This window comes from Osmerus eperlanus, chromosome 1 (genome assembly GCF_963692335.1).
Source record: "Osmerus eperlanus chromosome 1, fOsmEpe2.1, whole genome shotgun sequence".
Classification (NCBI taxonomy): Eukaryota; Metazoa; Chordata; class Actinopteri; order Osmeriformes; family Osmeridae; genus Osmerus; species Osmerus eperlanus.
The window spans coordinates 7,591,270-7,663,358 of NC_085018.1; the positions used below are offsets into that span (position 1 = coordinate 7,591,270).

At 40.3% G+C, this 72,089-nt stretch overlaps 2 long non-coding RNA genes across 2 annotated transcripts; both read left to right on the plus strand.

Annotated features, from left to right (window-relative positions):
- Positions 1-11,886: 11,886 nt before the first annotated feature.
- On the plus strand, positions 11,887-15,890 carry LOC134022804 (uncharacterized). The gene is made up of 3 exons (XR_009930684.1): positions 11,887-11,924; positions 13,835-13,912; positions 15,547-15,890. It is a non-coding gene; the product is annotated as an uncharacterized LOC134022804 (long non-coding RNA).
- Positions 15,891-23,065: 7,175 nt separating this feature from the next.
- LOC134022873 (uncharacterized) lies at positions 23,066-23,668 on the plus strand. Its single transcript, XR_009930707.1, has 3 exons — positions 23,066-23,199; positions 23,287-23,380; positions 23,565-23,668. It is a non-coding gene; the product is annotated as an uncharacterized LOC134022873 (long non-coding RNA).
- The last annotated feature ends 48,421 nt before the right edge of the window (positions 23,669-72,089 follow it).

Here is a 72,089-nt window from a genome sequence, read left to right on the forward strand (position 1 = left end):
ACCGCACCACCCGCACTGGCAAAGAGGGAAACAGCATGGATGGGGAAAGTGTGTGGGCAGAGCAAGCAGTAGTAGTACATAAACTACACACGTCCTTTACTAAAGTGTATTCTGACTTTCATAAAGTTATTGTTGTAATCAAAGCTTTTAAAGAATGGATCTCTGCATGATGGGCCTGACCAGAGCACAGGTGGCCTGACAGAACACGCTTCAAAGTTGTCACTTTCAAAAGGGTGGCATTTTAACCCTGTCAGTCCAAAATGTCTAAAAGTTGGTACGCATGCCTTATTGCCAATGGGGAACAAAGAAGTCTCAAGAACCCATAATGTCGGCAGCATGGATATTTCTCGACAGTGACAATTTGTGAAGAATTTCAAAAAATGACTTCAAATCAGCCATTGATCCAATTGTCTTGAAATGTTGTGTACATGTATGAAATACATGTCTGTGTCATGTCAATTTTGTAATGGTTTGCAATGCTGAGGAGGAACCCGCCATTGCTGCCTGCAGCTATATTTAGGGTTCCTCCGGTAGGAGAACCCTATTGTTATTGGTGGTATTATTATTATGTTTTACCCATGGGAGTCAATGGCAGCCCCTAGACCAGTACCGTAAAAAGTTGTGAAATTTGGCATGTTGAAACTGCAGACCATTAGTAACTACCATACCAAACATGGGCCATGTGAGACAATAGGTGGCGCTACAGGCCACGCCCCAATATGTCAATTTTTAAATTGATGCCATTTGCAGGCCATAAGTCCCAAAATTCTGAAGTTCATTACATATGCCTTATTTCTCATGAGGAATAAAAAAGCCTCAAGAAGCTATAACGGCCGCCATATTGAATTTGTCTGTACAATAAAGATTAAGGAAACGCGTTTTTTCCCTACTCCTCCTACATTTTTGGTCGAATTTTCTTCAAAATTGCCATAGATGATATCCAGACTGAGCCTCACAAAAGTTATCGTAGGGATTTCTGATTTTCAAAACCGTTTGTCCGGTAGAGCCAATCAAAATCTGCAACAAAGCAACCAAACAGGACGTTTGGTCAAATCTCAGCAAATCTTTGAGATATCAACACCAAACTTGGTATGTCACGTGGAAGACACTACAACATGTTACCATGTGCAAAGGCAACTTCATACCTCTAAAAATGATTGATATAAAGCAAATTGAATTTATTGATAATGCTAAAATAATGCTTTACACATCCGCCGGCCAAAAAACTATACTCTGATTCAATCACTAGTTCATATGAAGACTCTTGAGAATGTTGAGTACACAAATCTGAGAAAAAGTTGACTATAACATGAAAACTCGATTTTTAGTGAATATTTGAAACATGCATGCTTGGCTAATTTCTAGGGCTGTTTCCCCAAATCCTCTCTCCCTTTGCTCCTGTGCGCGCGTGCTCCACATTCTCACACACACAAGGGGCTAGAGCCCCTTGACACACGCGCGAGCTTGGTACACGCACAAGAAGACGACCATTTTATTTTATCGTTGGAGAACTCCTGCAGCCCTCAGAGATTTTCATTGTTACATTTGACAGTGAGTAATAAGATCCTACAATGGCAGTACAAAACATGTATTTTAGCGTTTGTATTCGTATGATAACTTGAAGACTTTTATACTGTCGTAAACAGGATAGCAGCTAATCTATCTAGGCTAGCTGAGCTAAGGATATCTCTTTGTACAGACAGTATTACAGGCTAGCAAGTCGTAAAATCTTTAACATTATACTTGCTTCTGTGAGACGCGTTTGAAATTTGTATACTGTGCGTAACTATGCGGTTGGGTTGTTCTATTTTTACATGTCATTGTTGATGTCATTTAAATTAGTACGGTGAGTTCCAAATGTGTCTTTCGATTAAACACTGCAGCGTGTATTACACAATGATCATTTGTGGTGCGGCGTCTATTCGAAGGCAACGTTTAATTAGTAAGACAGATTCAGTGAATTGTAGTTGCAGTGCGGCCATACACAAACAAATAGACAAGGAGGTCAAACAAATGCCGAGCAAGCTATTTACGCTCCTGTTTCGCCCGCGAGACAAAAATGCTGCCTCCCCCTTCCTCAGTTACGACGCACTAAATTCTAAAAAATATATTTTTTAGACGCTACACATGTTATACATCGTTGGAAAGCTACGATTCTTGTGCTTCCATTGAAATAAACCAATTCAAGATCAAGTCGCAATAGCAAGCAAAGTCAACGTCTTTTTCCGGTGAACATTCCTTCAACAATGCCAAAGAAAAAAGTTGTACTCACCCTAAGTTGTTCAAATAGGTCCAGGTGTGCAAATCATGCCATCAAAACTTGATCTGCGTAAGTCCCAAGGGTTCAAAGTATCTAACCATGTAAAGTAATTCGTCCAAATACAATGTTTTACGTTCATGAATAGCCATTATCCTTTGTTTCATTATGCAAGTTAGCCGACGGAAGAAACAACTTGTTCACATAAAAGTGTTATTTTCTCCGATTTATCAACGGAGTATTTACAAAATGAAGGTCTCAAAATGTCCGTTGAACCCTCCCCTTTTGATTGACACCTTGTTCGACCCAATAGGAGCTTCCATGCCCCGTTGACAGCCCTCTAAAGCCAACTAGGTCTGTGCGTCCTGCCCCCCCCCCGCCCCCCCCCCCCCACACTCGTTCTAAACAAATTTCTCGAACTGGCTTCGACTGGCTCTGAAATTAGCTCGTTAGCCTTGTAGCTGACAGCTAGCTGAAAATGCCAATACCTCATTTGTATGCGTCTGTGGAGCCTTCAAAATAACAGTCGATTGCGCAATATGGTTGACAGAATCAGTGTTCTTTGTGCGCCAATCCTTGGAATCAGATAAAGCACTCCAATGTGTTCATGCTTCAGTTTTTGTGTTTCAGTATTACTAATTAGGGATTTAGCTATTATATATGATATTTCTAAGTACCAGAGATGGGCCAGAGATAACAATTATGAAAAATAATACCTTTTTATTTGACCTTGACCTTGGTTACAAAGGGTCATTTTGGAGTCTCCAAAAGACCCTTTTAGAAAATTCCTGGATGTACTCTTATAAAAACATGTGTCAAATATGAATATATTGTGGTATTATGTTTGACTTTTGATTTGAATTGGGTAAGGCTTCAACCTGTGGTCCAATTTAGTCTTCCAGATAATACCTACCACCTCTAGGCCTCTTCAGGCCTCTGTTTTCAAAACAAAATCTAGGCGGAAATAGAAATTTTCACTTTCCTTGTGTTCAAGCTTCTATTACTCAACACTAGAAGGACTGACAGGGGTCCTGACAACAGGGGACATAACTTCAGAGTGTCAGCTTTCAAAAGAGATCATTTACATGCATGTACTCCAAATGGTTCAAGAACAGCTTCCAATTTACTTTGGGTATGCTGTTTAGGCGTTTTCAGGCAAATTTAACAGGAACATGAAAAGGTTAAGGCTAGTTTTTGCTTTTGTGGACGGCGTTTCAAATTTATGTACTGTACGTACCTACGGTTGGGTTATTCTATCTTTAGCTACATGTCATTGTTGATGTAATTTTGTTTGTTCGTTCCAAGTTTTTCTGACGGTCTTCACATCGTAAGTTATTCTTTTGAAACTGTAGCTAGGTAGCCTAGTTTGCTGCACAGTTAGAGCTACCTAGCATAAGCAAGTAGCAATGGTACCATGGTTGTTTTGCTTGCTAGCTTTGTTTGGGTTCATGGTTTGATCGTTTAGGAGTTCCATTGAAAGCCTATAGACCTACAATACGTTTGTAATCGGCATTTTGTACCATGCTGCACGATTTCCTATCTCTTGATAACATTTTATATTTGTATCAATTTTATACACTAAATTGCCAAAGTATTCGCTCGGTTGCCTTTACACGCTCATGAACGTGAGTGACATCTCATTCTTAAACCATAGGATATGATGTCGGACCACCCTTTGTAGCTATAATAGTTTCAACTCGTCTAGGAAGGCTTTCCACAAGGTTTAAGAGGTTTATGGAAATGTTTTACCATTCTTCTAGAAGTGCATTTGTGAGGTCCAACATTGATGTGGAACAAGAAGGTTTGGCTCGCAGTCCCTGCTCTAATTCATCCCAAAGGTGTTGTATTGGGTTGAGGTCAGGACTGTGTGCAGGCCACTCAAGTTCGTCCACACCAATCTCGCTCATCCATGTGTTTATGGGCCTTGCTTTGTGCACTGTTGCACAGTCATGTTAGAACAGGAAGGGGCCATCTCCAAACTGTTCCCACAAAGTTTGGAGCATGAAATTGTCAAAATGTTGGTGAATTATTGCATTTCAGGAAATTAACTTATGGGTAGGAAATATTTAATGGATTGGGCTCGGCGGGGTATTTTGTCATCCATCCATTCCTACTCCATGCTCTTGATTATGTAATTGACCTACAGGTACATCTTCTAGGCTATGTTTATTTGTTTTAATTTTCTAATGTGAGTCAGTGGCTTGGCAGTATTTTAACAGTAAGGTTTGGTTATTTGTGTTAAACTGTGATGATTCTTTTGGTGAAACATGAATTTAAAGTAAAAACCATTTGCAAGATAAATTGTTCTCAATTGGTCTTAATTTGTATTTATAGTCGAGTCCGTTTCTCTATGTTTACATTTTACAGACTTAAATTTGAATGTAGACAGTGTAAATTGAATAAAGGTAAATAATGGATGTCTAAATATTTTTTTTAAGTACAGAGATTGGTGTTTTGAGAATCCTAACCATTTCAATATTTTCTTAAAGGTCTGTATACTAGAACTGTTGAGTATGAAGTTATGATAATGTAAGACTATGAAATTGTTAAGCAGTAGTGTGGTATGTTACATTTCATAGTTTTTGATGGTTTTTCTATGTTTTTTAGATGCCATGTTCCAGCAAGAGATCCAGGGACCAAGGATCCACTGTTGAGGTTAGACTTCCTTGTGGGAAAAAATGCTAAACCAGTGTGTTTAAGTGATAAGATTAATTGAGAAAAATGAATGTGAATGAGCATTTTTAACAACGTCTTTGTTACGGACCCATGTTTAAAATGTCCTAATTCAGTCTGTATAGTTGTGGTTGTGTGTTTTTTCTTTTCTCCCCTCTTTCTTTCTATTCGCTGCATGCAGGTATGGTCTAGTCAGCGTTTGTTGGCGGTTGGCTATCAGTCTCCCTATCTCGTGATTGGCAATCAGCCGCGCACTTCCAATCAGCGGTTTAGTTGTCAACATAAAATTACCACACTGGTCAGCTGTTTCAGAGATTGCTTTGGAAAGTTGCTTGTTTAGAGAGTTGTCAAGTCAGAGAGACTTCTTGTTGAAATCATTGTAAATGTTGTTATTATTTTGTTAGAATGGTTTGCTTCATAGTGAACCCTTTTAATAGAGCAGTTAGTGGTGCAGCGTTTATTCGAGGGTGGCGTTCATTCAAGGGCAACGTTTAATTGGTAAGAGAGATTCAGTGAATTGTAGCTGCAGTGCAGCCATAGACAAACACAGAATAGACAAGGAAGTCAAACAAAAGCCCAGTGTAAAATGTATGCCGCGCGTGTCTCTACTTTGTGTACAAATCTGACGCAGCATGCCGTAACATTCTTACACTTTAGCTTTCAAACAGAAACCTGTGCAGAAAGCACTCACCACCAGCAACAGATCTATAGCACGCAAACTTGGTGTTGATGAAAAGCACATTCAGGAATGGTTAAGTCAGCTACCTCGCCATATTGTATACAATATGTATAACTATCTATAGGCCTGAATGCAATTGTCGCAATTGCATTATAATAATGTATAATTTTTTTTCAAGCAATGTCTTAATTTAGAATTATATCATTGTATTCAGAATTATTACGTGACTTTATTTTGAAGGCCTTTTGGGACGCTCATGAGTGAGAGAGTCGACAACCTAACAGCAAGCGAAGCACAGACAATTTAAAGCTCTGATAAAAGTTTCAAGTTCAAGTTTATTATCATATACTCATAAAAAGCATTTATAAGTAATGAAATTCTTTGTGCTCAATGTCCGTTCAACTTGCAGAATAAAAAAATTCAATACTAAAGGATGGAGAAAAAGGGTAGAAAAAATAAGAAAAATTGTAGTGCAAAAAGATATTTCAAGGACAGTTCAGCATCCTTATGGCATGTGAGAAAACTATCCCTGTATCTGATGGTACAGGACCTTATACTCTTGTATCGCCTTCCAGAAGGCAGGAGGGAGAAAAGACTGTGGCAGGGATGACTAGGGTCAGAAATGATCCACTTGGCCTTTCTCCTGCACCGCTGGCTGTAAAGGTCCTGAATGGATGGTAATGCAGTCCTTGTAATACGCTGTGCAGATTTGACCACTCTTTGTAGTGTCTTCCTGTCCTGGGCAGTGCTGTTGCCAAACCATGTTGTAATGCCACCAGTCAGTATGCTCACAATGGTGCACCGGTAAAAATTGGTCAGTATAGTGCAGTCCATGCCAAATTTCCACAGTCGCCGCTGAAAAAAGAGCCTCTGTTTCGCTGTCCTTGTAACCACACCAATATGGTGGTCCAGCTCAGATCCTCACTGATGTTGATACCAAAAAATCTGAAACTTTTGACTCTCCACAGCTGTGCCCTCAATGTGAATGGGTGCATGTTCTCCCTGCAGCCGCCTGTAGTCCACTATCAACTCCTTGGTTTTTGCTACATTAAGCAACAGGCTGTTATGCTGACACCAGGATGTCATTGTTGCCACCTCTGCTCTGTAGGCAGACTCATCACCATTCTTGATGCAGCCGATAATGGTGGTGTCATCAGCAAACATAATGATAGTGTTGGAGCTGTTTGTGGCTGCACAACCATAGGTGAACAGAGAGTACAACAGTGGGCTTAACACACAACTCTGTGGGGCACCAGTGCTGAGTGTTAGACTGGTGGGGTGATGTTACCTAGCCGTACTGCCTGTGTCCTATCCAGCTGCACATGGAAGGACTGATGTTCCGGTCCTGTAGTTTCATGATGAGCCTGGATGGTACTATGGTGTTGAAAACGGAGCTGAAGTCGATGAAGAGCATCCGCACGTATATGTTGTTCTGATCCAAGTGAAAGAGAGCAGTGTTCAAGGCCAAAGCTACAACATCATCTGTAGACCTGTTCGGCCTATATGCAAACTGGAGTGGGTCTAATGCAGGTGACAGGCAGAATGTAATGTGGTCTTTGACTAACGTCTCAAAGCATTTCATCACAACAGGGCAACAGGGCGGTAATCATTGAGACAGCTCACTGATGTTTTCTTAGAGACTGGGATGATGGTGGCTCCCTTGAACCTATTGGGGACGACAGACTGCGACAGGGAGAGGTTAAAGATGTCAGTGAAAACCTCTGCCAGTTCAGGAGCACAGGCCTTGAGAACACAGCCAGGGATGTTGTCAGGTCCTGGAGCTTTATGCACATTCACTCTAAGTGATAAGTTTAAGGTTGTTATAGAGGTTGTTAGCAATCTAAGGAAACCTCTATTCCCTTGTGTAGGCTACAGCATGCAGCCAACAAAGTATGTTGTTTTGTGTCTGTATTTGACTTTGGTGAATGTTATTTACATGCTGCGCATGTCATTGCATGTTCATATTAAGCTAAAGTGGTCTTTATTTTCTCATTACAGCGTGAGTTTAGTTTTAACGGTGGATTTGGAGAAAAAGCTTCAAATAAATCTGTAGCAAGAAAGACACTTGTGCCTGCCAGTGTTTCATGGGATAATAGTATGCTACACTTGTAAATTACTTGTGTAATAAATACTGTGTTTTAATTTAACCAATTAAATAACCGTTTTCTGATTTTTGTGGGGAGGCGTTTAATCGAAGGTGCCATTTATTACACAATGTTCATTTTTGGTGCAGCGTTTATTCAAGGTCAACGTTTAATCAAAGAAAAACTGTAGTTTTCTTCCCAGCATGGGAAGGCCAAAGGATGTTTACAATTGTAGTAGGCCATTGATATGTTTTAAAAGTTCAGGGATGTAATTTGTTGGATAAGAAGCCCCCATCCCCCACTCCAGAGACAATTGATGACAGAGAGGTGCTGACATTAAGTTAAACATAGTCATGCGTTAAAGAGTAGAGTAAAAAATAGAGACAAAATGTGTACATGGATGTTGAAACTCAGTGCTCTGAGTTTGTGCATGTCAGTTTAGACAAACGTAGCCTTTTAAACCTCTAGGTTTAATTCTCTCTTTTATACATTTAAAGTTGGATTTGACATTTAACAGACATTTAATCATTTAGCAAGTTGTTTGACTCAAAAACCATAACGAAGTACATATGGTGTAAAAAATCTGCAGTCAAATTTGGCGAAATTGCTAGCTTGGATGTTATCTTTACATATAGATGGGTTGGTGGTTACAAACAATGAGGATGCGCATGCAGCTTCAAGGCAGAACAATGCCTACCATTTCACCTCTAGTTTATATGTTCCCACCCCCCCCCCCCCTTCTGAATAAAGTTAGATTGATCTGATTTGTTGATATCTGTTGCTATGAAAACCATTTTAGCCAAGCTAACTAACATTGTTTTTAGCTAGCTGACATTACCATTCAATCACTAACAAAACACGAATAGAAATACTTTGCTAACAGTCCTCACGTGTAATCAAAAGCTTGTAGTGAGATCACATGCATGACCCCCCGAGACAAGCTTTCATGTTTGCATCGCTAGCATCTCGTCATATTACACAGCCGGAAGACAGCTAGATAATAAATATTGTAGCGTCAGCGCCCTTGGGTACCCAGCATGCAGTGCACACCAAAAACGCAAATAGCTGTGGAAAATAGTTTGGTTACAACAGCTGTGCAAGGGATTTCAGTTGTTGTGTTCGTTCACTTAAATGTGTGTAATGTTATTGTTTTTTACTTAAGATAATACTGTTGGTCACCCTGATTGTGCATGTTGTGTAGTTTAATGGGATCAGAGAGTCTGACCATGACAAAGTATTGTTAAGCTGCTGTACCATCACAAGGTACACTTGCTAACAGCTGGACATTAGCTATACCTTGGTCCAGTTCCCTACATGACTCTTGACAGTTGTTTGACTGAGACTCTAGAGAGAGCTCAATTCAGGTAGAGTTCTAATAGCCATGGTCTTCTAACCAGTTTCAGTTTTGAAAACAGTGTGACTGTGTATGGTATGTTTTTTGGGCTACTTCTAATACTCATACGGCTGCCGCATTTATGCCTTGGCATGACCTGCGCTGGGATAGAGGGAAACAGCATGGATGGGGAAAGTGTGTGGGCAGAGCAAGCAGTAGTAGTACATAACCTACACACTTCCTTTAGTGAAGTGTATCCTCACTTTCATAAAGTTATTGTTGTAATCAAAGCTTTTAAAGAATGGATCTCTGCATGATGGGCCTGACCAGAGCACAGGTGGCCTGACACAACACGCTTCAAAGTTGTCACTTTCAAAAGGGTGGCATTTTAACCCTGTCAGTCCAACATGTCTAAAAGTTGGTACGCATGCCTTATTGCCAATGGGGAACAAATAAGTCTCAAGAACCCATAATGTCGGCAGCATGGATATTTCTCTACAGTGACAATTTGTGAAGAATTTCAAAAAATGACTTCAAATCAGCCATTGATCCAATTGTCTTGAAATGTTGTGTACATGTATGAAATACATGTCTGTGTCATGTCAATTTTGTAATGGTTTGCAATGCTGAGGAGGAACCCGCCATTGCTGCCTGCAGCTATATTTATTATTATACTTCTTAAGACTGGGTGTCTATGGCAGGCCCTAGAAGCGCTTGGTCGAAAGTTGTGAAATTTGGCACACTCATTGGGGACAGTCCCCTGGTCCAATTCACAAAGTTTCATGTCCCATACTTTGGCACTCTAGCGCCACCAATGGGTCAAAGTTGGAGTTGTGTTTACACACGCAACTTTTGAACCGTATGACCCATTTTCAAAAATGAGGTACCATTAGATTCCCTGGATCAAGCCAAGTTCAACGCACCCTATGACGTCAATTTCCGGTTATATAGATTTTCCGCTATTTTCGGTTGTATCAAAAACCTTTGAAAGCCTACTCCTCCTAGAAATTTTGTCAAATCTTCTTCAAAATTACCAGATATGATCTTCAGACCAAGCCTCACAAAAGTTATCGAAAATAATTTTGATCCTCACAACTGTTTTTCCGGTACAGCCAATCAAATTCTGCAGAAAAGCCGCCAAACAGGAAGTGAAACCATATCTCAGCAGTTCTTTGAGGCAGTGACACCAAAGTTGGTACGCCTACTCGGAACTTTATTCTAAGGATGTCCTCCAAGAATTGTGTCATGTGACTAAAAGGGGGCGTGGCCGGAAGCATAAACGTGTTTTGGCTAATAACTGTTTAAGTTTTTACCTTAATAAAGTAATTTCTTTGTCTGTTGATGTCTTGTGAGATATCAAGCCTGACTATTAATAACTTTTCATAAACTTCGAATGGACGTGGCCGCCATTTTGGATTTTATGGAAAAGTGTAAAAACCTTTTGCACGCCCCAATTTTTGTCCAATGTTTACCAAATTTGGCAAAGATGATCTTTAGACCTAGTTTCACAAAAGGAATCAGATGAATTTTCAATTTTCAAAAACGTTTGTTCGGTAGAGACGATCAAAAGCGGTGGCAAAGCCGCCAAACGAGGCGCAAGAGCATATCTCAGCAACCATTTGCGCGATTGTCACCAGACTTGGGTTCCATCGTTCCCATGAGGAGCAGAGGAGGCCTGCGGTGTTATACCAGAAAAATAACTTTGAACTCTCAGTACTCTTGAACGCAAACATATATTTCAACCAAACTTGGTGTGTTGCATGAGTGCAACAGGTTGTTGTGACTTAATTGTTGCGCAAGTGCTATGGAGGCCATGTCCTGCTCTGGACTGCTTGGCCCCTCCATTGCTGCTTGCAGCTATATTTAGGGTTCCTCCGGTAGGAGAACCCTATTGTTATTGGTGGTATTATTATTATGTTTTACCCATGGGAGTCAATGGCAGCCCCTAGACCAGTACCGTAAAAAGTTGTGAAATTTGGCATGTTGAAACTGCAGACCATTAGTAACTACCATACCAAACATGGGCCATGTGAGACAATAGGTGGCGCTACAGGCCACGCCCCAATATGTCAATTTTCAAATTGATGCCATTTGCAGGCCATAAGTCCCAAAATTCTGAAATTCATTACATATGCCTTATTTCTCATGAGGAATAAAAAAGCCTCAAGAAGCTATAACGGCCGCCATATTGAATTTGTCTGTACAATAAAGATTAAGGAAACGCGTTTTTTCCCTACTCCTCCTACATTTTTGGTCGAATTTTCTTCAAAATTGCCATAGATGATATCCAGACTGAGCCTCACAAAAGTTATCGTAGGGATTTCTGATTTTCAAAACCGTTTGTCCGGTAGAGCCAATCAAAATCTGCAACAAAGCAACCAAACAGGACGTTTGGTCAAATCTCAGCAAATCTTTGAGATATCAACACCAAACTTGGTATGTCACGTGGAAGACACTACAACATGTTACCATGTGCAAAGGCAACTTCATACCTCTAAAAATGATTGATATAAAGCAAATTGAATTTATTGCTAATGCTAAAATAATGCTTTACACATCCGCCGGCCAAAAACTGATACTCTGATTCAATCACTAGTTCATATGAAGACTCTTGAGAATGTTGAGTACACAAATCTGAGAAAAAGTTGACTGTAACATGAAAACTCGATTTTTAGTGAATATTTGAAACATGCATGCTTGGCTAATTTCTAGGGCTGTTTCCCCAAATCCTCTCTCCCTTTGCTCCTGTGCGCGCGTGCTCCACATTCTCACACACACAAGGGGCTAGAGCCCCTTGACACACGCGCGAGCTTGGTACACGCACAAGAAGACGACCATTTTATTTTATCGTTGGAGAACTCCTGCAGCCCTCAGAGATTTTCATTGTTACATTTGACAGTGAGTAATAAGATCCTACAATGGCAGTACAAAACATGTATTTTAGCGTTTGTATTCGTATGATAACTTGAAGACTTTTATACTGTCGTAAACAGGATAGCAGCTAATCTATCTAGGCTAGCTGAGCTAAGGATATCTCTTTGTACAGACAGTATTACAGGCTAGCAAGTCGTAAAATCTTTAACATTATACTTGCTTCTGTGAGACGCGTTTGAAATTTGTATACTGTGCGTAACTATGCGGTTGGGTTGTTCTATTTTTACATGTCATTGTTGATGTCATTTAAATTAGTACGGTGAGTTCCAAATGTGTCTTTCGATTAAACACTGCAGCGTGTATTACACAATGATCATTTGTGGTGCGGCATCTATTCGAAGGCAACGTTTAATTAGTAAGACAGATTCAGTGAATTGTAGTTGCAGTGCGGCCATACACAAACAAATAGACAAGGAGGTCAAACAAATGCCGAGCAAGCTATAACCCTTAAGGCTAGTTTTTGCTTTTGTGGACGGCGTTTCAAATTTATGTACTGTACGTACCTACGGTTGGGTTATTCTATCTTTAGCTACATGTCATTGTTGATGTAATTTTGTTTGTTCGTTCCAAGTTTTTCTGACGGTCTTCACATTGTAAGTTATTCTTTTTGAAACTGTAGCTAGGTAGCCTAGTTTGCTGCACAGTTAGAGCTACCTAGCATAAGCAAGTAGCAATGGTACCATGGTTGTTTTGCTTGCTAGCTTTGTTTGGGTTCATGGTTTGATCGTTTAGGAGTTCCATTGAAAGCCTATAGACCTACAATACGTTTGTAATCGGCATTTTGTACCATGCTGCACGATTTCCTATCTCTTGATAACATTTTATATTTGTATCAATTTTATACACTAAATTGCCAAAGTATTCGCTCGGTTGCCTTTACACGCTCATGAACGTGAGTGACATCTCATTCTTAAACCATAGGATATGATGTCGGACCACCCTTTGTAGCTATAATAGTTTCAACTCGTCTAGGAAGGCTTTCCACAAGGTTTAAGAGGTTTATGGAAATGTTTTACCATTCTTCTAGAAGTGCATTTGTGAGGTCCAACATTGATGTGGAACAAGAAGGTTTGGCTCGCAGTCCCTGCTCTAATTCATCCCAAAGGTGTTGTATTGGGTTGAGGTCAGGACTGTGTGCAGGCCACTCAAGTTCGTCCACACCAATCTCGCTCATCCATGTGTTTATGGGCCTTGCTTTGTGCACTGTTGCATAGTCATGTTAGAACAGGAAGGGGCCATCTCCAAACTGTTCCCACAATGTTTGGAGCATGAAATTGTCAAAATGTTGGTGAATTATTGCATTTCAGGAAATTAACTTATGGGTAGGAAATATTTAATGGATTGGGCTCGGCGGGGTATTTTGTCATCCATCCATTCCTACTCCATGCTCTTGATTATGTAATTGACCTACAGGTACATCTTCTAGGCTATATTTATTTGTTTTAATTTTCTAATGTGAGTCAGTGGCTTGGCAGTATTTTAACAGTAAGGTTTGGTTATTTGTTTTAAACTGTGATGATTCTTTTGATGAAACATGAATTTAAAGTAAAAACCATTTGCAAGATAAATTGTTCTCAATTGGTCTTAATTTGTATTTATAGTCGAGTCCGTTTCTCTGTTTACATTTTACAGACTTAAATTTGAATGTAGACAGTGTAAATTGAATAAAGGTAAATAATGGATGTCTAAATATTTTTTTTAAGTACAGAGATTGGTGTTTTGAGAATCCTAACCATTTCAATATTTTCTTAAAGGTCTGTATACTAGAACTGTTGAGTATGAAGTTATGATAATGTAAGACTATGAAATTGTTAAGCAGTAGTGTGGTATGTTACATTTCATAGTTTTTGATGGTTTTTCTATGTGTTTTTTAGATGCCACGTTCCAGCAAGAGATCCAGGGCAGCCAAGAAAAGGATATCTGCTCCAGAAGACCAAGGATCCACTGTTGAGGTTAGACTTCCTTGTGGGAAAAAATGCTAAACCAGTGTGTTTAAGTGATAAGATTAATTGAGAAAAATGAATGTGAATGAGCATTTTTAACAACGTCTTTGTTACGGACCCATGTTTAAAATGTCCTAATTCAGTCTGTATAGTTGTGGTTGTGTGTTTTTTCTTTTCTCCCCTCTTTCTTTCTATTCGCTGCATGCAGGTATGGTCTAGTCAGCGTTTGTTGGCGGTTGGCTATCAGTCTCCCTACCTCGTGATTGGCAATCAGCCGCGCACTTCCAATCAGCGGTTTAGTTGTCAACATAAAATTACCGCACTGGTCAGCTGTTTCAGAGATTGCTTTGGAAAGTTGCTTGTTTAGAGAGTTGTCAAGTCAGAGAGACTTCTTGTTGAAATCATTGTAAATGTTATTATTTTGTTAGAATGGTTTGCTTCATAGTGAACCCTTTTAATAGAGCAGTTATTTTGATATTGTGCTTTAGGTTGGTTTGTTTTTGTTCACTGCACACGGGGCTTTGGAATAGGTAAGCTGCCCTTCATGGGCTTACACCATCACACAGCGAACCTGTGTTAACACACTAGGTAAGGAATGGTGCCACCCCATGTATGTTTAGTCTAGGTAAGTTTATGTGTTTACTAGATAAGATACTTTTTGGTATTTGCTTTTGCTTTGGCGTCATTCCATTGTTATTCCCCTGTGATGAATGTGCATTTTCCACACATTGCCATTACCTCCATGTTAGGCAAAGAGGGTTGTAACAGTAACTGACTACTGTTTGCATTAAGTGTTAGGGTTAAAGATGTATGTTCGGAAGTGAACTGTAGGGTCGTTAAAGTATAACAACAAAATACAGTTTATCATTTAACAGTGAGCAGAGGCTTCACTTGATTTCCTTAATGCTTGTTTTTTGTGAATGTTTAAATGGAATCAACTTCCCCTTTCTATCAGGCAGGCTCCTTCATTGTATTTAAAATAAAACTTAAAACACACCTATATGCACTAGGGTTTCCCACTACCTCTTGAGTTGTGATTTTACTTATTTAAATGTTATTGACTGTGTATTTTGTTTTTACAATGTATTTTATGGTGTCTTTTTTATAATTTTTTTGTGCTGTTCGGCACCTCGTCAGCTTTTGCTGTGTTAGTGTGCTTTATAAATAAACTTACTTACTTAGTTAAATGCAGATTGATGCTGAACCTATTTTAATGTTGATGGCTACAGTTACTGTTTGAATCATGTATTAATAAATATGTTACTAATTTCATATGTCATGCTAATCAATAAAATTGTCCTCTTATGATAAACTTGGAGGACTGTGTTCCTGTATTGACAAAATACAGACCATGGCATTCCAAATGTTTTCCCGTTTTGTATTGTATGAAATAAAATTGTCTTGAAGTTGCTGTCACTTATTTATGCACTACAATGTGTATGAAAAGTTGTAAACTTATTCTCTGCCCCATATCAAATAACCATATATTTTTGATGAGCAATAATAAAAAAAAATGTGTGATGTCACTGCTAATATCAGTAATGTACACTTGAAAAACTATATACCAATGTAGCTTTATGAAGACTGGTACTGCTGATGTGTAGTTATTCTTCCTTACTTGATAACTTTTCCCTGTTTTTCAGATGCCGAGGAAGAAGAACTGGCGGAAAGGGCGTCATCACTTGGCTGCTGCTGCAACATGTAGCGCCTTGTCTGATTTTTCTCTATCCACTGATCCCCACTCTACCCCTTGTGATATCCCATCTTCATCCCCCACCCCAAGCTTCACCTACTCTGATTTTCCTCCTCTTCCGACCTCTCGGTCATCTATCTTTAGGCCCTGTGACTCTCTTTCACAGTCTGTGCCTGTTGTGAGCTGTGATAATGTATCGCAGTCTCTTTCAAGGACCAGTGGAGCATCGTTCACACTGCCTCTGCAATCTATAAGGTGTGCAGCCATTGGGGCATACTGTTCTCACGGTGAAACTCTCAGTCATCAAGGAAAAAAACTTGATACAAACCTTGCAAACTTTTGTACAAAACTGTGCAACGCTGAAAACTTTCAAATGAAACTTGATACAAATCTTGCAAACTTTGAAACGTACACTATTGTAATACCTGATGAAATTAAAACTATCAAAAGTCATTCAACAAACTCTGTTGAATACATGAACAGTGGTGAGCTGTCCAACACCGTGCCTCCAAGCTGTCATAACAGGTATATACAAGGATCTTTTCGTCAAGGACATGTGATGTTTGCAGAAAATGCAGGCGTACAATGTCTGACAAACAGTTTAACAGCAATGTTGATGAATGAACTGAAAGACTCGTGGCAAAGTAGTGACCTTGATAATATTCTTGTGAATGGAAACGAGCTTTATACGTCAGTGCAGAACCGCAATCAGGTAAAACACTCATCTTTTGGTAAGTGATTTGCCAAAGTCTCATGTGTTGCATAATGTTAATCCCTTAACATGTATTAATCAAAGTGCTTTATGTTCACAGTTAGATTTGCAAACTGTAAATAATAATGTGTCGACCAGAATTCAACCAAACACTGTATTAAGTTATCCATGTGAGTCAAAAGCTATTAAAAAGGATGGTAACTGCTTATTCCGGTCATTGGCAATGGCACTTTGCGGCAATGAAAGCCCTCACATGAAAATACGCAAACATGTGGTAAGACACTTAATGAAAAATGAGCAAACATTTAAAAGGTTTCTTAGAGCTGAATACACCTCTGTAGAACAATACATACAGTCTTCACGAATGATGTATGCAAATACGTGGGGCACTGAATTAGAAATTATGACGGCAGCAGATTCGTTTCATACTGACATCTACACATTTAATTCACACCGCTGGAACATGTACAAAAGTCTTTCAAGAACGAATGACGATGCCATATATTTGAACCATGTAAATGGAAACCATTATGAATTGGTAACTTGTGTAACAGATACACATTCTGAAGGTACATGTGCATCATTGTGTCAAGCAAAAAACCCTGTACCAATGTGTAATGTACATTTGAGGAAAAGGCCATCAACAACAGCCATTGGTCAAATACAACTATCACAAGATAAAGCAGCCATTAAGAAGCAAAAATATCAGAATGACATTCAATTCCGACAAAATCGCATTATGTTGGCAAAGAAATTGTATGCGACAAATGAGAAATACAGAAAAACACAATTGCAATCCAGCCGAGATAAGTACAGAACTAATGAAGAGTTCCGTTTTAAACTGCAAGAATACAGTCAGGCAAAGTACACAAAAGATGAAGACTTTCAAACTAAAGTTAAAGAATTTAGCAAGAACAAATACAATTGTGATGCATACTTTCAAAGCAGTGTAAAAACACAAAGCATGCAAACATATATCAATAAGAAAAATCTGACATATTCCATGGATTTTGTCATAGAATCCTTTAGAAAAAATGTCCAAGAAGGCCCTCGATTTGTTTGCTCAGCTTGTCATCGCCAGCTTTTTCGAAAGCAAGTCATTGAATGTAAACATGATCGCTACACAACCAGTCCAACAGTTGCTGCTTTGGCAAAACAGTGCATTACAGATACATATTTACAGACTTGTAATGAAGACTGATAATAACTGCACTGCACATATTCAATCGTCTAAGTTGTGGATATGTCACACATGTCACCGTAAAATTGGTGCTGGTAGAATGCCTCAAGAAAGTGTAGCCAACAATTTGCATTTGGAAGCCATTCCTTCTCAGCTACAGTGCTTAAATTCACTTGAGCAACACTTAATAGCGAAACATATTCCTTTTATGAAACTGTTGGCATTACCAAAGGGCGGACAAAATGGTTGCCATGGACCTGTCGTATGTGTTCCATCTAATGTCGATCAAGTAACAAACATGCTCCCACGAAATGATGGAAATGATTTAATGTTACGAATTAAACTAAAACGCAAATTAACATACAAGGGGCATTATGAATATAAACATGTCCATACAAACCATGTCTATAATGCGTTGGAGTACTTAAAGTTAAATAACAAATGGTATCATGACATTAGCATTAATAATGAATGGGTTAACCCTCTGGACAAAATTAACGATGTGCAAGTCAGTGATCATGAACATATGGAAATATGCGATAATACCAACACACCATCTCAAGTTGATGCAACTGTTGGACTTTTAAATAAGAACAATGAAATATGTGATAACGCTGTGTCAATACATACAACAAGCGTTTCTAATGAAAGAAAAAAGAACAAAACGGAAAATGATTCCGAAAGTGATGATCCTGAAGAAGAGTTGACATACACTGAACAAACACATGGAATGTTTCTAGACACATGTTTACAACCAGTAGATATTGCACAAGAAGTTTTGGATCAACATTTTGACTCTGTGTTATCAGTTGCCCCTGCTGAGAATAATCATCCCATTAAACTGTTAGAAGATGCTACAAATGAAGGAAAATGTTTTCCTATGTTATACCCCACGGGAGCTCCTACTTTTCATGACCCTCGCAAAGAAAGAATAACCCTGGCAAAATATTTAAATACACGTTTACTGAATGCTGATGGCAGATTTGCTAAAAACACAGACTTCATATTCTATGCCCAGTACATATCAGAAGTACAACAAGTTCTTTCAAATGTTTCAATTGCCATGCGCAAAGGTTCAGGCACTGAATTGACTCACAAAGAGCAACCCAATTTGTTAACTGATGCAGAATCTTTAAAACGAGTGTTAAAAAACGACGAAGGCTACAAGTTCTTAAGACCTATACGTGGAAAACCCCCCTTTTGGCAATCTGCACAAAAAGATCTGTTTGCTATGATACGACAACTAGGAATCCCCACATGGTTTTGTTCATTTTCCTCAGCTGACATGCGCTGGCCTGAAATGATAACAACACTCAGTCATGAACAAAATAAAAATGTGCCTATTGATGAACTGACTTGGTCAGAGAAATGTGCATTGTTGAAACAAAACCCAGTTACAGCTGCAAGAATGTTTGACCACAGATGGCACAGTTTCTTACTGTGCCACTCCATGACTCCTATTGGAAAAATATCAGACTACTTTTACCGTGTAGAATTTCAAAACAGAGGCTCCCCTCACTGTCATTATTCTGGGTGGAATCAGCCCCTCAAATTGACAAAGACCCTGATGAGAAAGTTGTAGACTTTATTGACAAATATGTATCTTGTGAACTGCCATCATCAGATGATGATGAACTGTGTGAGATTGTAAACACTGTGCAAAAACATAGCACTAAGCACTCAAAAACCTGTAGGAAAAAAAAAACTGAATGTCGGTTTAACTTTCCACGACCCCCATCTTGTCGAACATTTATTGATCGTATTGTCCAACCTGCAAAAAGTCAACCACAAGTAGTTCAAAGTGACTTACGTGACCCTGCAATGCCCATGCAAGAACACAATAACACTGAAGAAAACTTGAATGTCACTTATGCACAAAATCAATGCAATACAGAACAATCACATCAACCAATGAATGAGGAAGACGAATTGAGAAAACTGATGACACCAGACGTGGCTGAAAAGATGTTGAAAATGGTCAGAACAGCTTTACTAAATAGTGACCAAACATTTGAATCGACAGAGGAACTGTTTGAAAGCATCGGCATTTCACAATTGCTTTTTGAAATAGCAAATTCACAACTAACCAATAAAACCAGCGTTGTTTTAAAAAGAAAGCCCGGTGACATTTGGATTAACCAATTCAACAAAGACCTGTTAAGAGCTTGGAATGCCAATATGGATATTCAGTACATTGTGGATGCATATTCTTGTGTAGTGTACATTATTTCTTATATATCCAAAGCAGAGAGAGAAATGGGATTGTTACTCGATTGTGCACAAAAAGAAGGACATAAAGGCAATCTGGATGCCAAAGCTGCATTCAAATCACTCGGCAGTGTTTACCTTCATAATAGAGAAGTGTCTGCACAAGAAGCAGTATATCGACTAACTGGAATGCATTTAAAGGAATGCTCACGCAAAGTAACTTTCATACCAACAGGAGAACACCCTATGCGCATGAGTTTACCTCTCAGTGTATTGCGAGACAGAAAACAAAATGACAACAATGAACATAACACTATATGGATGACAAGTGTGATAGACAGGTATAAACATAGACCACAATCACCACTGTTTCAAAACATGTGCCTTGCCACGTTTTGCTCGGAATATCGAGTCTTGAGTCAAAGTGAAGTCCCAGCTAATCCAAGCGAATGTGTCGTTCAACTTCAGGACAATTCTGGCCACATCAGAAAAAGAACACGCACGGAACCAGCTGTTATTAGATATGCAAGACTGTCACCCACAAAAGATCCAGAAAAATATCATCAAAGCCAGTTACAATTGTTTTTGCCCCACTATGAAGACTGTCAGTTGAAACCATTTTTACAATGTTGGAATTGTACGTGACTTCAGTGATGACATAGACAAAGTTAAAGAAATTGTTGAGAATAATAGGTCCTTGTATGAACAAAATTCTGACAAACTAGATGATGCTCAACTCATTATGGAACAGCAGGTTGATTTGGATGATGCATGGGCACAGATTTGCCCCCAGTCTGAAATGGAACGCCTTCAATGTTTACAATCCCAGGAGGTTATGCACAATAAAACTGATTTACAACCCATTTCAGAAAATATTCCAGACCTGACAGAAACTTTGCCTATGACTGGTAACATAGAAGTTAGAAAAACATTCATGACTAAAGAAGCAGCATGGAACATCTTTAAATGATGAGCAAGCGCGCATATTTTACAAACTACGTCAGTGGAGTTTAGAAACAGTATGGGGACGAAAACCACAACAAATACACCTTTTTGTCACTGGTGGAGCGGGCACAGGAAAAAGCCATTTGATTAAAGCCATACATTATGAGTTGTCTCGAATTTTAGCGCAACTATGTACAAACCCTGATGACACTACAGTGCTAATAACAGCTCCTACTGGCGTTGCCGCGTATAACATTGGTGCTGCTACCATACACAACACTTTTTGTATTGGCACAGATGTGCGATTACCTTACCAGCCGTTGGGTGAGGAAAAGATAAACTCTTTACGAGCTAAACTATCCAATTTACAATTACTGATCATTGATGAAATATCAATGGTAGACAACAGACTCTTTGCATACATTCACGGAAGACTAAGACAAATAAAACAATCCGGAGATCATTCTTTGTTTGGAAAAGTTAGTATGGTTGCTGTGGGAGATTTTTACCAGTTACCGCCTGTGAAAGGGAAACCTCTGTACAGTGATATGCCAGGACTGAACATTTGGAACGATCACTTTGAAATTGCACATTTGACACAAGTTGTGAGACAAAAAGATTCAACTTTTGCTGAGTTGCTAAATCGCATACGTGTCAATCAAAATCAACTCCTATGTTGCCTACCGACGTTGAAATATTGAAGCAATGTGAAACAGGAGAAGTCTCGAATGCACTCCACAATTTTTGCTACAAATAAACAAGTTTGCAATTACAACTGTCAAATGCTCAATTCAATTTGCCCAAATGCTATAACTATTGAAGCACAAGACTTTGAGCGTAATCCAAAAACAGGACGTATGGAAAGAAAGAATGGCCACCACACCAAAGTTTTTAATAGTTGTCTTAAGCCAAGTGTGAGTTTGGGTATACACGCGTGCATCATGCTGACTAAAAACATTGACGTTTTAGATGGACTCGTTAATGGTGCTTTTGGGACAGTTATCCAAATCATGTTTGATACGGACAAATACTTTCCCTCTGAAATACATGTTGAATTTGATGACAGTAAAATTGGACAACTGCAAAGAGCTAAAATAACTACAGCAAATAATACTCATCGAAACCTCACAATAATTAAACCTGTAGAGGACAGAGTCTCGAACAATGGTGGAATACGCCGTCAGTACCCAATACAATTAGCCTGGGGTTGTACCGTTCACAAAGTTCAAGGTCTTACAGTGAAAAGTGCAGTCGTAAACTTGAAAAAGATATTTGCACCAGGACAAGCTTATGTAGCTTTAAGTCGTGTGTCTTCGCTGTCAGGCTTAGTAATTGAAGACTTAAACGAGTCAAAGATTTATTGTAACAGCAACATCAAAGAAGTTCTTGCAACAATGGCTCCCTTCATCTAAAAAAACTCACCTTCAACCCCTCCATTATTCACAATAGCTTTTCATAACATTCAAAGTCTCAATGCACATTTTAACAACATGCAAGCAAACAACACTTTATTGATGTGTCAGTGCATTTGTGTGGCTGAAACGTGGCTTCAACCAAACTATCCAACCGAACATTTACTTTTACCTAATTTCACCTTCTATAACAACAGCCGTTACAATTGTTACAGTCCAATGAACATTATCACCGATACTTTAAAACATCAGACAAACGGTGGTGTTGGAATATATTGTCAGACTGACCAAAACATTGAAGTCAAAACACCATGTAATACTAATCTAGAATCATTAGTCTTCCACGTTCCACAGTTTCAATTAATCGCTGCAGTTCTTTACAGACCCCAAACATACCATGTTGACTTATTCAAAGACAATTTATTACATCTCATTGACGAAATAAATACTTTTCCTGGAGGAAAAATTATTATGGGGGATTTTAATGATAATCTTCATACTTCTAAAACAATACAAAGACTATTCGAACAACATCATTACATTCAATTAGTTCACTTTTCAACCACTGATGCTAACACTTTAATTGATCATGTATACACAAAAGATGTACAATTTCAAATATCAGTTGAATTGTTGTCAACATATTACAGTCACCATAATGCGATACTTATTCACATAAAGTAACCTATGAATTATCTGCTAAACAATGCATTTAAAAACAAAAGTCATAGCTTGTATAGTGAATGGACTGTGAAATACAAAACACATGAAAACATGCATTTCCTACATTGTAAGGAATGAGTTTTAGGCAACTTTAACCCATTAAATGTGATTCTGCAATTTTATCTCCCCATAGAACCTTCTGGCAACTACACACACACACACACACACACACACCAGACACACACACCACACACACACACACACACACACACATACACACACACTGGTGTCCACTTGGCGACTAGATCCATCTTTGGCAGACTGTCACAGATCAACGTCCACTGTCGACCAGGTCCAGTCCCCCACACGACAGGGGATGTGTAATACCTTTCCCATCAGCACACTAATCCTTGTGCTTTAAAATGTTGGTACATTCAACCACACCAACATCTGAATACTTTCCCACCCCCAGTACCACATCAGGTAAGATTTATTGCACATTTCATTAGTTTTTACTTTAATAAAGCCCACATTGTAAAAAAAACCATTCATAAAATGTTAATGTTTCAGCAATCACCTCAGGCCTTCAAACCTTTTCAAGTACCACAGCTTCCATCATTCAAGAATCCGCGTCTGGCTACACTAAAGCAACAGCAATAATAAGGTAAATAATAAGGTTTACCTCATTACAATTACACAATTATTCTCTCTGGGGGAAAACAATTCTGTTCTTACTAAATTGTTTTACTGAGAAAACATATGTACATACCTATACAGTTTCAACCATGATGACAATTGTTGAAAAAATCTCCCTGTCTCCTCAAAGTCTGTCAATTTACACCATGCAGTGTACTCGTCACACCTTTGCAAATGGCCAGACGAAACACACAATAGAACAGAACGAGGGATGAAGCACCCACTCTGCCTTCCCATACAAAGAAACAATAGAAAGGGAACGAGACGAAGAACCATCCTTGCCTTTCAAACAAAGAAGGAGGTGAGTCCATCTATTCAGTCGCCCCCACACAAACACACACACATCCATTCTTGCTGAATGGAATTGTCCCTTGGACATCTGAAGAGTATCCTTTACTTCATGATCAATGGCATGGCTGTCTCATTTTCATAAAATGTTTGAGGACAAACATTTCCATACACATTTGAACATTGGTTTATTCACTACTATGTTCAATACTCAGTAAACTAAGCAAATAAGGTAATTCACCATGAGTACAAAGCATTGAAATTAGTGATTCAACTGCAGACTTAGGCCTACCTTAGGATATTAAACTGTTGCTAAGTCAAATAATAATATTATTCTGATTTCTCACAACCATATAGGCATAATTATATGGGGAACAGGGGGACAAGTCTAAAATATTTGATCATAGCCTACTGTATGATTATGGGACACGTCTCTCAATATCTGATCATACTGTATAATTATACAGGCAATATCAATGTTGACCGTGTTCTTGCAGCTCCGAAAATATCAAATCCCGGCCGGTCCATTTCCCATATCTATTCCATTTGCCTTAGGCCTACACCATACATCCACGAAACCTATTTCTCATGAAATCCATGTCATGTTGTCCCTATAATTGTACTATTGTGCACCGTCAATGACTGAGTTAGGAGCGCAAAGTCACACAGACATTTGGCACATTTATCGATGGTAAATATCTTAGCCTATCAGCTAACATGATCCCTAGGTGCATTTTAATAGAATTTCAAATTGTAGAATTAGTGCACATTTCGATTGCAATATTATACAGCTTAAACAGGGTAACATAGCCTGGCTTTACAGCAAACGGTGCGGTCAGAGACAGGCTTGTCAAACGTAAACCCAGCTACCCAGCTACCGTTTTGGACCACGTTACTGGGTTATCTAGCAAATTATTTTTATATTTAAATTATTATTAGAGTCCTGCCATTTCTTCTTTCTTCCTTCATCATCCCAGGAATTGCGTTACTGTTGTAGGCTAGGCTATATGGCAGTAGAGGCTAATGCTAGAATCATAGAGCAAGTATACATTGGTTTGACGATCAGATGCAATTACAAACATTTGAACTCTTGTTTATAAAACATTCGAATTTGCTTATTAATTGTGTATAGCCTACGCCAACACAGAAAGTCCCACAGCTGTCCACCCCAATGTGTGTTTGACTTTTTCACTCTTGCTCACAACACTGAATAGGTAAATCTATTTTATTTAATCCAAAATTGATCTTTCCTTAATAATATTAAATACACAACAAACACTTATGTAAACAGCATCAATTCTGCCATTGTAACAATCATAAGAAATATTCAAATGTAGATATGTAAAAAGTAGGCTATAGACTGCCAAATAATTGTTAGGTGTTAGGCTAACTAATGTTCACAGCATAGTTTCCTGTTAACTGTCAGAAACATTGTTTTAATGAGTAGGGCTAATTACCCAGGCTATGTGCTTGTGTTTTAAAGTAGGCTAGTTAAAGTTTTAGAAAACTAGTAGCCTAATTGCAACGTTTATACATTTCTGCCCACAACGAAGAGACACACCTATTCCACAAGTTCTACATTTACATGTAAATGCCCATGCCTGGCGCACCAGCCGACCAATGAAACAGATGCACGGCGCTGAATAAAACCCCAATAATACTACAGTTACCTTCATATCGCTTTAATTGTCTGTTCATTCACTTGAAACTCTAGACTTTCTCTTGCGCGACTCAAACATTTTCCATTTCCAAAACTTTGAAAATGTCTTCTCGTCCATCTACTTCGGTAAGTTCGAACTAAACTATTTACTAGCCTATATCTTTGGCTAACATTTGAACTATTTAAAGACTTAAATGTAAACTTGAGTGCACTACACGCCACCACAGGCTATTTTACTCAAACTAGTGTACTGAATTGATTATAACTGGGTAAGCTAACCTTTTTAGGCCTAAGCCATATGTGTAGCTATGATTCAATTCATTTAACCGCTAAATGCATACATTGACCACCACATAATTTAGCCTAGAATCGTCTGTAGGACCTACCCTATACGTTCATCGTAACACGCACCATTATTCAAATTGAGACTGTTAAACTGCGATTTTCATGTTAAGGCCAGTTAACTTAGACCGACATGAGATTCCATATCGTCACCTTCCTAACTTGCCTTGTGTAGATGTTTGCTTAGGATGTAGCCTACCTAGATCCATGAATTCTAATAGCCTTTTAAACACTTCTTATAGCCTATGTGAGGTATAGCCTAGTTTTGTATTCAGCTGAACGTACACAATGTAATTACGATAACAATCTGTTTGGGCAACCTTTTTGTGTTATGCTACGGTAATGACCAAGCCCAAACTAAATCTCTGCGGATTCTTTCACATTTTCTGCGGTTATTCAGACTGAAAATCTACCGTTCTGTTGTTATGATGACCGCAGATGTTTTACAACAGTTTGACGCAGAATATGTTCACTGAATGTTAAAAAAAAGTATTGATCCACCCTATTAAAGATCGCCTAAAAAGTCCCTGTCTATTGATGTAATTTTGGTTGTACGTATTTCCGTGTCCATTCTTCAGGCAGGCCTGAATCTCTGTATCTTTAGCAAACGTTTTAATATTTCCTACAGCGAAAGTGAATGTTACTTATCAGTTTCAGGGTTGACAAACTTCCTTCGATTGCTATCACAGACCTACACTGATAGCAATGGGCTCTGTTTACAGGTTAAATATTTTGCAAGAATAGACACGTAATATCAGTTGACATGTTTATTTAAAATTGGCCTCATACCAAAGCATTCTATTTTAAATTCCGCGGGTCTTCGTCAGAATTCTGTGCTGGCTAATTACGTTTCTGCTGTAATGGCCCTAGCCTAGGCTACGACAGATCGTCTTCACAATCTTATCAAATTGGTGTTGTTATGCATGCTGTCATCTTGTTGCCTAAATTATTCTAACCTTTCCAATATTTGTGTCTGTTTTTATCTTCCCTGTCTACTTCAGATGCAGACACCCACCAAGAAATCCAAAACCGAAGTCACAGGCTTCATTCATAATGTTTCACCGATCAAGATGAGCCAGAAGCAAAAACCTTACTTCACGGCAACGATCCAAGAAGAGACGACATACAGGGACATCGTTGTGTTCAATAAGCAACAGCACTCTGCTTTTAATGATATTGCAACTAGCAAGTATGTTAATCCTTTCTCCATCCATTAATAGACATAGCACCAGCTTTTGACATACATTATTAACTATGTAGTTACCTACAAATTTCCATACCATATTCTGAATGCTGATCCATCCAATTTGTATTTTTATTTCAGAAGCCCAGTTGTGCGCACCAATCCAACCCTCCGCCCTGCGTTGCACAACCCCAAAGAGCTCTCTGTGTTGGTTGGAAGCAGTACATCAGTGGACATCATACCAACTCTACACTTCATTCACCAACAACCAAGCACCAGAATGGAAAACAAAACCATAACCATAGCTGAAATATTAGCTAAACCAAGAAATCGTCAACAGGTAAATGTTTACTCCAACTTTCCAATACAAAATCACACCTTTAATTGTATAGTCCTATACAACACATTCTCATAATTCAACCCCACATAGCCACTGTGTGAACATATCTAATCAATGCACATTTCAGCTACACACACATTTACATTTCTTTGATTAACTTTTGAAACAACACACAATAATATATTGCAGTTACCTACCATCTACCATAGCCTACATCTGTTCTCACAGTTTCTAAAATTATGCTCTCCTCTTGTATCAGGTTAATATCAAAGTCAAAATTCATTCTGAGACAACACCACCCGTTGGCTTCAACACGAATGCTGGGAGATACAGATGTCTACCTACTCTGTCGCCGACAGCACTGCCAGTATCCTGCTAACTACGTGGAACAACATGGACCTCAGTATAAACAGCTGGTACACCCTCTCACCTGTCACTGTTAAGGACTATAACAACACCATCACTGTCAGCACATCACCATCCACCACAGCAGAGACCATCAATCGACCCCCCAGACATGGTGTAGCTGCACCAGTAATGGACAACTCAGAAGAAGTCACTGGACTCATCATTGGAGCCATGACTACATCAACCATCACCTGTCCCAAAAGGCACCCTCTTCCCAACTGTCCTCCTGGTGCACCTTTCCACATGTGCCCTACATGTAACCAACATTATATTACACCAAAGCTCCGGCACCAATGGAATGTTACCCTCACATTGGAGCTAAATGACACCACTACAAGAGAATTGAAGATGGATCATACAGTCGTCCTAAACACGGCACCGAAGCACATCTACCTGGACACAGAACCAATCACAGTCACTGCACATTTCCTGTCCATAGGCTTAGTAACTGTGCATGTCAAAGATGATGCTGTTTCAACACTACACCCCTGCACAGCTTCTGCATCTGTTCAAGAAGATACAGACATCGCTGATGAGACCCTCTTGACTTTTTTGGATGAAACGCCTTCTACCAGTGACGTGTAAATCAACACAACACACCACATAGTTCTGACAACTTATTGCATTACACTCACCAAAACATACATCTTCACATACAACACTTGTCATAAACATACCCTTAACATTTGATAATCCTATTGTTTCACAGTTGTTATCTTAATAATCTTCATAATTGTTATACTTGTAAATGTTTTTATTTGATTTTTGCCTTGTACATGTTTCTAACAGCACCCCTCCATTGCACAACCCCTACACAGTAAATCACATGATGTACATATTTTGCCTTCTTACTATTGTCAAACACATTCATTTTACTCTCGCTTTAAATGTGTTTTCGATTTAAAACTTGCAATGTGTAAAAACACTTATTCTTCAACATACGTTCTTTTACTTATCTTCATTTTACTTATCTTCGTTTTACTTATACATTTGTCTTTAACTTGTATTTTTGTTCATTTCTAGTAAATTCTTTGCTTATTGTAAAAAATTACAAAAGGTTAAAAACCGCCTATTTTTAAACATACGTTCTTATTTTACTCATGTTCATTTTACACTTACATTTGTCTTAACTTATATTTTGTTCATTGCTAATAAAGTATTTGTTTATTCTAAAACTGCTGTCTATTTTAGCACCTCACAGAATATTTACCTTGCTTACATCTAGGAGTCAGGTGGCTGAGAGGTGAGGGAGTCGGACTAGTAATCCGAAGGTTGCCAGTTCGATTCCCGGTCATGCCAACTGACGTTGTGTCCTTGGGCAAGGCACTTCACCCTACTTGCCTCGGGGGAATGTCCCTGTACTTACTGTAAGTCGCTCTGGATAAGAATGTCTGCTAAATGACTAAATGTACATCTCACACAGATTATACAATAACAAATAGTCAACCACCCAGCATTCACATACATTTCCAACACAACAATGACATGGACATATCACCACATGTAATTACACTGACTCAAAACACATATGTATTTATTCTACTTTGACACCACAATAGCTATGAAAATAAGACTGAATGCAATTAGGAAGCAACTTTGTACATATACAATTTTTCTTGATGTTTGTTTATAATTGGAATATAATAGTATGCAAAACAATTTGTTTCAATCAAGTAGGTTTACTTTTATTGGACAAGAAGAATTCCATGAGTGGTGACATTTGACAACTTCAGACAGTCTGTCTGCCAAATGAAAAGGCTTGTCTTCATTTGCAATGCACCTAGACCATAAGGGGCAAGCTGGGGCCACCTTTGATTAAATGCTGCAGCGTTTATTACACAATGATCATTTGTGGTGCAGTGTTTATTCGAGGGTGGCGTTCATTCAAGGGCAACGTTTAATTGGTAAGAGAGATTCAGTGAATTGTAGCTGCAGTGCAGCCATAGACAAACACAGAATAGACAAGGAAGTCAAACAAAAGCCCAGTGTAAAATGTATGCCGCGCGTGTCTCTACTTTGTGTACAAATCTGACGCAGCATGCCGTAACATATTTACACTTTAGCTTTCAAACAGAAACCTGTGCAGAAAGCACTCACCACCAGCAACAGATCTATAGCACGCAAACTTGGTGTTGATGAAAAGCACATTCAGGAATGGTTAAGTCAGCTACCTCGCCATATTGTATACAATATGTATAACTATATATAGGCCTGAATGCAATTGTCGCAATTGCATTATAATAATGTATAATTTTTTTTCAAGCAATGTCTTTTGAATTATATAATTGTATTCAGAATTATTACGTGACTTTATTTTGAAGGCCTTTTGGGACGCTCATGAGTGAGAGAGTCGACAACCTAACAGCAAGCGAAGCACAGACAATTTAAAGCTCTGATAAAAGTTTCAAGTTCAAGTTTATTATCATATACTCATAAACAGCATTTATAAGTAATGAAATTCTTTGTGCTCAATGTCCGTTCAACTTGCAGAATAAAAAAATTTAATACTAAAGAATGGGGAAAAAGGGTAGAAAAAATAAGAAAAATTGTAGTGCAAAAAGATATTTCAAGGACAGTTCAGCATCCTGATGGCATGTGTGAGAAAACTATCCCTGTATCTGCTGGTACAGGACCTTATACTCTTGTATCGCCTTCCAGAAGGCAGGAGGGAGAAAAGACTGTGGCAGGGATGACTAGGGTCAGAAATGATCCACTTGGCCTTTCTCCTGCACCGCTGGCTGTAAAGGTCCTGAATGGATGGTAATGCAGTCCTTGTAATACGCTGTGCAGATTTGACCATTCTTTGTAGTGTCTTCCTGTCCTGGGCAGTGCTGTTGCCAAACCATGTTGTAATGCCACCAGTCAGTATGCTCTCAATGGTGCACCGGTAAAAATTGGTCAGTATAGTGCAGTCCATGCCAAATTTCCACAGTCGCCGCTGAAAAAAGAGCCTCTGTTTCGCTGTCCTTGTAACCACACCAATATGGTGGTCCAGCTCAGATCCTCACTGATGTTGATACCAAAAAATCTGAAACTTTTGACTCTCCACAGCTGTGCCCGCGATGTGAATGGGTGCATGTTCTCCCTGCAGCCGCCTGTAGTCCACTATCAACTCCTTGGTTTTTGCTACATTAAGCAACAGGCTGTTATGCTGACACCAGGATGTCATTGTTGCCACCTCTGCTCTGTAGGCAGACTCATCACCATTCTTGATGCAGCCGATAATGGTGGTGTCATCAGCAAACATAATGATAGTGTTGGACCTTTTTGTGGCTGCACAACCATAGGTGAACAGAGAGTACAACAGTGGGCTTAACACACAACTCTGTGGGGCACCAGTGCTGAGTGTTAGACTGGTGGGGTGATGTTACCTAGCCGTACTGCCTGTGTCCTGTCCAGCTGCACATGGAAGGACTTATGTTCCGGTCCTGTAGTTTTATGATGAGCCTGGATGGTACTATGGTGTTGAAAACGGAGCTGAAGTCGATGAAGAGCATCCACACGTATATGTTGTTCTGATCCAAGTGAAAGAGAGCAGTGTTCAAGGCCAAAGCTACAACATCATCTGTAGACCTGTTCGGCCTATATGCAAACTGGAGTGGGTCTAATGCAGGTGACAGGCAGGATGTAATGTGGTCTTTGACTAACGTCTCAAAGCATTTCATCACAACAGGGCGGTAATCATTGAGACAGCTCACTGATGGTTTCTTAGAGACTGGGATGATGGTGGCCCCCTTGAACCTATTGGGGACGACAGACTGCGACAGGGAGAGGTTAAAGATGTCAGTGAACACCTCTGCCAGTTCAGGAGCACAGGCCTTGAGAACACAGCCAGGGATGTTGTCAGGTCCTGGAGCTTTATGCACATTCACTCTAAGTGATAAGTTTAAGGTTGTTATAGAGGTTGTTAGCAATCTAAGGAAACCTCTATTCCCTTGTGTAGGCTACAGCATGCAGCCAACAAAGTATGTTGTTTTGTGTCTGTATTTGACTTTGGTGAATGTTATTTACATGCTGCGCATGTCATTGCATGTTCATATTAAGCTAATGTGGTCTTTATTTTCTCATTACAGCGTGAGTTTAGTTTTAACGGTGGATTTGGAGAAAAAGCTTCAAATAAATCTGTAGCAAGAAAGACACTTGTGCCTGCCAGTGTTTCATGGGATAATAGTATGCTACACTTGTAAATTACTTGTGTAATAAATACTGTGTTTTAATTTAACCAATTAAATAACCGTTTTCTGATTTTTTGGGGGAGGCGTTTAATCGAAGGTGCCATTTATTACACAATGTTCATTTTTGGTGCAGCGTTTATTCAAGGTCAACGTTTAATCAAAGAAAAACTGTAGTTTTCTTCCCAGCATGGGAAGGCCAAAGGATGTTTACAATTGTAGTAGGCCATTGATATGTTTTAAAAGTTCAGGGATGTAATTTGTTGGATAAGAAGCCCCCATCCCCCACTCCAGAGACAATTGATGACAGAGAGGTGCTGACATTAAGTTAAACATAGTCATGCGTTAAAGAGTAGAGTAAAAAATAGAGACAAAATGTGTACATGGATGTTGAAACTCAGTGCTCTGAGTTTGTGCATGTCAGTTTAGACAAACGTAGCCTTTTCAACCTCTAGGTTTAATTCTCTCTTTTATACATTTAAAGTTGGATTTGACATTTAACAGACATTTAATCATTTAGCAAGTTGTTTGACTCAAAAACCATAACGAAGTACATATGGTGTAAAAAATCTGCAGTCAAATTTGGCGAAATTGCTAGCTTGGATGTTATCTTTACATATAGATGGGTTGGTGGTTACAAACAATGAGGATGCGCACGCAGCTTCAAGGCAGAACAATGCCTACCATTTCACCTCTAGTTTATATGTTCCCACCCCCCCCCCCCCTTCTGAATAAAGTTAGATAGATCTGATTTGTTGATATCTGTTGCTATGAAAACCATTTTAGCCAAGCTAACTAACATTGTTTTTAGCTAGCTGACATTACCATTCAATCACTAACAAAACACGAATAGAAATACTTTGCTAACAGTCCTCACGTGTAATCAAAAGCTTGTAGTGAGATCACATGCATGACCCCCCGAGACAAGCTTTCATGTTTGCATCGCTAGCATCTCGTCATATTACACAGCCGGAAGACAGCTAGATAATAAATATTGTAGCGTCAGCGCCCTTGGGTACCCAGCATGCAGTGCACACCAAAAACGCAAATAGCTGTGGAAAATAGTTTGGTTACAACAGCTGTGCAAGGGATTTCAGTTGTTGTGTTCGTTCACTTAAATGTGTGTAATGTTATTGTTTTTTACTTAAGATAATACTGTTGGTCACCCTGATTGTGCATGTTGTGTAGTTTAATGGGATCAGAGAGTCTGACCATGACAAAGTAATGTTAAGCTGCTGTACCATCACAAGGTACACTTGCTAACAGCTGGACATTAGCTATACCTTGGTCCAGTTCCCTACATGACTCTTGACAGTTGTTTGACTGAGACTCTAGAGAGAGCTCAATTCAGGTAGAGTTCTAATAGCCATGGTCTTCTAACCAGTTTCAGTTTTGAAAACAGTGTGACTGTGTATGGTATGTTTTTTGGGCTACTTCTAATACTCATACGGCTGCTGGGATAGAGGGAAACCGCATGGATGGGGAAAGTGTTTGGGCAGAGCAAGCAGTAGTAGTACATAACCTACACACTTCCTTTAGTGAAGTGTATCCTCACTTTCATAAAGTTATTGTTGTAATCAAAGCTTTTAAAGAATGGATCTCTGCATGATGGGCCTGACCAGAGCACAGGTGGCCTGACACAACACGCTTCAAAGTTGTCACTTTCAAAAGGGTGGCATTTTAACCCTGTCAGTCCAACATGTCTAAAAGTTGGTACGCATGCCTTATTGCCAATGGGGAACAAATAAGTCTCAAGAACCCATAATGTCGGCAGCATGGATATTTCTCTACAGTGACAATTTGTGAAGAATTTCAAAAAATGACTTCAAATCAGCCATTGATCCAATTGTCTTGAAATGTTGTGTACATGTATGAAATACATGTCTGTGTCATGTCAATTTTGAAATGGTTTGCAATGCTGAGGAGGAACCCGCCATTGCTGCCTGCAGCTATATTTATTATTATTATTATACTTCTTAAGACTGGGTGTCTATGGCAGGCCCTAGAAGCGCTTGGTCGAAAGTTGTGAAATTTGGCACACTCATTGGGGACAGTCCCCTGGTCCAATTCACAAAGTTTCATGTCCCATACTCGGGCACTCTAGCGCCACCAATGGGTCAAAGTTGGAGTTGTGTTTACACACGCAACTTTTAAACCATTTTCAAAAATGAGGTACCATTGGATTCCCTGGATCAAGCCGAATTCAATGCACACCATGGCGTCAATTTCCGGTTTATAGATTTTCCGCTATTTCCGGTTTTATCAAAAACCTTTGAAAGCCTACTCCTCCTACAATCTTTGTCAAATCTTCTTCAAAATTACCAGATATGCTCTTCAGACCAAGCCGCACAAAAGTTATGGTAGAGCATTTTGATACCCACAACCGTTTGTCCGTGACAGCCAATCAAAATCAGCAGAAAAGCCACCAAACAGGAAGTGAAGTCATATCTCAGCAGTTGTTTGAGGCAGTGAAACTAAATTTGGTAGGCCGCCTCGGAAACTTATTCTGAGGATGTCCTCCAAAGATTGTGTCATGGAACTAAACGTGTTTTGGCTAATAACTGTTGAAGTGTTTACCTTAATAAAGTAATTTCTTTGTCTGTTGATGTCTTGTGAGATATCAAGCCTGACTATTAATAACTTTTCATAAAATTCGAACGGACGTGGCCGCCATTTTGGATTTCATGGAAAAGTATAAAAACCTTTTGCACGCCCCAATTTTTGTCCAATGTTTACCAAATTTGGCAAAGATGATCTTTAGACCCAGTTTCACAAAAGCAATCAGAAGAATTTTCAATTTTCAAAAACGTTTGTTCGGTAGAGACGATCAAAAGCGGTGGCGAAGCCGCCAAACGAGGCGCAAGAGCATATCTCAGCAACCATTTGCGCGATTGTCACCAAACTTGGGTTCCATCGTTCCCATGAGGAGCAGAGGAGGCCTGCAGTGTTATACCAGAAAAATAACTTTGAACTATCAGTAATCTTGAACGCAAACATATATTTCAACCAAACTTGGTGTGTTGCATGAGTGCAACAGGTTGTTGTGACTTAATTGTTGCACAAGTGCTATGGAGGCCATGTCCTGCTCTGGACTGCTTGGCCCCTCCATTGCTGCTTGCAGCTATATTTATTATTATTATTATTATACATCTGCCATGGGAGTCTATGGCAGCCCCTAGAACCACATGCTCAGAAGTTGTGAAATTTGGCACACTCTTTGGGACCTGTCCCCTCATCACTTTCACCAAGTTTCATGTCTCCCATTTCAACCCTCTAGCGCCACCAATGGGTCAAAGTTGAAGGTGTGTTTACACACGTTACCTTTGAACCATATGCCGCATTTTCCAAAATGAGGTATCATTGGATTCCCTGGATCAAGACAAGTTCAACGCACTCTATGACGTCATACCCAGTCATATAGATTCTCCGCCATTTTGAATGTTAATGAAAAGCGTTTTTTCGCTACTCCTACAATTCTTGACGAATCTTCTTCAAAATTGCCACAGATGATCTTCAGACCAAGCCTCACAAAAGTTATCCCCTGGAGCTTTGATTTTCGCAACCGTTTGTTAGTTACAGCCAATCAAATTCAGCAACTTATCCGGAAAAAGGGAAGTGAGGTCATATCTTAGTGAATCTTTGATGCATTGACTCCAAACTTGGTGTATGGATTCATGACCCTGTTATTAAGAGGTCCGAAAAAGGTAGGGTCATTTGAGCTCTAGGGGGCGCTACAATAGGCAAAACTGTGTTTTGACCAATAACTGTTGATTTGTTTGTCGTATTTAAGTGATTCCTATGTCTCGTGATATCTTATGAGATCCCGTGTCTGACGAATGTTAACGCATGATACCAGACCAATTGATGAGGCCGCCATTTTGAATGAATGAATGAAACTTTTTTCCCTACTCCTACACAATGTATCCAATATTCACCAGATTTGGCACAGATTATCTTCAGACCACAATCACCTTGACATGTCAAAATAGGACTGAATTACAGCTGTTGGGGCAACGATTTGGGCCAAATCTGACCACGCGTGCCACAGGAGAAACAGCTTACTTTTTGTATACAGTAACTGTACACAGCAATTCCCAGCGCTGAAAATGTCTCACTGGGATAAGACGGGCTCCTTTGAAGTGCAAGGTCGTAGGTTCGAATCCAGCCAAAGTCTCAAGCATGTCATGATACTGCTTTATCTGTTTAGTGATGCCAGGTATTCGCATACCTGTAGCTGTCGAGCAGTATAATCATAATGGTCACGATAATGTTTCATTCTCAGGGGATTTATACTCAGAGTCAGATATATTGTGCTTTGTCGATATAGTGATGCTACATCTAGCCAGTGCATCGGATTTCTTGCATCATAACTTCTGAACAGATTTGTCATGAATCACAAGATTGGTCTCTTCTGATTCTAAGTGGCATACTAAGTCGAAATATATCACACTGTCCCGTGTCTGCCATTTTGGGCGTTGGCCATTTGGAATTTTCATAAAAACAAACTCCTCGTTTGCCGTTGCTCCTATTTTCATGGACATGTAATTAACCCTTTGACGCGTACGAACACACCGGTGTGTTGAGTCCTGGCTGGTCCCTGGAGCGTACCAACACACCGGTGTGTTGGAACGCGTCCTTTAGAATGTCCAGTTTGGCTTATTACGTAACAATAAACTCTTCAGCATTAGCCTACGCGTATGTTATAAACATGAATCTCAATTTACTGTATATTTTGAGAAAGTTTACCTTTATTATCCATAAGAAAACGTTCAAACTATTTAGTTTAGCTAATGTTAGCTAACAGCTAACCAAAAATAACTCACGCTTTACTCACGCCACCTAGTAAACCATAATATTATCCGTTTTCCTTGACTTGGCTATCGCTTTCAACAGATTTTACTATTGTACAACCAACCAGAGATCGAAATAATAGATATACGTTCACAAATATGCATCTAAAACATCTGACATTCGTCTGTCTTTCGTCTCGTTTTGAGCTACTAGAGGCCATCTTTGATTTTTTTGTCTTCCGGCAACAAATATGACCCTTGATGATGTACCCCTTGACCCCGTACACCTCAGTATTTTCTCGTGAGAAGATTAGGTCATCTCGTTGACCATTTGACACCCACAATGCAGAGTACTGATCAAAACAAAAAACATGGCAGCCTACATTATCGTCATTAGCCAAGTTAGCTTCTCGAAAGCTACACTACGATAATATATCATATCAATTCACTGTGGATTCACCTGTGTGAATATTTAAAAATCGGAACAGTAATGACAGTACTAAGTTATTTTAATAAATATTTTAATAAGTTAAAAAGCCCACACCAACACGTTTCTTAATTTTTAACACGTATCCTTTTACTCATTTCAGGTAGCTAATTACATGTCCAGGAAAGGGTACAATCTCGTCATTGTCACGTTACATATCAATGAATATCATTAGCACACAGCTATAAAAAATATCACATCAAAATTATTTAAAACCTTACTGTGTAGGGGTAGGCAAAGCTTCCGTCAACATATCGGCAAAAAGGTACAGCATGTTTGAGTTGTGTGATGTACTGGCTATGTTTAGGACATGATCCTTTACACAGGATCCACTATGGACATCCAGGATCATGAAGGGCTTGGGATTTCTGGATCTGTTGTCATGACAAGTCAACTGGTATTTATTGTCATCATATACTTACAGTACACAATGAAACAAAACAACGTTCTTCCAGGACTTAGACATAACCTAGACAACTACAACAACTGTGTGGAATTAGGTCAATAAAATTGGTCCAATAAGACAAGATGACATTTGTGACAAATGCCTCAAAACACCAAGAAGTTGGGATACTGTGAATGTAAACAAGTAAGCTAGTGCAAGGGAAACTGAATGTAAACATAACATACTAATACCATAATACATGGACATCAGTTATTGAGGTAGCAGCAATATGCAAAAATATTGAGTTTGATGATGTACAGGAGCGTGTGGGGTGCATGGGTTTGTCCACAATGCGTGTGGGTTTGGGGATGCAGCATTTGGTATAGATGTTTGTGAGGGAGGGCAGAGAGATCCTGACTATCTTCTCAGCTGTCCTCACTGTCCTCTGCGGGCCGTGATGCAGCTCCTTGGGATGCTCTCTACAGTCCCTCTATGCAATGTGGTGATGGTGTGGGATGGGAGATGGGCTTTCAGCCTTTGCAAAAAAATAAACATGCTGCTGGTACATCAAGGAATTAGGTGTTTGACGGTCTCGTTGATGTTCAGCAAGGAATGGTCACTTTGTGCTGACCGTACTTGCTCGACACCTGAGAGAAGGCCATGTACTATACATGGACAATTTGTACAGCAGTGCTGTCATGTTCTGTTTCTTGGAACGGGGCCTGTGCAGGCCAACATTCACCTGTAAAATTATAGGGAGATGTTCAAGATATAGAAAACGGTCAACAGCAGGCAATCAAGTGGTATGACAAGTGGTGCGTTTCATTACCCTATGAAACATTACAGTCATACATTGCCGTCTTGTCATTTCAATAGGTTGTTAGATTGAATAAGCATAAAGTCTGGTTTATTCTACATGTCGTCCATCAACTAGCCCTAGCCCAGATTTTCCAAACAAATTACACTTGCCTCTCATTTTTGCTTGAACTGTGGCCTGACAATAAATGAGGAATACATTTTCTATCAACACGGAAATTAATGACAGTAGATGGTAGCAAGAGATCACAAAACATAGCCATCAATATAGAATGGATGTCTGAATTATTGTGTTTGCTTTAATTTGACTAAACATGGCAAGTTAGTAATCGCTAGTTACCTGAATAATACCCTTTACTACGAGCTAGCTAGTAAAAACATCAGATAGTGGAAAACAACCACAGGTCATGCTTTCGTCTCAATATCATGCCACAGGTATGTGTATATTTTGTGGGTATAAATAATCTACTCACCAGAAAAGTTTCCCAGATAAAGAAGCCAACCAAAAAGGTTTGAAGGTATCCAAGCAGCATGAGCTTGCTTGATCGCCTTTCGCCGAGGTGTGTGGGAGTCATGTTCCAGTCTCGCCTATAGCTCAATTTGGTTGACGATCAACAGTTGCTGCTAATTTACTTGGCTATGTTACGTAGTTTGTGTAGTAGGATTATAACAAAGTAATGCAAGTGCATCTAGTCAGTCTAGCGTATTACTAGGATTGTAATGTATCGTTTTGTTTTCGTTTAGCTGGCTTCCATCCAGTAACTTATTTTGTGAACACTGGCTGCGTTGCCAACTCAGAAGGTTTACGAGATGGAAGCCAGCTAGAGAAAACAAAACGATGAATAGAAATCAAATTAGACTGACTGGATGTATCCAAATTATTTTGTATTCGTTATAATCCGACCACACAAACAACGTAACATAGCCTAGTAAATTAGCAACAGCTAACTTGTTGATTGACTCTTTACTACACTACGAGCTAGCTAGTTTGGCAAAAACATCACCTCGTGAAATACAACAGTTCATGCTTTCATCTCAGTATCGTGCAAACTATATGGGTGGTATAATTTGAGTTATACAAATACCAGAATAATAGCCAAAATATCTACTTTGAAGGTTTCCGCCAGTCCCCTGAAGCGGAAGAAATACGTAACGAGAAGGTGGATAAACAAAACAACCAATGAATGGAGTATTCGTCACTAATACGGGGTGCAAACTAGGTCAATGGAAAATGCGAACCGAGAAATACTTAAATTGTATAGCAATTCGATTTTAATGCGTCATAATCAATTTCTGGAACGTTGAGATTGATCCAAACTCACGCGCATAAAAAACTCACTCTGGGGGACCAGTCAAGGAATTTAGAACCTACGTGTGAAAGGGTTAAATCATTTTCAGACCACAATCACCTTGACATGTCAAAATAGGACTGAATTACAACTTTTTATACTTGGGTCAAATCTGACAACGCTTCCCACAGGAGAAACTGCTTACTTTTTTTTTATACAGTAACTGAACACAGCATTTCCCTGCAGTGAGAATAGCTCACTGGGATAAGACGGGTTCCTCTGAAGTGCAAGGTCATAGGTTCGAACCCAGCCACAGTCATCAAGCCTGACATGATACTGGTTTATCTGTTTAGTGAAGCCAGGTATGCCACAGTAGCTGTCTAACAGTATAATGGTAATGACCATGTTTCATTCTCAGGGGATCTATACTCAAGAAGAGTCAGATTTATTGTGCTTTGTAGATATGTGTCCTCTAACCTCTAGGGGGTCGATCCCGTGTCTGACACATGTTAACTTGTGATACCAGCCAAATTGATGCCACCATTTTGAATGAATTAATAAAACGTTTTTGTTCACTCCTCCTACAAAATGTATCAAATATTCACCAAATTTGGGACAGATTATCTTCAGACCACAATCACCTTGACATGTCAAAATACTACTGAATTACAGCTGTTTAAACTTGGGCCAAATCGGACAACCGCTTGCCACAGGAAAAACTGCTTATATTTTTACCCAGTAACTGAACTGTGATTTGCAGCACTGAGAATCGCTCACTAGGATAAGTTGGTGTCCTGGCAACGGCAACGTCAGAGGTTTGAATCCAGCCAAAGCCGACGAGCTTGTCATGTCTCTGATTCTCTGTTTAGCGAGACTGTAAGCCACTGCAAAGGAAGCCAGGTACACCGCAGTCGCTAGTTACCTGTAGTCAAGCTACAAGCTATAGTCAATGCAATCCTCACACAAACTATCAAAATGATTTTACATTTTCGAAACCGTTTGTCCGGTACAGCCAATCGAAATCGGCAGCAGAGCCGCCAAACAGAAAGTTGTGTCGTATCTCAGCAAATCTTTGATGGATTCACGCCAAACTTCCTGCGTGTACTCGGAACACTCTTCTGAGGATGTCGAAAGTTTCTTCTGGGTCATCTGACCTGCTTGGCCACCCCATTGCTGCTTGCAGCTATATTTTTTACTTGGAACTTTAAAATCTATTCCCTTGCCATAGGGTCTACCTTAAAACACAAGGACAAACATTTTTCATTTACTAATATTCACAACAATGCAGTAAACGTCCATGAAGACACTTGCAACTGATTACAATATCAACAACTGAAATTACAGGCATCAAATTAGTCTGTGGCCACCTAGACTCAATGAAAACAAATTAATATAATTGATTTGAATCCGACAAACGTATGTTTAATTCACCCGAGACAAGCAAGAGAAACGTAGCCTAATTCGCCCAAAGACTTGCCCGATGCAAATTTCCCTAGTGGTTGTTGTACTACATTATACAAGTAAGTAAACAACGTAGTGGTAATAAAATAAGTGTGATTTGAAATGTCCTTTTGTTTAACAAGAATGTGGTTATACTTTAATTGATTTACGTTGTTGACATGCAGGCTAAACAATTTACTGTCGCCCAGAGGCGGTTCTACACGGGGGCCTACAGGGGCCAGTGCCCCTGTAAAAATGTCCCTGGCCCCCCCTGTGGCCCCCCTGAGCTGACTGAATAAAAAATTAAAAAATATTTTCAAGGAGCTGGAACACGTTTTATTTCTTCTAGTAGTCATCATGAAACAAGGAAGGGACATTGCAGCCTTTTTTGCCCCAGTAAATAAAAAATATAGAGAAACATATCAAAGTATTGAGAGAGCTGAGGAGCTGGAAGAGGGAGAGCCAGAGCTGTTTGTATGATTTTAATGTAAAGCAAAATTATTTCAAGTATTTAATATTTAAATATCATTTGTTTCCGTTTTTTTAATGTGCCCCTCTGATTAAACACTGGCCCCCCCTTGCCCCCCCAATAAAATTTGTCTAGAACCGCCACTGCAGTCGCCCTTATACTCGACAATTTACTGTTAACTTGTGTTATCGCAGATGACAATTAGGAAACATGACCGCTGTACCCGAAGACCGAAACTTTCGGCACTCGGCAGTATTAATTAGTTGGGACTGTATTAAGTAGCCTAGGCAGACAGCAAAATGAGTTTTAAGTTCATCACACCACAGAAGAAGGTGTTGTTAACTACCCATCCAAATTTGAATGAAGAAAAACACAGACAAGTATGTTAAATTAGGCTTTGAAATTGTGAGAAAATCAGCAGTCTTCTTTGCTTGCTTGAATTTATTGAATTTAGCAACAACAGCAACAACTAGCTAAATAAATTGCACATATCTGAGTGTTTTATGCGTTAATTTGTCTTTGCATCGTACCAGCTGAGTAATAGAATGCAGGTAATATAAACCGTCTGTGATCTGATGTAGATAGGTGGCTGTGACGTAGATAGGTTGGGTTTCCCCGCCTATACAAAACCTGAGCTGAAAACGGGTGAGAAACTGTTTAACCCTTAGCTCTCCTTGGCGTCTGTATAGGCAGCCCATGTAATCCGGGGTGGCGCTGTCTGACTTGACAGCAAAGGCCGCTCCGATGTACTAATTTGTAGTCTTCTGTACACGCCCGTGTTGTCGTCGGGGTCAACGATGCATGGGAATGGGTCTCGGTGTAGAAATGGTGTGTTACTAGTCAATAGTATCGAATGCATTGTAGTAGTTCACATTACATGACAGTGCTTAGGTTTCAGCCTAAAACAGGTCCCATTGATAAACTGTACTTCGTCCTAGCCACATACTGCTGACAAGATTGAGACCTTTACTTTGTAATGCTATGAAAGAAAATGGGTATTTGGTGTATTTTTGTATTAGGAAAAGTCATTGTGACACGGTTCACAACGACCCCGAAGCGGCACGAGAGTGGTGTAATAGACTAGGATCGGTGAGTCTCAACAACTTCGAAACAGCACGAGAGTCACGTAACAGACTAGGTAGACAACGCAAGGAATACAAATAGTTAACTTTACTTTTTTATTGTGAAAAGTTGTCACAACATCACTGTGACTCACAACGACTTGGATACAGCACGAGAGTGGTGTAACAGACTAGGATTGGTGAGTCACAACAAACCCGAAGCGGCACAAGAGTGGTGTAATAGACTAGGATCGGTGAGTCTCAACAACTTGGAAACAGCACGAGAGTCACGTAACAGACTAAGTAGACAACGCAAGGAATACAAATAGTTAACTTTACTTTGTTATTGTGAAAAGTTGTCACAACATCACTGTGACTCACAAGGACCCTAAACGGCACGAGAGTGGTATACTAGACTAGGATCAGCGAGTCACAAGGACCCCGAAGAGGCACGAGAGTGGTGTGATAGACAACTTGGATACGGCACGAGAGTGGTGTGATAGACTAGGATCGGTGAGTCACAACGAGCCCGAAGCAGCACGAGAGTGGCGCAACAGACTAGGTACGGTGAGTCTCAACAACTTGGATACAGCACGAGAGTGGTGTAATAGACCAGGTAGACAACACAAGGAATACAAATATGTCACTTAATTTCTTTTATTGTGAAAAGTTTTAAAAACATCAGTGTGACTCACAACGACTTGGATACAGCACGAGAGTGGTGTAACAGACTAGGATTGGTGAGTCACAACAAACCCGAAGCGGCACAAGAGTGGTGTAATAGACTAGGATCGGTGAGTCTCAACAACTTCGAAACAGCACGAGAGTCACGTAACAGACCAGGTAGACAACGCAAGGAATACAAATATTTCACTTAATTTTTTATTGTGAAAAGTTTTCACAACATCACTGTCAAACATCTGCTGTAGAACTTGCAGCGCAGTGAAATCCCCAGCCATAGCTCCGTGACTCTAGACAACAGCTGCTGTCCTGACCCTAACCCACTGAATGTATGTAAGTAGTAGTAGCACTTCCCCAGACAACCTCATCTGAAACGTCCAAGCGCTCAGTGTCCAAGCGCTCAGCATGCCACCTCCTCTGAAACGTCCAAGTGCTTAGTGTCCAAGCGCTCAGCATGCCACCTCCTCTGAAACCTTGAGAGGATAGGCGAGTCTCAACAACTTGGAAACAGCACGAGAGTCACGTAACTGAGTAAGTAGACAACGCAAGGAATACAAATATTTCACTTTATTTATTTTTTGTGAAAAGTTTTCACAACATCACTGTGACTCACAATGACTTGTAAACAGCACGAGAGTGGTGTGATAGACTAGGATCGGCGAGTCTCAACAACTTGGAAACAGCACGAGAGTCACGTAACAGACTAGGTAGACAACGCAAGGAATACAAATATTTCACTTTATTTTTTAATTGTGAAAAGTTTTCACAACATGACTTTGACTCACAACGACTTGGATACAGCACAAGAATTGTGAAACAGACTAGGATCGGTGAGTCACAACGACCTCAAAGCGGCACGAGAGTGGTGTAATATACAAGGATCGGCGAGTCTCAACAAGGGAGAAGTGTACTCAGTTTCGCTCAGCAGAGGAGACAGAGACACAGGCTCCGCTCAATCATGTCCTACTATGAGGTATGCGGCAAGGTCTTATTCAGCTTTGTTGTTGTATTTACGTATCTATGATCTGTAGGTGTACATTGAAGGTCATTTTACAACTGCTCCAATGGAAGGTCCCACAGTCACAATGTGGCAGGTCTGTCTAGTTCTTTGGGGTCTTTGAAATCTATCTTTAGATAAAGGATATATATATATATATATATTTACAACGTCAGGGAGGACTGCTTTTTGTAGACAAGGGCCTGCTAAAGATAGCCAGTATATCTGATTTTTCAAGGCGAGCCTGTTTCATTCGTCATATGCCCTGAGAAAGCGACCTATGTTAGCCAGGCTAGTTTTGCCAATTTCAGTAAGTCAGGCTATTTAAAGGTCTCTGACAGTCAGAATCACTGTTTACAGGCAAAGGTCGAGCTGGTCTTTTGTCAGATGTGTATATATTGACCAGTTTAGAGCTAAATACTCTTGCCAGAGCCTGGAATCGAACCCGTGTTTTGAGTGACTTTGCATGGGTCTCCATCAGGTCAACACATTTGGATTCAAGTTCAGAGCTAATAGTGTCTTACTGAGTGTACTTCGTGACTGCCATCTGACTGTAAGTAACCAGAGTTTGTTTCATTCATTTGTGTTTTTGCTAAAACGTTGCCTCTAGGACAGAGGGTAAGGGTATAGCAGCTAAATTGGTCAATAGGTAGCTAGCTTGCCGCCGTGTGAGACCCTGGCTTTGTTTACATAATTAGGGCCATTGTCAGCTGCGCCTTTAGCATATTTAGGCGATTAGCACTGCAGAGGCAGCCTCGTCTGGCAGCCTCGGCGCACAAAGACTCGGTCGAACAAAGACAGGGAGTCTACCTGCGGGAGTCCGCCGAGAATGGCCGACGTGGTGGATCACCTCTTCTGACAAGTATCACCCTATTTGTATTCTAATCCACCTAGAACATATTCATAGCTAGCATGTGTTTCTTCAGCATTCCCGTTCACTACACTACCCGTAGACGTAGATATATCACAAAGTATATACGGTCAACTTCTAACCTTCACTACCTATCCAGATCTTCTCCACCTGCCCTCTCTCTTTCTATAGGGCTCTGGAACTGCCAGTCTGCTGTGAACAAGGCAGACTTCATCCCAGCGTTTGCATCATGCTTCTCTTCATGCCCTTGCGCTGACAGAGACATGGATCCGCCCTGAGAACACTGCAACTCCAGCTGCTCTCTCCGTCAACCACTCCTTCACTCACTCACCCCGCTCAACCGGGCGGGGTGGTGGGACAGGGTTGCTTCTTTCCCCACATATTAAATACACATCCACACCACTCCCTGTTACTGCCAAATCATTTGAACACCATTGTGCAATGCTAACTGATCCTATCAAAGCATGCTTAATTGTTCTTTATCGCCCACCAGGCCCGCTAGCCGACTTTGTGGAGGAGCTGGACATGCTCCTCAGCGTCCTCCCGGATGATGGAACCCCCCTGATAGTCCTTGGGGACTTCAACATCCACCTCCAAGGAACTCAGGCCGTCGACTTCTTGTCTCTCCTGACCTCCTTCGACCTGACGTTGCTGAGCACACCGGCGACCCACAAAGCAGGCAAACAGCTAGACCTCATCCTGACACGTAACTGTATCACTGACTTAACCTCTGTAACCCCACTGCATATTTCTGATCACTACTTTATCCAATTCTCTATCTCTCTCCCTCCAACTCCTTCTACCTCCCCTCCCCTTGTAACTTTCCGGCGCAACCTCCGCTCCCTATCCCCCTCCCATTTCTCCTCTATTGTAACATCCTCCCTCCCCCCCATTGACGAGTTCTCGTCCCACCCCACTAACACTGCCACTGACACCTTGTTAACCACTTTAACTGCATCACTTGACTCTCTCTGTCCCCTGTCAACCAGGCCTGCACGATCTTCTCCCTCCTGCCCGTGGCTTACGGATGTTATCCGTGAAGAACGGTCCACCCTTCGGGCAGCTGAGAGGAGATGGCGCAAGTCCAAAGGCGGTCCGGACCTTGATAAGTATCACTCCCTCCTCAAATCCTTCTCTTCTCACATAACTGGTGCTAAAACCCTCTACTTTCTGAACAAAATTAACTCTGCTTCAAACCCCCACAAACTTTTTTCTACCTTCTCCACGCTTCTTAACCCACCTCCCCCACCCCCTCCCTCCACCCTGACAGCAGACGACTTCTCCTCCTTCTTTGAGAAAAAAGTCGCCGACATTAGCAGTCGGTTCCCTAATCCCACCTGTCCTACCCTCTCACCCTCCATGACTGACCCGACTAAATGTCTAAACTCTTTTTCTCCCCTGTCTGAGGCAGAGATCTCTGACCTCATTCTCTCTCATCGCCCCACCTCCTGTCCCCTTGATCCTATACCCTCCCCTCTCTTTCAAACCATCTCCCCCTCCATCATAACTTTTCTTCTCCATGTCCTAAACTCCTCTCTTACCTCTGGCACCTTCCCCTCTGCCTTCAAACAGGCTAGAGTTACCCCTCTACTCAAAAAACCCTCCCTTAACCCTGCCGTTCTCCAGAACTACAGACCGGTATCACTGTTACCCTTCCTTTCAAAAACAATTGAACGTGCTGTATCTAACCAACTGTCTAACTTTCTCTCTCAGAACAACCTGCTTGACCCCAACCAATCGGGCTTCAAGACTGGCCACTCCACAGAGACTGCCCTCCTTTCAGTCACCACTGCCCTCCAGTCTGCCAGAGCGGCTTCCAGGTCATCTGTCATCATTCTGCTGGACCTTTCTGCAGCGTTTGATACGGTTAACCACCAGATCCTGCTCGCCAGACTTTCTGAGATGGGCATCACTGGCACTGCACTCCAGTGGATCTCATCCTACCTGTCGGGAAGATCCTACCAGGTTTCCTGGGGAGGCAAACTGTCAGGCCCTCGCCAGCTCTCCACTGGTGTCCCACAGGGCTCCGTCCTTGGACCCCTCCTCTTCTCTCTGTACACCACCTCACTTGGACCAATCATCACCTCCCATGGCTTCTCCTACCACTGCTACGCTGACGACACGCAGCTGTACCTGTCGTTCCCCCTGACAGATCCGGGGATCTCAGCTAGGATTGAGGCCTGCCTCACAGACATCTCCGCCTGGATGACCGAGCACCACCTCCAGCTGAACCTTGCCAAAACAGAACTTCTCATCATCCCGGCTAAACCCTCCATCTCCCACGATCTCTCAATCACCCTGGGATCTGCGACGGTGACCCCTTCATCCTCTGCCAGGAACCTTGGGGTTACCATGGACGACGAGCTCTCCCTCACGGCCCACATTGCTGCGGTCTCCCGGTCGTGTAGATTCACCCTCTACAACATCCGGAAGATCAGGAGATACCTGTCTGAGCACTCCACCCAGCTGCTAGTCCAAGCACTTGTCCTCTCCAAGTTGGACTATTGCAACTCGCTGCTCGCTGGTCTCCCAGCATGTGCAACCCGCCCTCTTCAGAGGATTCAGAACGCAGCCCGCCTGGTCTACAATCTACCCAGACGCTCCCATGTTACCCGCTCCTCATCTCTCTCCACTGGCTACCTATCATGGCCCGTATCAGATTCAAGACCCTGGTATTGACCTTCCGAGCAGTGAACGGGACTGCACCCGTCTACATCAAGTCTCTCCTGCAGCCCTACACCCCCACCCGTCACCTAAGGTCTTCTTCAGACAACCGCCTGGTGGTCCCACCGCTCAAGACCGCCCGGTCCCAACACAAGCTCTTCTCCTGTCTGGCCCCCCAGTGGTGGAATCAACTCCCCACTTCCATCAGAGACACTGACTGTCTCTCCACCTTCAAGAAAAGGCTCAAGACGCACTTGTTCCGGGAGTACAACGGTACTTAGGAATGGTTCGCTTGACCCGATGTTAGTTTCCTCAAGGATCACAATGACTCTTGCTTAGAGACTTGTTGCTCTTGTGGTTAGTGGTAACTGACTTAAATTTTTGTACTCGCTGTGATATATTGTTTTATTATTGTTGCTTGCTTTTTTTCCACAGGTACACTTGCACTTATAGCAGTTCATGTTGTTTAATTGTAACTTGTTTAACTACATGCTCTTATGGTTCTTCCTTTTGGCACTTATTTTGGTTGTTCACAATGTGTGCTTCATGTTTTGGCTACTCGCAATGTTTTGTGGCTATCTCGTTGTTATGATCAGTGACCTATGCACTTTGTAAAGCTCTCTCTTGGAAGTCGCTTTGGATAAAAGCGTCTGCTAAATGAATAAATGTAAATGTAAGTTCAAGTAATGCCACTGCATTTCACAGTCAAAACTGTAGTTTATGTCAAGTGTAGATGGAAAAAGCTTTGTTTTTCACAACTGAACTGACATGGATCCTTTCTTCACTTTTACAGGTCTGGAGGGTCATGCAGAGGATGCTGAGATCAACACAGACCCCTTGCTGGACTACTCCTCTCTAGCTGGACAGCTTCTATTCAGCCCTGACCCCTGGACAGCTTCATCCAGCTGGCCTGCCCTGCCTGCCTGCCTGCAGGCCCTGCTTGCCCCTGCCTGCCAGCCCTCCAGAGACAGTCACCCCACAGACACAGTAGCTCTGCAGCCTGCTTTTTTGAGGACGTTGATGAAAAAGGAAAAACCAGCATTTTTTACTTTGATGAAAGTCTAAATGTTTAATCCTTTCCATGTCCCAGTATGCCAACCTGCTGACTTTGAGTGTCTTAAAGTGATGAAACCAGTTCAAATGATAGACTTTTGACCTGAATCCAATGATTATTCATCTGAATAAAAACCACTCAAGAGAAGTACTGCTTCTTTATTAATAGTATTTATGTATATATAATTGCGCAGCTCCCCCTGTCAATGATCTAGCACCTCCTCAGCACCTGTATTAAAAATTATCTGGTGCCGTCCCTGCCCAGGGTTGATTGTAACTGGTGTTGTAAAACACATGTAGTAGGGCAGAATAGAGGGACTGGGGAAAGGGTGCTGGTGTGGAAAGTCCCCAAAAACTGTGCAGAATGGGCAGAAAATATTAGATGACATTGTATCGAGGCCCAATTGGAGAAGAAGCCATAGGATATTTACAATTGTAGTAGGCCATTAGATCTGTTTTAAAAGTTCAGGGGTGTAATTTGTTGGATATGAAGCCCCCACCCTCCACTCCAGAGACAGTTGGTGACAGAGAGGTGCAGACATTAAGTTAAACATAGTCATGCATTAAGAGTAGAGTAAAAAATACAGATCCCCCCTTTCTGAATAAAGTTCGACTGATCTGATTTGTTGATTTCTGTTGCTATGAAAACCAGTTTAGCCAAGCTAACTAACATTGTTTTTAGCTAGCTTGCATTACCATTCAATAGCTAACAAAACATTAGTAAAAATAGCTTGCTAATCTAGCAGGACTTGTTAAAGATCCTGTAAAGTAAATTCCATGTTTTGCTTCTTAGTACATTATATTCGTGTGAAATGAGTTCCTGAAAGCATGTGCAAAGCGCTAAAACTTTGTCACACTGAAATGTGGAGTTAAACCGAAGAACAGTTTCTCTTCCGTTTTCAGATCAGGTTGTAATGGGCGGAGCCAAAAATGCCCTATCTATGTCATTTTGCCCTATCTACGTCAGATCACTGAATGGCTCCTCCTGCTCCTACTGTTATTGTAGCCTACATCAGCTAGCTAGCTAGCTTCAGGATGTCTCCCACCACCCGCAACTGCATCTTCCCTGGATGCAAGAACTCCAGCTGCGCTGCAACGCCATTTAAGTTCCCTATTGATAATGAAAGGAAAAATAGGTGGATAGATTTTGTGAAGAGCCACGCTCATGGAAAGCTTCGGATAAACTCCAACAGCCGCCTCTGCACTGACCATTTCACAGCGGATAGTTTTAACATGGACCAGAGACAGACGGGGTTCGCGGACACACGGCTTCTCTTGCAGCGCGGAGCCGTACCGAGCATCACCCTCCCGGCCGTTCCTCCTCCGGTCGCACCTGGACAATCCACCGCTGCCAGCAGTTCATCACTCTGTTCTGTGTGCTTGTTATAATTATACTATATAACTTTTCCAGAGGTATCTCTGCTATGAGTTAGTGCAAACCGCTAAATTGATATTAGGCTACTCGGTGTAGAATGATGGTATTTTGGTGAAATGGTAGCTAATGTGTTAGAAGTAGCCTAGTTGGAGAGCTCACTGTATGCCGTCTCTGGTGTCCATTTTTACTGTCACAGCTCAGGGGAACATTTCATTTATATGCATCTGTATGTTTCACTCATTGAACAAATAAATTTTAATTCTATACGGTTTTGTTCGGCTTGACATAGCGTCCATTATCTGGGTCGGAGGTAGGCACTATGCAGCGAGGGGCGGAGCTTCAGCTCCTTCAGGCGACACGCCCCCCCAGTCTCAAGCAGAGAAGACTGATGATTTTTTCACGATTTCAAAGCCTAATTTAACATACTTGTCGGTGTTAATTTTTCATTAGAATTTGGATGGGTAGTTAATAACACATTATTCTGTGGTGTGGCGAACTTAAAACTCGTTTCCAGGTCCACTTTACAGGATCTTTAATGCAGGAGACTCAGAGACCTTAGCGCGTCACTAGCATCTCGTCATATCACGCAGTCGGAGCACAGCTAGATAATCAGCTGTCAGCGCTCTTGAGTACCCAGCATGCAGTGCGGCATGTCAAAAAACGCAAAGACTTGTGGGAAATAGTTCGGTTACAACGGCCATGCGAGGGATTTCAGTTGTTGTCTTCGTTCAGTTAGATGTTTGTAATGTTATTGTTTGTTAGTTAATATAATCTTGTTGGTCACCCTGAGTGTGCATGTCGTGTAGTTTAATGGGAAGAGAGAGTCGGCCTTTATAGTCTACACTCGCTAGGAGCTGGACATGGGCTGTACCCTAGCCAGTTGCCCTATGAGGCTATTCTTGAGATCTACTCAAGAAGAAAGTGAATATCCGTGGTTATCAAGTCATCTTTGAGAAAGTTTGAAAACACTGTTGCGGTTGATATGTATTGATTGTGGGAGGTAATTATTGGACTATATCTAAACCTCATGCGGCTGCTGCAGCATTTATGCTTTGGCATGACCTGCGCCGCTGGGAGGGAGGGAAACAGCATGGGGATAGTGTGCGGGTAGATGTGTCTTTATATAGGGTGAAATTGAATGAGAAATGCAATACAAAATGTCTGAAAGGGGTGTATTTATGTAAGTGTCCACATTGCCTCAATATCTTTGTGTCAATAAATCAAATATAATTTTGACTGATGGTTTTTCAAACCTTATTGGCTTCAAGGTGACATCATTCTGATGTACCATACGCTATTCTATGCAATTTTACCTTGAAATGTCAACCGTTTCTTAACCTTTGTCCCAAAGCTGACCAAAGCTCATACTCTGCCCTTTCTACTCATACAATCTCAACAGTTGGTGTGTAGCAGAGAGGATAGAGAGACTGACTTGTGACCTTATGCACATGAGTTCAAATCCCCATTCAGCCTATTGTTGTTGGCCAAACATGAAGTAGTTTTGCTCTCTTGTTGTCCAACTCTCCATCTTCAACAGTGTACATGTTTATAATATTTTGCCATTTTGCGGAGGAACCCGCATCGCTGCTTGCAGCTATATTTGGTTTTGTGTTTACAGTTTTGAGAAAATGGTTGACTGTTTCAAAAAGTGTGTTTTAGCAATCGAGAAAAACTGTAAAGTATAAATAAGAAATACTGGCATTGGCTATAAATTAAATATCAAGATGGCTATACCTAGAATATGCAGGTCTGCTCTTATTTTGACTCTCATACATGCTTTGTAAATGCATGTCCCCCCTTGGGGAAGATGGGGCCATCTTCATAAAATTATTTAAAATATGGCTATACCTAGAATATGCAGGTCTGCTCTTATTTTGACTCTCATACATGCTTAGTAAATGCATGTCCCCCCTTGGGGAAGATGGGGCCATCTTCATAAAATTATTTAAAATATACAGAAATATGTATTGAATGTAAAATTTCAGTAACAAAACTGACCAATCAACCGATTCAAGCACACCCTCACAACCCTCTCTAGTTAGGGGCCAAGCAGCGAAGCTGATAGGGCACCTATTGTTTTTGTTAGTTTTATTATTGGGTGTACTTGTCTTCAGCGAGCACAACCATTGTTCTCTCACATATATATTTAGGGTTCCTCCGGTAGGAGGAAACCTATTGTTTTTGTTAGTATTCTTATTATTAGGGTTCCTCCGGTAGGAGGACACCTATTGTTTTTGTTAGTATTCCTATTATTAGGGTTAACAGCCACCATTTCAGGGCTACAGGCTGGACAGACCAATGGCTCCTTTCCAAGAAGTTGGTTCTCTTCATAGTTGCAGTACACAAATTGCAGAAAACTTCTCTGAAATGCATCTGCATTCACTTTGCCAGTCTAAAGGAAAGAATATAATACAGCTTTCAAAGACGATAAACTACATGATCGCCTTTGTATGTTTTGTGGATGCAACTTTTCAAATCCAAGAAGGATTCAAATGACCATTTTGTGTGGTATGGTCTTCAGTATATTATCTGAAATATGTACTACCTACTATAGCCACTTGTGGATCTTGAACTGCTTTTTACTTACTCTTCCAAATTGCTTTGTTCTCTGGTCCGACATTGCTGTAAAGGCTTGTCTGGACATTCCTGGAGCTGCTGTCTTCATAGCCTCAAATGAATGGAAGAGATCTTGGTGGAACAGTCTCTGTGCTTGCATGGTAGCAGGCCAGTAACCACTCTTTACAAAGTCACTGACTTCTGGAGCCCATTCTGGTTGCAATGTTTGCATGTTAGCACCGGAACATGAAGATCATAACGGCCTGAGAGCACATGAAAGGCAAATCAATAACATGAAACCAAAGTAATGTGTTATATAAAAAAATTCAGTTTAACACTATCCTACTATTTATGCAAACCAGTATGATGGATCTACCAACAGAGACTGCTGCATCAGCGGTGTCACAGGAGCATATCCTTTGAGGTAAAGCTGTTGGCTGAAAACAATCTGCAAAGGCAAAGAACCACGAGGTATACAATTAAGAATGTTTGGGTTATGAGTAATGACTTAAATAACACATTTCAATTTCGGATAAGAATGATCTGTTAGGAAAATTGTCAATCAATTGAAAAAGAAACGCCAACCTTGTTCACAAATGATGTATTTTCCATCATGGAGTGTCACAGACTCTGTTGGCAGGATGTATTTGAAAAATCCATCCATGATGGTTTGCCTGTTGTGTAGAGTGTGGTGTTTATGTACCAAGTCATCACACTCAGCACAAAACCACTCTGAGGGCATACATTCCCCACAACGGATGACAGCTTCTTTCACATGACAGTGATTGCATGTCATCTGGACGATGTTCTCAGCAGAAAGTAAATTGTCACGGTTCTGTGGCCTCGCCTGTTGTCAACATTGTTGGACCTCTTTCTGCCTTTGACTCCAACTGGACAATGGTGGCTGCTGAACAAAATCTTGCAATTCAATGTTGTCTGAGTCCTGTAGAAGGTCCTCAAGCTGCTGCATATTAAACTCTTCAAAAGGGAGGAGAAAAAAGAATAATATCATAACTCATTGCCACAACACACTGTTGAAATACAGCATTTGGAACAAAAGATGAATCACCATGGTCTAGGTGTTGGCCATGGTGTAATGGCTGTGAAGAAGAAACATGTCCTGCTTCATCTGGTCTTTGTGATTTTTACGAAATCACCCGACTTATTTTGGTGACGTTTCGTAAAAATCCGAAAGCCGCTCATCAAAATCTATGGGAGACTTAATGCGTCAAAATACAACGCCATATTTCAGAATTTTCTACGGGTAAAGTCGAACATATTAATGTGGAAGTCAATGTGCAACCCTAGGCGTCCAAAAATTACGAAAAAGGCGTCCCCCGGCGTCAGTATAGTGACGCCAAAGGGCTCTGCCCAAGCGTCAATATTTGACGAGTTGGGATGAGACATGATTTAATAAAAATGTTTACGTTTGAATTTTGGCAGGGTAGGCAGTGCCTACCTTGCCTACCCAGACTGCACGTCACTGCTAAAGAATATATTGTGCTTATTAAAGTTATGCATTGTGCTTATTAAAGTTATGAACTTAGAAGTGTGCTCAGGCTTAAACATTGGGTCTCACACTGGGTGTGGGAAGCAGGCTGTTCTTTGTGTCTCTATCTCTTCATTTTCAGAAACAACCTTGAAACCGGGTGGAGACGGCACCCGAGCAGGTGGGACGCGTGGGAAAGAACAACTCCCTGATGCACGAGAGAACAAGCTCAACCCTTTTTTAATACTTGTGTTTCAATTGCACTGTATAAATATATGCTGGGGAGGGAAAGATAGCCAGTTGGACTTCGTGAACCAGCCCAAACTCTGTTGCGGGTAGGGAAACCTAGACAACCCCAGAGCTCTGTACTTGTTGATTTCCAACTGCTGCATTAAAGCTGATATTATCGGACCTCTGCGACTCCAGACCACTCTTTCTAGAACACAGATTTGTGTCATTGGATACCATCATTACATATTGGAATAGACACATAGATATAAGAATCCTTCAAATGGTGACCCCGACGCTGAAAAGAGGGAGTCCAGAGGGTTCCGGCCCGACCGACAGATCGGGAGAGAGACCCATACACCGGTACAAGGAGGCAGACGTAATCGTCAGAGGCGCCTCAACATAAAAAAAAAGGTAAGCAGACACCTGTTAATTCAAAGTACTGCTATTCGGAACTGAGAACCAAATTTAGACGATTACTATGTTTCATCGTACCTAGTCAAACCAACAGTGGTGGGAAATCAACCGTTTTTGTGTTTTGTCCTTGTCCAAGGGGAGGTTAGAGTCCTTTCCAGGGGTTAGAGTCCCTAAACTCGTTGTCCTTGTCCAAGGGGAGGTTGGAGTCCTTTCCAGGGGTTAGAGTCCCTAAACTCGTTGTCCTTGTCCAAGGGGAGGTTAGAGTCCTTTCCAGGGGTTAGAGTCCCTAAACTCGTTGTCCTTGTCCAAGGGGAGGTTAGAGTCCTTTCCAGGGGTTAGAGTCCCTAAACTCGTTGTCCTTGTCCAAGGGGAGGTTAGAGTCCTTTCCAGGGGTTAGAGTCCCTAAACTCGTTGTCCTTGTCCAAGGGGAGGTTAGAGTCCTTTCCAGGGGTTAGAGTCCCTAAACTCGTTGTCTTTTTCACCGTCTATTTGTGTGGAGTCGGGTTGAGCTGAACGGTATTTTAAACAGATCTGTCGTTCTTTAAAAAATTAAATAAAAAATAAAAAGATCCACTAGGTGTCCTCCAAGGACTATAATTGCCTTCGGTGCAAAGTCTAACAAGTTTTTAAATTGTGAAATCACTCACTTTTATCTCGTGCTTTTTTCTTTGACCAAGAAGTTACAGAAATCCCGAGGAGAGTTGGAGAAAGGTGGGGGCTAAAAGAGTCCTGTTACTTGAGATCTTACAAAGGTGATCCCAGAGGGTATAGTTCTGCATATTTATGTGAGTATTAATGCTGATAGATGTGTTCGTTTAGATGAATCCCAAGTTTGGTGGTTAACAAATGCGTGATCAACATTTGTTATAATTCCTAGCCAAACATGGAGGTTTTTTTTTTTTTTAAGCCTTTCCGACCAGAACTTGGATTTATAGGCGGAAAATCTGTGATGTGTGAGGGTATTCAGTAAAAATGGAGAAATTGAACCCCTGGTTTATAAATTGGTTCTACTACAATTGGAAGAGTTATACTAGAGCAAACCAGCTGTGTTGGTCAAAGAATGGTTTGAGGAAATGTATGTGAAAAATTATGAGGAAGCAATTGGAAAGGTATATGGGATAACATTTTAAGTCAAAATAGTAAAATCTAGGGTTTTTAAGAGTTTTGATAAAGGTATTAGATGTAATTTGGTTAAAAATGAGAAAGAGAAAATAACTAAATGTACTTTTATTTGGAGTTTAATTGTAATTTGGTTTTAAGTTTTATTTGAGAGTTTTATCAAAGCCTGGCATACTGTTTGGGATAAACAGTTTGGCTGTGATAATGTTGTATTGATAAATGGTATTAGTGCATGAAGAGGATTATTATAACATTCAGTTCTGAAATAATTTGGGAAGACTCATCAAGTCTGATAAATTGTGGTTATGATGGTTTGAGCTAATTGGCTCGTTTTGAACTGCAGCAAAACGAGTTATGAAGTTCTACCTATCTGACCTTTATAGAAAATATATTTGGGAAAAATGTTTGGTTAATAGCTACATTAAGAACATTATTTGGTCTATATTTCATTTAAGACGCATACAGATTCTGGTTTGGCATAATGAAAATTGCTTTTATCATATCTTTGATAAAAAGAGCTGTGATTTGGTAAAATAGAGAATCTAAAACAATATTGGTCTCAAACTTAACTGTTTTAACAGACAGAAAAGGTTTTTTGGAGTGAAAGAAATTAGACTACCAGTTGATTTTCTAAAGAAGGGAACAAAGAAATTGTCATTTCTAGGCATGACTAATAGTGGGGGCTCGTCCTGCTAAATTCTGTTCCAGGTGAAGCAGTAAACCAAAGAGTGGAGGAGTCAAACGAGGAGATTGGGTATTGATTAAAGTTATCAATGAAAGGAGGGATCTTATGAGAACTTTAAAATATCCTGTCTAATTTCTGGTTTTTCTATTTGTTTCGAATTTAGTTTATTTTATTGCAATTCTAAAAGCTTGGCTAAAGTTGTATGTATGTGGTGAAGGGGGCCTGTGAGCATGTCCAGGTCTGCCGTGGATACATGGATGTCGAATGTCCACTCTGGAGTGACGGTGGGTTTTCCCCTATAACATCATTAGGGTTTTCCCACTGTGTCCAGTGTGTCCACACCACTTGGCTATAACGCTGCATAGTCTCATCATTATTGTGTGTCAACATTGTGTAATCGGTAATGGGATATTTTTTGAATTTGGGTTTGTTGTCACACCCTATAAGGGTGTGAAAGGAGGGATTTATTTGAACTTTAAAAATATCCACTTTAAATCCTGAAATGGGTTCTTGATTTCAATATCTGTGTTTAATCATTGGTGTTCGACTGTTCGCATCTCATTTGACTCAGTTACTGCTTGATCATGGGAGATAAGGTGATGCTGGGACTGTAACTCTTTTCTGCTTCAGGACGAGTCAGACCGGCGGGTCTGACTACCTAACCCCTGTTCTAAGGCCCCATTCCCCTGGAGACCCTGCCCCATCTGCCCCTATGCCCCATCAGACCTAGGAGTGGTCTGGCCCCCCCCTTCCCCTTGAAGACCCTGTCCCACCTGCCCCAATACATCATCAGATGTTCGGGGAAGCCTGTTGTACATTTATGGACAGGACCATTCAAGGTCATCGAGAGAACCTTGCACGCCCTAAGGGTGCTGGGGAAAGGAAGTACGTGGTACCACTGGAGCATGTGTTGTGCTGCTCCAGAATCCAGCCGTACGTTGCAGGAGTTGGTGGAGAAGGGCCAGTGAACCTTTTGCTATTGCTACGAAGAGAGTCCAGAAAAGAGGGTTACGACTAGGTCAAGAGTGATACTGCTTGACCACACTAGAATTGTACTGGACTAAGTAGGTTTCCGCTATTTTACTTAAGAGTGTGCTATATCAATATCAACATGATTGTTGCTGTATCCCATGTATCAGGTCCCTGTGTAACAGGATCATTGTCTCGGCTGAGGAGAACCCGACGAAGGGGTTCCAAATGGCATTGCTGGGGCTGGCTGACCAGGACGAGGAGGCGGTGGTTGGTCCGGGCTATGTTGATTGATCTCTGGTGTTTTCAGAGATCAAAAGAGGGATTAAAGAATATATTGTGCTTATTAAAGTTATGCATTGTGCTTATTAAAGTTATGAACTTAGAAGTGTGCTCAGGCTTAAACATTGGGTCTCACACTGGGTGTGGGAAGCAGGCTATTGTTTGTGTCTCTATCTCTTCATTTTCAGAAACAACCTTGAAACCGGGTGGAGACGGCACCCGAGCAGGTGGGACGCGTAGGCAAGAACAACTCCCTGATGCACGAGAGAACAAGCTCAACCCTTTTTTGATACTTGTGTTTCAATTGCACTGTATAAATATATGCTGGGGAGGGACAGATAGCCAGTTGGACTTCGTGAACCAGCCCAAACTCTGTTGCGGGTAGGGAAACTTAGACAACCCCAGAGCTCTGTACTTGTTGATTTCCAACTGCTGCATTAAAGCTGATATTATCGGACCTCTGCGACTCCAGACCACTCTTTCTAGAACACAGATTTGTGTCATTGGATACCATCATTACATATTGGAATAGACACATAGATATAAGAATCCTTCACTGCCCACAACTGCTGAACAACGCCGACACACAGTGCTTGTCTTATCCACCACTCTCTCGCCTGTACTACTATAACTGAATGGGAAATGATATGGAAAAATTCTAGCGGCACTGTGTAGATTTGAATAGTCAAGAGATGGCGGTTACAATAAATTTATTTTGCTTATACAGATCATGATTTAACAAAGTACTTTGTGATCAGTCATAACGAAGGAGGTGCTAGCCACAGGTCGTTCGCCAGAGTGATACAGAACAACCCCAAAACCCTGCCTTATATAAACTTTAGATCAAATGGTTATTCTGAACTCTGTGATTGGTCAGCACTGCTCAGTGACAGTGACTTCATATCAAGTTCCCACGGTTCTTTATTGTGGCCTCTCTCCCCAAACCAGTAGATAGTAAAACCACAGGGGTTCACCAGTCAAATGTCAAGTCTACAGGAAGGGTCAGAGCAGCAGATCACAATAACAATACAGTTGAATCCACATTTGTCTCCAGACCAACTGTCTCTTCCTCCCCAGGTGACAAGAACCCTCTCAGGTCACCCAGACTTCCTGTCTCTTAGTTATAAAACTGCAAATGGCATCTCTACCAAATGTAGTTGACTCTTAATCAACTTTAGACTTCCGTTAAAACACATTCCTCATATATGAAACACACACATTATAACTGTATTCCAAAATTTCCATGACAATTCAATTTTTTTTTTTTTTACAATTCCATAAACCCAAACAGTTAATTAAGAAAAATAATTCAAACATTAACATAAGAAATGCTAGTCTCAAGACAAAACCCATTGTACCCCGTACACCACAAAGTCCAGGTTGTCGGAACGGTTTTACCAGGCGTTTCAGGTCCTTCACCACGATCCAGTCCTCTGGTATCAAATCATGCAGCGGTCCAGTCATAGGAATAGCCTCCTTCACCTGCCTGTGAATCTCACACAAAATAGACTCCAAAAAGGTTGCACAGTGATAAACAAGCACATTCTCACAAAAGCTTGATCACTGAGCCCCTGAGAAGTCTAAAACTTCTTCCCATCAACAATCATTAAACAGTATCACTTCTCCAAAAATTGAACTCTACAAAATCCATCTATCAATACCCAAATAGTTTCTCTAACCTTAACTGTGAAGCTTATCGTGTTTAAATTCCTTTTCTCATAATACTTGTCCCACATATGAAGTATTAACAAAATGACTATGCATCCATTACAAATCCGCTTGTATGCTAAAATAATGCATTCTTCTTGATATCACACAAACTGTAGAGGCATGATCTTTCCATGTGTTAACTTAGCAAAATCTCAAGATAAATGTTTTATGCAGACCATACAACCTCCATTTTTTTATTCTCATATCCTTCCTTTTTCCAAAACGCATTTTCTTGTGGAATCAAGTTCGAATCTCCATTCCACCATTCCTTTCTCCATCTGTCCGCTGTATTCTGTAATTCTTATCAAATATACTCAAACAAAACAAAATTCTCACTCTGGGTTAAATACAGTCCAATATTTTCAACTCAGCAATATCATATCAAACCCTCACAATCCTATCAAAAATCCAAACTACTGAAGCTAAATTCATAAAACCATAAAACCCCCATAGTCACTCTCTGTTTGGATCAGTCAGTCATCAGTCAGTCATAAATTCCTAAACGTCATCTCTTCCTCTCTAAGAAGCCTGCGCTTCCCTTAAAGAATCTATAACAAATGTTGTATCAAGGTCACACAACAATTTTCCTCAAAAGAGTCCTGCAAGCCCAAATTTGTCAAGTTAGGCTCATCCGGACATAGCAACATCATCTCATCACTTCCTGTAAACATATCAACATCAAAAACATATTCTAGTTAGTTCATCAATGCATTCAGACAATCTAGAAACTGCTCCAGCTAGTATCAGCACTAGCATTTTCCCTGTGGAATAATCATAATTGTTAGAGTGAATTCCACATTTGCATACAGCAAGTTGTTCTATAAGTGAAAATAAGAAACTTCCTGTTTCCATACCTTTCCCAAAATCATATGTAACACCAATGATGTATTTAACTATCAGTAAATATGTTAACTCTTTTCCCTTTTATGAATTAACAAGCTTACACTGAAGCAACCAACCTTTGAACCAATTTGTATAAAATAAAACTATTTTAGAAAACAGCCAAATTACGAATAACCTCAACTTTTAGTCTCTTATTATCTTTTCTTCAAAAAAAACCTTTAGGAACAGTTCAAATGAATACCTTTAAATTTCAGATCCCCTTTGAATTTTTCCCTGTATTTAAATTCACCAAATCAACTCTCTCTTTTTCCAAGACATGTAGAAAACTAGCATCACTACCCTAAACCAGAATTTAATCTGTATGATTCCAAAATAAAACATAGACCATAAAATGTTCTTAATGTAACCATTAACCAAACTTATACCCCATCTATATTTCTATATAGGTTAGATAGGTAGAACTTCATAACTTGCTTTGGCTGCAGTCCAGAACAAGCTACTTCGTTCCAACCATCACACCACAATTTATCAGACTTAATGAGTCTTCCCAAATTATTTCAAAACCAAATTATCATAACCCTCTTTATGAACCAATAGCATAATAAAACAACATCATCACAGCCTAACTGTTTATACCAAAACAGTGTACCATGCCCTTAAGACAAAAGAAAATATAAACTCTCCCTTTTTCTTTTAAACCTTTAAATTCACAATTTAACATAAACCCGTAAAACAAAACCTTATTCTTTAACACCTCAAAAGTTTTATCAAAGCATGTAATATATACACCTTTGAATATTCCTATATTTACCAGCAATCTCAATTACTCTTTGTTAGTGAATCAACTCAAATAAACAATCGCGCATTTCAAAACTCGAATCAAACAAACAGCGCCCTCTGGAACAAAGCAAAAAACTCTCAACCTTTTTTCTCTTTTAAACAACACAGATGGTTGGCGTTTACCATTTATTCACTTAATTTTGCTAAAGTATAACTTTGCCAATCCAATTAGAACTAATTTATGAACCAGGGTCTAATTTCTGCATTTTTATGGAGACCATCACACACCACAGATTTTCCGCTCGTAAATACAAGTTCTGGTCTGAAAGGCTCCTACCTCCCTGTTTGGCTAGGATTTAGAACAAATGTTAAATCATACATTCGTAAACCACCAAACTTCGAATTCATCTAAACGGACACATCTTTCACCATTAATACTCACATAAGTATGCAGAATTACACCCTCTGGGATCACCTTTGTAAAACTCATTGTAAGGGGACTTTTTTTTTTTTTTTTGTAGCCCCCACCTTTCCTCGGAATTTCTGAAACCTCATTTAAAATGTCCTCAAACAAACAAAAACCTTGTTAGCAAATGTCTCAAAATACTCATCACCCAACATATTTCAAAAATAACCAAATTAATATGTAAATTCGCTTCAAATTTATCTATTTCTCTAAATTTTCGTCTTGGTCAATTTCTCAATTTCCATTTGCGCATGCGTCATGCGGTTACTCATCCTGGATCTCAAATATCAAGCTGCAATTCCTTTACTAGCCTGTACCCGCCTGTCGGTGTGCTAGTTTGTTAGCCAATGTCGTTGCCATAGTTGCAAATTCAACTTCCTGGACTCTCCTTTGTCTCAGGACAGAGCAAAATGCACTTCCTCCACGTTTTCACCATTAGCCATTAACCAACAAAGTCACAGCCTAGATTTTCTTTACAATTACAACCTTTACAATTCTATCAACCATTAGTACTATTTTATTTTCAACATAAAAATTTGGCTCCGAAATCAACATATGCACCTAATATCACTCGTCAGAGAATGACAGTTTACCCATGTATTAGCATTCTGGTTGAACAAAGCTTCAACTTCAAGTCCATTTAAATAGGTAAATATGAATACCACCAAACCCAACACATTTCAACAAATCATCTCAGACCCAATAAACACACATATGTAGTACCTTTGCCCTTGACAACAATCGCAATTCAGTCTCTCTAACTAGTTCCCCTTGTATACACTTAAGTCCCTCGGACTGGCTCAATCTTTCTAATCACTTCTTCATAACCCTTTACATATTTCTTTAAACAACAGTAACATCTGTGAACTTCCACAAAATTAAAAATAAAACCATCGAACATTTCCAGACATAAACAAAAATATTCCTTAAACAACATAACATTTCCGTTTGAAAACATACCTTTCTATAAAAGTTTCAATAACCCCGGGATTGTAATTCTTAAAATGAATACCGCTTTTATTGCCAAAACTGGCCTTTTACCAATTATCCTACCCAAACACTAAATTTCCAGCGCATTATTCAACAACGAATCAAGCTCATAATATAGAAAATCGGTCTGTACCTAATTTCCAAATCAAGAGTATGGCAACTCACAATATTTTCTTAAGTTTGACAAAGAAACAGAAACACGCATCTGTTTTCCCAACCAATATACTTCACAATTCAACGTCAAATTCTCAATAAAATGAGTGAAGTTTTTTTTTTTTTTTTTTGCACTCACGTGTGGGCACTGCACGCAGAATGAGCTTCACTGAAAGAATCAACTTCCGCTAGGCTCAAGCGCATGCGCCTCTTTTCAAGTGGCGAATTCAGTCAAAGAATTAACATTAGCATTTTCAAAACAGAATGTCTCCGTCTTCAAAAACAAATGCCTTCTGGCGGTAATCAGACCGATGTAAAGTCTAACATCAAACATATAACGGTTAACACAGAGTTGTAAAACAATCGTCTCTCCTCTACCAACAGTGTCATAACCGATAAACATTGTACGCCACCATTTCGGAACTCAACTTCCGGTCACGAACCCCTCTGATTTTGCGAGTTCGCTCACAATTTCCAAAAAAGAACTTTCAACAGTGATGACACATCTCCGGACATTCACGTATATTTTGCTCAAATTCCCACAATTAAAGCACGCATTTTGGATTGACCTAGCAATTCGTGTTGGCCTACATGTTTTTTTCAACAGCATGTCAACACGCTCTGCATCAGCTTTGACCATAGCCCACAACACGCTTATTCCAAACACAACAGGGACTCAAACCCTTTGTTCCGGAGAGGACTTTAACCTTTCCTTCTTGGAAACACAATGGCAATTGCAAGTCAAGGCACAAGCTTCAATCTTTGCGCGAATCCAAAGCAAATTTATAAAGATGGCAGATGTCAGAAGATATCTGACCTATCTCCTCTCCAATCAGGCTAAAATCTATTCTTTTCTCCACTTCAAAAAAAATCGTGTATCTATTTCTCTCCACGAACCCATTTCGCAATACAATAAGGTCCTTAAAACAAAACGACTCCACACTCGAAAATCCACATTTATCAATCCATATTTGCATTTGCAATAAACTATCGTTACCATACTTTTGTTTCATGTAATCGATGTTTGGACAGGTCAATTCTGTCTCCAGACCATTCATTTTCAGAATTACAATCCATAAACGATAACCAACAACGGAAAATAAAGACACAATTACCCCTTTTCTTTTCTAAAAACAATTAAATTCCGACTTCACAACTTTCAATGAAAATAACTGCACAATCATAAATTACAAATATTCAAACCGAAAAATAATTAAAGTTTTGAAAAATAATTAAAATTTAGATTTTTGTAATTTGTATATAGGTTGAATAATAGACACCATTAGTTACTCATACTTCTTTTAACCTCAAAAAACATAACTTGCAATTAAAACAAAAAATGAACACGCGCGCGTTACTAACTTTGAAATTTCATAATTCAGGCCTTTCTTCACTTTTTTTTTTTTCTTTGTTCTCCACCTTCAGGGACTCAAACCCTTTGTAAACACTCTCACTCACACAGCTGACTAGTATACTTTTCTCTCGGGACTTAGAATCACGTTTTGGCCGTAAATAAATAAGAACTGTTATGACCACCAAAGCCAATACAATTTCTCAAACTATCACTAACCCAACATATTCTAATCCTAGGGTCTCAAAAGACACATAACACGATATAACATGTGAATTTATCACCCTTTTGTGCGCTCGTCAGCACACTTTCCCTGCATGCTTTTTTACGACTTTCACGTAAAGGATAAGTTCTCCGGCCTTACCCGATTAATTTGTACGACTTGCACGTACAGGACGAAACATCTTCTCCGATCACCGCCCTATTAATTTCGTACGACTTGCACGTACAGGACAAAGCTCTTCTCCAGTCTCCGCCCTATTACTAACTAAACCGAATTATTGACCATAGTCTAAACAACACACATTTAGACAATTCAATATCACACAGTAACCAAAAGAATATCTCACCGGTTCTTTTGAAGACCCCGCGTCAGCCACAAAACGTCCAACGGGCGCCCCCCCTGGCCCTGCTGTCTCACGCATGGCGGAAGGAAAGGCGGCTTTTTGCCGGAAGATCAATTCGCCGAGGGGAGCCGCCTGCTGAACGCCGTAGACCAATCGAGGATCCCCCTACTGGCCACCAAGTGATATGGAAAAATTCTAGCGGCACTGTGTAGATTTGAATAGTCAAGAGATGGCGGTTACAATAAATTTATTTTGCTTATACAGATCATGATTTAACAAAGTACTTTGTGATCAGTCATAACGAAGGAGGTGCTAGCCACAGGTCGTTCGCCAGAGTGATACAGAACAACCCCAAAACCCTGCCTTATATAAACTTTAGATCAAATGGTTATTCTGAACTCTGTGATTGGTCAGCACTGCTCAGTGACAGTGACTTCATATCAAGTTCCCACGGTTCTTTATTGTGGCCTCTCTCCCCAAACCAGTAGATAGTAAAACCACAGGGGTTCACCAGTCAAATGGTCAACTGTCCTTTGTGTGGGCCACTTCAAACAAGTCTACAGGAAGGGTCAGAGCAGCAGATCACAATAACAATACAGTTGAATCCACATTTGTCTCCAGACCAACTGTCTCTTCCTCCCCAGGTGACAAGAACCCTCTCAGGTCACCCAGACTTCCCGTCTCTTAGTTATAAAACTGCAAATGGCATCTCTACCAAATGTAGTTGACTCTTAATCAACTTTAGACTTCCGTTAAAACACATTCCTCATATATGAAACACACACATTATAACTGTATTCCAAAATTTCCATGACAGAAACCAAAGTTTTCCCAAACTTGCAATCTTAAAAAGGCCGGCGGGTCCTCTATCTGAGTGGTGGCGACCCACCACCACCACTCGCCATACTCGTCCTTAGTGCTGCTAGCTCTGACTCACGGCGGCGCCAATCATACCTTCAGAGCTACAGATTATGTCCCGAAAGAACACGAGTATCTAACAATTGTTCCGCATTACATTAATTAATTTGCACGCAAGTTTTATTTATTTTTATACCGTGTATTCTCCGTGTAATTTCATGCACCGAACCGTACGGTTCGGTACGAATACATGTACTGTTCCACCCCTAGTGTATACTCACACAAAAAATGCCACAGCCATCAAAACAAGAACACTCATGAATCAAGAACCAACATTTTAAAGTGAGGCTTAATCGGAAAAAAACTTTTGTGTAGGCTTACATGTGTGGCCTACAAACACAAGCTAAACTTGGCATGTGACTGACTGCCTAGTATGCTCTGACCTGGTGCCTGTAGCCTCAGGTAGAGAGCTGCTCTGAGGTTTTGGGGTGGTGCAAGGACTGGGATCTATTTCCACCTGATCCTGTTTGCTCAGCTTTTTGAAGAAGTCTGCTATGTCACCCCTTATTTTACAGTTTTTCACAATTGTTAACACACAAAAAGCAAAAAGTTGTTGCACGCACTTCTCAAGTAAAGTCTCAAAGCATCAACCTACAACACACAAATGTTCAAATCTCTAAACACTCAGGTCTGGTGAGCAATTTGCGATCAGGACTGCAGCATAAAAAGGGCCTTGAGCCTCTGTTTTGTTTGGTGAACAATGGAGAACTTAGAACATATCAACAACCAGAGAAGGAGAGGGGTAAGAGTGAGAGGAGGAAGAGGAGGACAAGGAAGAGGACAAGGAAGAGGACAAGGAAGAGGAGGAGGAAGAGGATGACAAGAAGAAGGAGGAGGAGGAGGAGGAGGAGGAGGAGGAGGAAGAGGAGAAGAAGGAGGAGGAGGAGAAAGAAGAAAGAGAACGGTGATCTCTAATGAGATTCGGGCCACCATGGTTGACCATGTGCTCAACCATGGTTTGAGCATGAGGGAGGCTGGCCAGAGGGTCCAACCAAATCTCAGCCGCTTCACAGTTGCTGCCATCATTAGAACCTTTAGAATGGAGAACAGGTATGAATTATATTTGCCTTGTGTACTGAAATACTGCATATCAATAGAATACAGTGTGCTCACTGTATTTGTATTTTGCAGGACTGAAAGAGAACCACACCATGGAGGAAGAACATGCACTTTCACAGCCGAACAGGAGGCTGACATTGTGAAAATGGTTCGTGAAAACAACACTATCACACTCCGACAGATACAAACCAGGATCCTGGCTGACCATGCCACATTCAGAAACATGGGGGAATGGAATGCCCCAGGAATGCCATGCGGATGAAACAAGTGTACAGGGTCCTATTCGACTGAAACACAGACCACATCAAGGAGTTACGACAAGAGTTTGTGCTTGTAAGTCCCATACATTCAGCACTGACACATGCATGTATTGTACCTGTAATCCAATATTGTTCCTTTTCTACAGTGTCTCACTGTAGCCCACTGTGTTGACCCATCTGTGTCCATACTATAACTTGCATTATCATGCTGTCTGTTCCAGCGGATCCAGGAGCATGACACAGCTAATGAGCTATATGAATACATATTCATTGATGAGGTTGGATTCAACCTGGTGAAGAGGAGGCGCCGGGGCAGAAATATCATTGGCCAGCGCGCCATTGTTGAGGTCCCTGGCCAGCGTGATGGGAACATCACTTTGTGTGCTGCAATGGGTTGAGCAGGCCTGTTGACAGTACTGTACTGTTCAGAAATAAAACTTGCATATGCTGCATATGTGTGCTGTTTTATGTTTGAAAAAATTAGGCCTACACTGAGACATTTTACAAAAGTTGATATGGCTCATTCCCCAGAGTCATTCGTATGGTGTGTTCCATTTCTAGAATTGTGTTTTCAATTTTGCACTACTGTGTGCTGTGAATGCTTGGTAGTGTGCATCAAATGCTTATTGTGTTATGAATGGTATGTGTGTGTCATTTGAAAATATGGCTGTGTGTACCAAATGAGAACACAAGTTGCATTTTGTGAACAGGTAAGAGATTTGATGGCAAAGAGTCAACTTGCAAAGGGAGTGTCTGGTTTAGCATTTTGTGTGTGAGGTTTTCAGTTTTGTGTGTGCAGTTTTGAGAAAGCTGTTATTGTTTTGAGAAACGTGTGTTATTAACAATTGTGAAAAACTGTAATGTTTGAAGTGAACCCTAAGCAAAAATAACATGTAGGACTACACATCCAATTACCCACATTTGAGTCCAATCTCAATCTTAAACATATCCCCGTTATTATCTTTAATCTATGGAAGCAAATTGTTACCAAAATTCAAATTAAAATGCATTTCCAGAAATGCATTTGCATTTTAAGAATGTGGCTGCATTATTTGACTCATAAATTAAATTAGTAATCAATCATCCTATTTGCATTTTAATTTTCTTCTTCAAGAGTGCTCAATATTTCACTTAATTAAAATGAAAAAGAAATAGACATGAGATTTAATTTTCAAAACATGCCCAAGCAAATAGATACCAAAATTCAATTTGAAATGTAAAATTTGAAAATTAAAATGCATTTCCAGAAATGCATTTTCATTTTAAGAACGTGGCTGCAAAATCGTGACCACAATTCAAATTCATTTCCAGAAATGCATTTTCATTTTCAAGAACGTGGCTGCAAAATCGTGACCACAATTCAAATTCAAATGCATTTCCAGAAATGCATTTTCATTTTAAGAACGTGGCTGCAAAATCGTGACCACAATTCAAATTCAAATGCATTTCCAGAAATGCATTTTCATTTTAAGAACGTGGCTGCAAAATCGTGACCACAATTCAAATTCAAATGCATTTGCAGAAATGCGAAATGAACGAAAAAGCATTCTGAGCGGCGCAGCAGAGTGACGTCAGTAGCCGCTCTTCTTCAGCTCCCTGCTGACCGAGCTATCCATCTTGTTCGGTAGGGGGCGGTGTGCACATCTGCATTGCATTACATTGCAAATGTGCCGGGAAATTGATTGAATTGCCGGGTCTTTAGAGCAGCGTTCCCCAACCGGTGCCCACCGGTCCGTGGGTCATTTCGTACCGGGCCGCACAAAAAAGAATTAATAACATTATTTCCTTTTAATTGATTATCAGAGTCTGAAAGACGTTTTATTCTGAAAAATGACCTGATTCTCTCCTTCTCCGCGGGCCTTTTCCCCTGAGCAAAAAAGCTCTGCAAAGACGTGTGTTTACTCATTTTTTAGCAAGTTTGTGGGCTTTATTGAACGGTATCATGCGCGTCTCTTCCTCTTGACACATGACAAGTGATAGTTACCACTCAATGAAGCCTGTTTGAGACAACAACTCTATCTGTGTTTTGGATGAAGGCTATCCTGAGATCGCCACTAAAGCACTGAAAACCCTGCTTCCATTTCTAACATCAAGCGGGATTTTCTGCCGTGACAGCAATCAAACAAAATTTTGGAATAGGCCTGAACTGGATATAAGGAACGCACTTCGGGTGTCACTGTCGTAGCTTATAGTCACACACAACAGTGGGACTGACACATCGAAAGCTAGCTAGTAACAATATAATGATGGAAAACCAGGCTAAGAAACTTAAAGATGGGTCAATTGAAAAAACGGTTGTTTATTTTACATAAAACTCAAAAAACTATTTTTCGCTCAAATCAGCTAAACTATTTTTCTCGCGCGCTCCACGCGCTCGCATTAGGTGTGGAAGTCACTAACTAGTATCACATCAAACCCAGAATGTACATGCATTAGCAGCGCAGCTGTCCAGGGCCTATCTTTCCTCCCAGTCCGTTCTGCCGGTCCGTTAGTGATGGGTCGTTCGCGAACGATCCGGCTCTAAGAGCCGGCTCTTGAAGGTGAACGTCGGGAGCTGGCTCGCATATCTGAAGAGCCGACTCTATTTTTAATAGATTATTACAGCCTATAAAAACTAAATGATTATGAAATAATGAATTTTAATTGTATTTAAAATAATTGACTAATTCAAAGAACAACAAAAAAATACTTGTAGGCTTAAAGGCGCACACGATCATCCTCACATTCTGTTCCTGTCAGTCCTGCATGAGGGAGGGCCGAGCCAACTCACACACAGTCAGAGAGTAGTCAAAACTCGGAGGAGAGCCATGACAAATCAACGCATTTTTTAAGATATGTGGTTACGGTCGAGTATGATTTCATTTAATAATTTAATTCAAATTGTTTTCACACCTATCATAGTCAAATTCATAGTTAAAACATGTATTTTTTAAAGAGCCGTTCGGGAGCCAAAAGAGCCGGCTCTTTTTAGTGAGCTGAGCCATACGAGCCGGCTCACGAAAAAGAGCCGGAATGCCCATCACTACGGTCCGTGAAAATATGTCTTACATGAAAGCGGTCCGTGGCGCAAAAAAGGTTGGGGACCGCTGCTTTAGATGACGCATCACAGACCATGGCGCTCCCTCAAATTGTGCAAACACTGTTAGAATTACCTGAACAGGTAGAATCTAATAATATATCTGAGTCTGATGCCCGTGACCGAGTAGAACAAGTCATAGAGAGCTGGGCTGCATACTCTGCCGTCACAGATTTACACATTAATAGTAGCTCTGCCACTGTTTTATTCATTGTTTGACATCAAGTTGCTCAGTCTGTGATGCGTCCTCTAAAGACCCGGCAATTCAATCAATTTCCCGGCACATTTGCAATGTAATGCAATGCAGATGTGCACACCGCTCCCTACCGAACAAGATGGGTAGCTCGGTCAGCAGGGAGCTGAAGAAGAGCGGCTACTGACGTCACTCTGCTGCGCTGCTCAGAATGCTTTTTCGTTCATTTTGCATTTCTGCAAATGCATTTGAATTTGAATTGTGGTCACGATTTTACAGCCACGTTCTTAAAATGAAAATGCATTTCTGGAAATGCATTTGAATTTGAATTGTGGTCACGATTTTGCAGCCACGTTCTTAAAATGAAAATGCATTTCTGGAAATGCATTTGAATTTGAATTGTGGTCACGATTTTGCAGCCACGTTCTTGAAAATGAAAATGCATTTCTGGAAATTTTCAAATTTTACATTTCAAATTGAATTTTGGTATCTATTTGCTGGGGCATGTTTTGAAAATTAAATCTCAAATGTCTATTTCTTTTTCATTTTAATTAAGTGAAAGATTGAGCACTCTTGAAGAAGAAAATTAAAATGCAAATAGGATGATTGATTACTAATTTCATTTATGAGTCAAATAATGCAGCCACATTCTTAAAATGCAAATGAATTTCTGGCAATGCATTTTCATTTGAATTTTGGTAACAATTTGCTTCCATACATTCTTACCTTGGCACAACTCCATCATACAGTACAGTACAACTGTTCCTCAACGACGATGCTGCTGTGTTTGAAACTGATGCTAGCTCGCTCTAGTTCTAACTAGCCTACAGTACAGTACAATACCATGAACGTAAAGGCAATTGACGCAACTCTTTCTCTTTATGACTCTGCAGGCAGCTAAATGGTACAAATTGGTATCCAGAGCCTCAACGCGAAAAAGTTAAACATCTTGACTAGCACTTTTTTTAGCAAGGTTAGCTAGCCAAAACTCTCATATCTCGCTATCTATTGCGTGTGTGCAGTCTTTTGTTTACTAAGGTAGTCATAGCAAACCCAGGCATGGAAAGTCCATCTTCGCACTCTGATACCGATCAACCAATGGGGTTAAGGTGACACCGTGACATACATTGATTGACAGCTTACCTCATTAGTTTAAGGACAAGGAAATACAGAAATGAATGTACACAGAAATAAATAAATACAGAAATAAATGTACACAGAAATAAATAAATACTAAAATAAATAAATACAGAAATAAATGGCCATGTAAATAAATAAATACGTAATTAAGATGTTTTCATACATTTATTTTTATATATTTACATTTTTTTATGTATAAATACATTTATTTATTTATTTTTAATTTTGGCAGGTTTGGTCCTCCATATAATACGGCCGATCAAACAAATGAGTAAATGGCTCGTTATACCGTTTGTGTTATATGGATATTCCGTAATTCCAAAATGAAACAAAACAACGGAAACCAAGCCTTTCCCCATAATCTGGTTCTGACATCCAAAATGGACAAAACGATATTACGAGGCTATTTTTCATTTTTTGCAGATACCAGCATAAAGGATATGGAATAATCAAACAAACGAGTAAATGGCTCGTAATACAATTTGTGTTATATGGTTATTCCAAAATAAAACAAAACAACGGATACCACGCATTTCCCCATCATCTGGTTCTGACTTCCGAAATGGACAAATCGATATTACGAGCCTATTTTTCATCTTTTGCAGATATCAGCATAAAGGAAATGGAATAATCAAAACAACGATTAATGGCTCGTT